Source organism: Convolutriloba macropyga, chromosome 1 (assembly GCF_964194025.1).
Source record: "Convolutriloba macropyga chromosome 1, txConMacr16.3, whole genome shotgun sequence".
NCBI classification, from domain to species: Eukaryota; Metazoa; Xenacoelomorpha; order Acoela; family Convolutidae; genus Convolutriloba; species Convolutriloba macropyga.
The window spans coordinates 14078892-14150980 of NC_134468.1; the positions used below are offsets into that span (position 1 = coordinate 14078892).

Below are 72089 nucleotides of genomic sequence, written 5' to 3' on the forward strand. Positions count from 1 at the left end.
ATAGTCACAAATCAACTAGCGCGAGTGAATTGAGATGAAAAAACTCCATTTTGCTCTAATAAAACTATTAAGTTTCATACCCTGTCTTCGGTCTGTAACGCATACATTGAAAATAAAGAAAAAATCTCGTTTTTTTTTTGGTTTGATTTAGTTAATGCATTATTCATATCTGTGCAAATATATGACAAATGAGTTAAAACTAGCATGATGTTGAGACATAATTTGGAGCATTCTGAGCTACGAACAGTCCGGTAAGATGAAATTGTTTAAATCATATGAATTGAACTTCCTCAATGCCGCCATCAGACCTCACGTTTATATTCAATAAAACATTTATGTACCCACTCGTATAAACGGGCGTTGCAATTGTTAGCGACGTTTTATTTGAATAATAATTCTTCCAGATCCGAAAAAAATAAAGATATTTGTGTAGTAACAATAATTTATACCCAGTTTCTTAAAATATCTGAGCTTCTTATCGCGAAAAGTTCCAACTTAATTTATTTTACCTAAAGAGAGACTGCGGCAGTTTTTTGCGACACGTTGAGAAAATTTCTACAATATATTTTTTACTTTACTTCAGGAGATGAAAACAATTGCTGATGTAAATCGTTCAAATTATTGCACTATAATTAGAATATCATGCTATGCAGAGATCAATACTGAACCTTTTAACTTAAGCGAAAGTAATGCTATCTGTCATCATTATATAAGAGCACTTAATTTTCAGAAAAGTTGAAACTATTTCTGCACATTCGGCGGATATCTTTTGAGCAGAGTTTTTTTTTCAAAAATTCAACGCAAGTTTACAAAAATGCGCGTTGTAAAAAAAATACAACTGTTTTCAACCGTCACGTAACACTACATGGTCGAATTGGGACAAGAGATTAATGTATATAACAGCTGCCTCCATGTGTTTCAGGAGTTTACATTCCAGTGTTTTTTCCGCCACTTCTGGACAGACAAGAGACTGGCTTTCCAGAACCACACCCTCTTCGACGTGTACAAAACTAACCCAGATGAAGTGTCCGAGCTTATCCTCAATAGCATCATGTTGGAAAAAGTAATTAAAATATTGATTACATTAGTAAAATTTTAAAAAACAGTTCTTGTCTATCCCTGTGGAACGAAACTTGACACATCTTGCCATTCCATGCAAGATCTTGAAAACTCTTACAAAACTTGAAACATCTTGCCAAGACCATTATAGCAAAATTTCTTGGAACACCTTGGTAAATTGTGACAACATCTTATGTCAAGAAGTTCTCTTGGCGTGTCTTGCTAAGATCTTGATCAACTTTGACACATAGAAAGCGGTTTTTCTAGCATGTGATACGAAAAACCTTTTTCGAATAAAAAAAACGGTTGAAAATGCACTATGAACGGAGAAAAATAAAACACCAAAAAAGCGCATTTTGAATCCAAAAATGTGTTTAAAATCTTATTGTGCGAAAATGTTTTAACTATTAGTTAATATCCTAATCGGGGTAAATATCTTGATCTATCCAGCTGGTTTTAATTGTTTTATTAAAACAGGATACAAATTTTAACAAAAACCTACGATAAGGATTGCGATAGAGCTCAATTATCCGCAATCAGAATAAAAATTAGAGAAGATTTCACAAAAATTAATGTTTTTGTAGATTTGCTGCTGATATTGAGCGTTAAATTATACCTCCACATGCCAGTTTTGATAACTTATTCCATTGAGTGGAACTCAATTGAGAGTAAAACTTCGGTTGCGCCTCGTTTTCTAAGAAAAATTTTATTAAGCAGATCAAAACAGGTTTTAGCAACAAACTGCAGTTTTCATTAAAAACTTTTGATTTTGTGCTCCATTGTGAGCTTGAAGCTATAGAATGAAAAAGGAGCAGGAAAGCACAACATAGATCATACTAGATAATGAAGATCAACTAGATTTTCAAGTCACCAAAACTTGACAATTCTTGCTAAGATTTTAAAAATTCTTTCTCGTTAATCTTATCAAGATCTTTTTCTTCAATTTCTTGCAAAGATCTTGCATGTCGGTGCATGTCGTGACGTTTTCTCACCAAAAATTTTGTCTGGATCTTATAAAAAGATGTAAAGTTTTAAACAGCTTCTTCTTGTCAAGATGTTTCAATTTTCGTTTTACTGGGTATCAACCTGACATATATCCACTCAACCAAATTGAATGTCAAAATATTTATATTGCCTGGTAAACTGCTTCTTGCACAATTGTTTCCAGCATTTTCTTTTCGGGTCGGTTTTATTAACTATTTATACTTGGGGCTGACCAAAAGTTATAATCATAGAACTTTCATATTATGGACCATTGACTTCATAATTCAAAAAAGTTTTAAAAGATTGGTAAAATTATAACTTTGCCATAAATGAAAGTTCTATGACTAAAACTTTTTCATAAATGGAAGTTTTATAACTACAACTTTTCCATAATATGGAAGTTCTATGGTTAATACTCTTCCATAACAACAGAAAGGAGGCATTTAAAGAGTCTTGGTTTTTTCGTGAGTCCTCATGAGCTTCTTAAACTACAAGGGAAAACAGTTTTGACTGTTTTTCTTGCAGAATATGCAAAAATGGAGGCTCTTTTTTTCCAAGACATATAGCTAAAATCTAAAATCCCGGATAAGCCAGGAACATTATAGCACATCATAGAAGAAAGAAACAACGCACAATTAAAATACAGCACATGGGAGAAGGTGCCTGTAAGGGCACAAAGGGATGGACATTTAACAAAAAATCGGTTTTTTTTAAAAAAAAAATTTAGCCCCCAAAACTTAAACGAAGACGCCAAACAAAAAAAGCTGGTGCCTTACAATCCTTATGGATAGAAGGCACTGCCAAAACAGTATGGGTAACATTGAACAACTAATTGACACAGAAGGTCCCATTATATTTTTTAAACAAAATTGACTTTTTGAGAAACTCTTGACGAAATCGCAGAACTTGGACTTATACATCAATTATGGGAAATTTTCTTATTCCACAGCCTAACAAACGATTGTCATGTCAATTTGAGCAACCAAAGCCCAGTAATAGAGAATTGAGAGCAATTTTTACATAAAAAACGGTCGAAAATTCTGCGTTTCCGAACTACACACTTTCACACATTTTTATGTATCAAATTTTAAGCATTGACCCAGAAGAAAAATCTTTGGGTGTTTTACCATCCTTATGGATAGGAGGCATCGCCAAAATAGTATGGGTAGTATTGAACAGCTCATTGAGACAAAAGGTCCTATTATATTTTTTGAATAAGATTGACATTTTGAGAAACTCTTGACGAAATTGCAGAACTTGGACTTATACATCAATTATGGGAAATTTTCTTATTCCACAGCCAACGTTAGCCTAACAAACGATTGTCATGTCAATTTGAGCAACCAAAGCCCAGTAGTAAAGAAATGAGAACAATTTTTACATAAAAAACGGTCGAAAAATCTGCGTTTCCGAACTACACAATTTTTTATGTATCAAAATTTAAGCTTTGACCCAGAAGAAAAATCTCTGGGTGTTTTACCATCCTTATGGATAGGAGGCATCGCCAAAATAGTATGGGTAGTAATGAACAGCTCGTTGAGACAAAAGGTCCTATTATATTTTTTAAATAAGATTGACTTTTTGAGAAACATTTGACGAAATCGCAAAACTTGATGTTATATACCACTTCTGGCAAATTTTCTTGATTCGTGGCCAATATTAGCCTAACGCACGCTTGTTATACTTTTTTGATCAGCCTAGACATAGTAGTAAAGAAATGAGACAAATTTTTACATAAAAAACGATCTAAAAATTAGCGTTTCCGACCTACACTTGTTTTACGGAACAATTTTTTAAGCATTGACTGAAAAGAAAAATCTCTGGGTGTTTTACCATCCTTATGGATAGGAGGCACCGCCAAAATAGTATGGGTAGTATTGAACAGCTGATTGAGCCAAAAGGTCCTAATATATTTTTTAAATAAGATTGACTTTTTGAGAAACATTTGACGAAATCGCAAAACTTGATGTTATATACCACTTCTGGCAAATTTTCTCAATTCATGGCCAAAGTTAGCCTAACGCACGCTTGTTATATCAATTTGAAAAGCCTAGACTCAGTAGTAAAGAAATGAGACAATTTTTTACATAAAAAACTTTAGAAAAATCATAGTTTCCGACCTTCACATGTTTTATGTAAGAATTTTTGAAATATTGACCCAAAAGAAAAATCACGGGTAGTTATAACATCTGTATGGATAGGAGGCACTACCGAAACACTATGGGAAACATTGAACAACTAATTGACTCAGAAGCTCCTATTACATTTTTTAAATACGATTGGCTTTTTGAGAAACATTTGACGAAATCGCAAAACTTGATGTTATATAACACTTCTGGCAAATTTTCTTGTTTCATGGCCAACGTTAGCCTAACGCACGCTTGTTATGTCAATTTGAATAGCCTAGACTCAGTAGTAAAGAAATGAGACTACTTTTTACATAAAAAAACGTTAGAAAAATTAGCGTTACCGACCTTCACCTGTTTTATGTAAGAATTTTTGAGGTATTGACCCAAAAGCAAAATCTCGGGTAGTTATAACATCTGTATTAATAGAAGGCACTATCAAAACAGTATGGGAATCATTGAACAACTAATTGACTCAGAAGCTCCTATTACATTTTTTAAATAGGATTGGCTTTTTGAGAAACATTTGACGAAATCGCAAAACTTGACTTTATATATAAATTATTCAAAAATTTCTTGATTCATGGCCAACGTTAGCCTAACGCACGCTTGTTCTATCTATTTGAATAGCCTAGACTCAGTAGTAAAGAAATGAGACTACTTTTTACATAAAGGGACCGAAAAATTAGCGTTTCCGAACTTCACCTGTTTTCTGTAACAATTTTTGAAGTATTGACCCAAAAGAAAAATTTTGGGGTGTTAAACCATTCTCATTGATAGGAAACACTACAAAACAATATGTGTAACATTGCAAAACTCCTTGACACAGAAGGTCTTATAACATTTTTGAAATACGATTAACTTTTCGAGAAACATTTGACGAAACCGCAAAACTTGACGGTATGTATTGCTTAAGAAAAATTTTCTTGATTCATGCTGAACCTTAGCCTAATGCAAGGTCGTCATGTCACTTTGAGCAGCCTAGATCTATCAGAAAAGGAATGAGACTAATTTTCACATAAAAACCATTTGGAAAATTAGCGTTTCCGACCTACACCTGTTTTATGTACCAATTTTCTAAGCCTTGAACTAAAAAAAATCTCGGGTTGTTATACCATCCTTATGGATGGGAGGCACTACCAAAGCACTATGAGTAATAATGAACAACTCCTTGACACAGAAGGTCCTTTTGAATTTTTAAATAAGATTGAATTTTTGAGAAACATTTGACGAAACCACAGGACTTGACGTTATGTATCCCTCATGGGAATTTTTTTTATTAATAACCAACATTAGCAAACGCACGCTTGTCATTTCACTTTGAGCAGCTTAGACTCAGTAGTAAAGAAGTGAGTCTCATTTTTACATTAAAAAACAATCGAAAAATTGCGTTATCAGACCTATACCTGTTTTATCTTTTTACCTGTGTTAACATTTTTTATGCATTGAGCCGACAGAAAAATCTCGTGTTGTTATACCATCCTTATGGATAGTATTCACAGCCAAAAGAGTATGGGTCACATTGCACAACAACTTGACGTAGAAGCTCCTATTATATTTTTTAAATACGGTTGACTTTTAGAGGAAAAATTTGACGAAAACGCAAAAAATGACGTTATATATCTATTATGGAAAAATTCCCCACTTCATGGGCAACATTAGCTTAAAGCAAGTTTGTTATACAAGTTTGGCCAGCATAGACTTAGAAGTCAAGAAATGAGACTAAATTTTACTTTAAAAACTAAACAAATTCGCGTTTCCGATCTTCACCTGTTTTAGAAAACAATTTTAAAAGCATTGAACCTATAAAATTTCGGGTTTTTAACATCCTTTTGGATAAAACGCACTACCAAAAAACGTTGGGTTACATTGAACAATAAATTGATCAGAAGGCCCATAATATTTTTTAAATATAATTGACTTTTGAGAAACAATTGACCAAATTGCAAAACCTGACGTTATATATCACTTATGGGGAATAAAACTATACTAAAGCCATTGTTAGCCTGAAATACTCTTTACTAATCACTTTAAGCAGCCTAGATCTATCAGTAAAAAAAGAATAACTTTTACATAAAAGACTGGCGAAATTTTTGGGTTTCTGATTAATAGGTTTCTTATCTACCACTTCTCATTTACCGTTTCTCATTTACCATTTTCTCATTTACCACATCTCGAAGTTTTGATCAAACACAAAAACGTTCCAAAAATTTTGGATAAAAGATAATAAAAAACCAGAATGTGTTACATTCAACAATTACCTCAACCAGAGGGCCACATCAGATTTTATATACAATACAAATTTGAGAAAAAATTTAGGAGATTGCAAAACATGACGTTATATATCACTTTTTTTTCTATCAGAGCCAAATTTAGCCTAACGTACGTTCGTGTTATCGCTTTAACCCACCTAGACTCAATGATATATAAATGAGAAGCACTTCTAGATACAAAACGAAGGGCTTCTAGACAAAATTTGCGTTTCTGTACTACCCTGTTCTCATTTACCTTTTTAGAGTAATGAGCCCAAATGAAAATTTTCCGGTGTTTTTTTAAAAAATGTGGATATTAGAAACTACGAAAACAGTGTGGGTAACATTAAACAACGCCTTCAACCAGAGGGTCACATTATATTTTTCAAATCGGACAAGAATTTTGAGGAACATTTGTTGAAATTGCAAAGTTAGACGTTGTATCAATTTCTTTCTGTTATAGCCCACATTAACCTAAAGCACGCTTCCGTTATCACTTTGACCCACCTAAACTCAATAATACAAAAATGAGAAACGCTTTTACATACAAAACCGACGAAAAGTTTGCGTTTCTGACATACACTTTCTCATTTACCACTTTCAATTATTGACCTCATTGAGCAAAAATTTTCAGTGATTTGCAAATCATATGCATAGAAGGTACATCTAAAACAGCAGGGTCAACATTGAACAACTTTGTCCGGCATCAACCAATACTGAATACAAAAGAGCTTATGACATTTTTTGCGTTTACTAACAAAAAAGCGCACAACTAGCTATAATATTGCCTCAATTATCCTAGACTGAAAACTTAGGTGAAAATTATTCCTGAGAATATTCAATTTCTAAAATTTCATCTCAGAAAATCTTATTTATTTGCCACAGTCACGAAAAGGTTGTCAATCACTCATGACTTCTACCAAATCTTCGCAATCACAACACACTGACTTTTCACCATTGATGAAAAACTTGGGGACATGACTTCGACATGCAGAACACATTGCAAAAACGTTGAATGACAACACTTCGTCAACATCCTGACGGCAAATAGGGCATGTCGGTGTCTGATTGAACAAAAACTGAGTGAAATTTTCGAGCCACTCCTTTATACATCTCTTGCAGGCAGCATGCTCAATGAGGTTATCTTTGTGTAGAGGAAAAACATCAGCTCCAAATTCTTCCAAACAGAAGGGGCAGTCGGTGTTACTTGGTGGCATTCTGTCTTTCAATGGATCATATGATACTTCCAGTAGTCTGAAAAAATTTGAACGCTGTTTTCACTAGCGTTTAGGATTTTTTGCAATTTTTTTCGAGACAGTAGTAGAGTAGTGGTTCTAATATAACTGATCTTCCAGTTGATAATGAACAGGCCGTGAAGTATTCATAAAAGCCCTTTGACTTCTCAAATCTCAAGAAAAACTATTTGCACAGCTCTGTAACAGGACTTGAGAGAAAAATTTATCAAACTTTACAAGGAGAACAATTCCTTTTAAAAAATTTCTAAATTTTACAATTTCTGAATTTTGTCAATATCTCAAAAATTCAATTGAATGGTTCAAATGTCCATTGTAAGACCTCATGCCACGCTAAATAGACTGCGATTTGAGCACGAAGAGCAAATCAAGAACCTCAACATTGACGAAAGCACATACAACAGCTGCTTTTTGAAAAATTGCACTTTATCCAAAAGAAGAATAAGCACTTAGGTATTTTAATTGTAGATATCTCAAAGTACATCAATCGAAGATAACACCTATAGCTTGAATCTATTTAATCAACTGAACATAGAGAACACCATTTTGCAGTATTTTCGCTTATACATTCGTCGCATATTACTTCACAACAACGGTTGCAGAACGAAAAACCCATATCTCTCGAATGCGGCCAGCGGCAATTTCCACAAGCCACTGTGAGACAGGGTTTTGGGGCATCAGAATTTGCTGCCAGAAAATGCGGTATAAACCATTTTTTTTTAATTAATCCGAGCCACCAATCATTCCCAGCAGCTTTGTTCTTTCTCCAAGATTCAGGCATTAGTATTCCGGACTTTACAGCAACACTGTGCGCATCTTCTCTGACTTCTCGAGGAGTTTTCGCATACAGAACAGCAGCAATTATCACCTTGTTTAGTAGGCCGGCAGACAGCACGCACGGTCTCCCCTGTTCTACGTCTGACAAAACATGACGTCTTAAAGTGGATCTTGGAACCCCATACATTTTAGATGCCCGTTGTATTGCAACGTTCTTGCGTCTAACGTCGCGGACCGCCAACTTTAAATCCTCGCCTGAATATTTTGCGTGGGTCTTACGAACGTAATCTCGCGGCATTTAAAACTGAAAAATGACCCTTTGACAAATTATTTACTAGTCCTATATTCTATGAACCAGAGAAACATCATTATGAAGACTAAGAAAATATAATCTCAAAAAGAAGTTTTTGGCTCTAACAGAAACACCATTTCAATTAATCACGAGCACACTAGTCGTGTTCGAAGATAGTCAAAAGAGGTACAAAGAAAAGTTTTTCATCTTATTGAATCGGAAGAATTTTTTCAGACACAGAGTCTTGCGGAATATTTAAGATATTCCTTGATTTCTTGACTTCATAAAAGCTGAAAATTTCAGAGCTGCTTTGAGGTTTAAAACTCTTTATCACATCGAAGACATACACAGAAACAAAATCCTGCTTATCGAGTGAATAGAACACGCGAACTTGACCGAAGCATTTTTTTCTGCTGGAGATAAAAGAAACAAAGGAGTTCTTAGAGGAGACACAGTACGCGGAGTCAATTGTGAAGAATTCCAACTTTTGGCATGAGTAAAACTCTGCAGCAATATTTTGAAGATCTGTCGGAACTTCATGTACTGGGACTCTGCGTCGCTTGAACGTTTTTTGTTCTCGAAATTGTCGACAGAGGTCATATAACCTGTCTCTTTGAGGGCTCATTTGACATGAGTTTTTATTTCTGATGTATCGTTCCACTAATACTTTGAGGTGACTGACCGTTCCAGTAAACTTGCATCGCAGAAGATAATTGGTGGATTCGAACATGATAGCCGACGTACACCATAGTGGACCATAGCATTTGACTTGCCAAGCTAAATGGTTAAAGGAGTGAATGTTGGCAGAAAAAATTTTGTCTGTGTAGGCCTCACACGTAAGAAAATTGAATGGTTTTATCAACTCATCAGCCAAATCGCAATTTTTCGAGGACAATAACAGCAAACGAATGGCATAACTCAATAGATGAACCATTTTAAACAAATTTTCTTCAATGCTTGCATAAAAACCAACTGGTCCAACGTATAAAAGCCAAATTTTTAACTCATTAGCTTTGAAAAACTCCAAATCGTCCAGACTGCGAAGCGCTCGTTTGAAATCTGAAGTCAACTGAATTGACGAAACGCAATCGCGGGTTTTAACCAGTCCCGACCTGCATGTGTTGTTCCTTACAACGAACAAGAGAGCACGCGTAACACCAAGCAAAACTTGGTGCATATAATCAATTGGGGCGGTTAGGGGTATATCTTCCAACAGATCTGATACTGCACAAGGTGCTTTCATTCCTCTAAACGATTCTAGCCCATTTTCTTCCATCAAATACAAATTAGATTTATATTGTGAAGGTGTACGCATTTTAATTCGTTGATTTGGATAATAACGCCCCTTTTCTCCGTCTCCGATTTGTTTAGTCTCTATCAAACATAAAGTACAGCCAAAGTACGCATTGAATTGGTTCATGTTTAGTATTGCCGCTTTTGCGGGCAAGTCGACAACTAGAAGCTTGATCTCAAAATTAACCTGCCAAAAACAATTATTCCAATCAAATGTTGAGGTCTGGCAAAATCTTTCTTTGATTTGACCAAAAAAATCGCCCAATTAGGTTTTCCTCGTCCTAGCCATAACTTTGCCAAAACGATATTCACAAATTTGCAGCGCAAAAATGATGGTAGATTGAGAACACTGAACCAGAGCGGCCATAGCGAACGCTTTTGGGAGTTTATTATTCTCACGCCGTCTGCATTCATAGCTAAAGCGATTGTAATGACATTGCTTTCACCAAAAGTGGGAGCAATCTTTATGTCTTTGTGAGGATTTCGGGTATTGGAAAATTCTATAATTGCACTCATATTGTTTTTGAGGACCGCTAACAAATCTGATACATAATCCATCGTTAAGACCTCGCCTTCCCCACATGAAGCAGCCGTTTTTAAAATAGGTGCTACCTTATTAGTTGTCTCTTGTTTGATCGATTTAAATGAGGGCAGTTTGTATTCTGGAAACGCTTTTTGCATAAACTTAAGCCAGTCAGCAAAAGCTGCATCTGACTCACCATGTTGAGCAGCTATTTCATTGACACAGATAACAAAATTCTCCTGTGACAAAGTGCAGCTTGCTGCAGCAGAAGCATCCAAGTTTTCGTCCGACGACGAATCATCAAAACGATCAGGAATTGTGCTGGGAGAGAAACACGGAGGTACGTGATTCAGCTCCCTTACCGGAAAAGACACCAGATTTGGCTCTTGAACATCTTCCGAAAAACCTGTTTCTTCTGAACTACTGGCATCATCTGAGGTATTATCTCCAGAGCTGCTATTGGCAGCAAAGCTACGCATCTCAATGTTGCGCTTTGGTGAAATCTTTCTTCGCTTTACTCGGAGAAATGATTGCCGCCTTCGGCGAAAACTTGAAGAATTCAAAATAATTCGTTGTCTGAAAACCTCAGTTGGACGCGACGAACAAACTTTAACTTGGTGACTATCTACATGCACACAAAGGCAACCCTGGTTACCTTCTCCGAAGAAGTGAGGCCCATAGCTGACGGTTATCTCATCGTTTTTGTTGATAGGTTCTAGTATTGCAACTGAATGCAACGTCGTGAATTAATTTCTTTCGCAGAATACCGACAGTTAGGACGACAGGAATGATTTGCGAAGCGAGTCGGGCCCAGCATAACACGATCAAACTTGCAAGCGTCCGTTTTCTTAAATATTGAGATATCTTTTGAAGCTTGACGATGCATCAGGTGGTATTTTTTCGACAAACCCAACAACTGATTGCAGAAATTTTAATTGATGAGATCTCCGAGCATTAATTTGATCTTCTCCCACGTAAAAAAGACCATAACCACCGTATAAATCGCGTTTGAATACAAACTTGTTTTCAATGGCAACACGATATGATTCCCGTAACAGAGAATCGAACTCCATAAGACAAGAGTCAGTCGACAGTGCATCGCGATATTCAGAAGAAGATAACATTTCCACGACGGGCTCAACAGGATAGCCATCAATTTCAATAATTTCCTTTGTAACTTTTGCATCGGCTTGGGCCAGACTGAAGCATTTCAACATTTCTAAAAAAATGATATAATTTAAGCAACTGCAAGAAAACCAAAATAACCATTTACTTGTCCCACTGACTACGGTAAAGCACTACACATTTTTAAACATCACGAATACAATCATCATCCGTAAACAGATGTGACAACTTTTGAAACCAATGAACGTTATTAACCAAAACGGACACCTTCCATCACTATGACGAATCATTATTTGGAAAGAAATCAGCATAAGACTGAACTGCATGAAAACAGAGTCGCCATTGCTCATAAAACCCAAATCCAAATTTATTGAACAAAATGTTTAACTTTAAGCTATAAGTTAATAAAAAAGGTTGGGGTTGTATCAACCAAACAATAGCAAAGTTGTCACTGTATTGCATTTCCCTTCAAAACCTTCAGCTTTATATCAAGGCCCATCTGATTCGCAGCATGCCGTGCATCTTTGTACGCAGCTTCCGGGAATTTAGGTTACTTCTGCCGAACTACCAACTCAAATTTAACTCTTTCCTCTTCGGGCACTGGAGTCCGGGTATCCTTACGCCGACGATGCGAACCAATCATCAAATTTTGCAGCATGCTTTGGTCACCTTTCCCATACATAGCGCAACCAAGATGTCGCCCAAATTTAGCCGCACTGTGTCCTGCAGGTATCTGCATCAGATTGATTCCCTCGTGAATTACGGGCAGTTAAACTGTGGTGTGGTGTTGTCAGCAGAAGGCAGCTCCCCTGTCTTCTGATAAGTGACCAGAGCAAAGAACTCCTCGTTGTTCGCTCTCTCCTCTTGTCTTATCTTCTTGAGGCATGACTCATGTTCAGCAACCATTCCTGATAACTTCTTTTCAAAGGCTTCAAAGCTACGCTTTCCCAAACGGCATGCCGTCTGAACAGACGAACTTGATGAAGAGGGCACAAGAGTGCATTCAGCTTCGCAGCTTGAATCTGACTGAACTTCCGATTCTGTCTCACTGTCGGAGGGCCAATTGTTAAATTTTTGGGACCCACTTCTTTTGCATACAATTTCTTCGTCACCATCCGAGGAAGAAAGACTCGTATTAGCAGACATTGCTTACATAAAAAAGGCCAATTACGAATAGATATAGGATTTTGAGAAAATAAATCACAATTTAAGGTCTTGCTGCTCAAACTCTTGAGTGCTAAATTCTCAAAGAAGAACAATTTGAGCGCTAGATACAATTAGTATTCAACTTAAGACATCAAAACGCTCACGGATGAAACGCAGAAGTAATTATTAGAACACAAAGAGATGCATTAAGATAAGAAGCACAAATTTTATGAGCTGAAACACAGAAGGAAAAACAAGAAAACAATATTGAACAATGGCATTAGAGAAAACAGAATAAGTGAACGCAACTTCAAGTGTTTGACAGGGAATAGATTTAACACTAAAGGAGACAGCATATGGAGAACAGCAAGTTCAAACAGCGTCAGGAAAATGCTTTTGTTTCATTTCAGTGCCAAACTGTTTGGCCCCAGCTATCGCGCGACTCAAAGCTTCGTCTGTGTCATTGATATGGTTTCTGTTCACGCACTGTATGAAGATGTCTTCAAGTTCGCTGTCGCATGCACCCCTGGGTGTTTTTTCTATGAATTTTCAGTGCAAGACGTTGATTGATAAGTTTGCATTCCTTCTCATTGCCGAAAACCTCTGCAGCTATGGTCCTTCCGAAAACAGATGGTCCTTCATCCGTCGGTATGAAACGCATCAAATCCTTCCCATTAAACATAAGTGGTTCGGGGTCCGCGCGATTCGCCTTTATGGCTTTCTTCTATTTTTTCAATGATTCCGGCTTATCACCGTCGCCCAGAACCTCCAGCAGCCTTTTTCTCAACATCGTATTTTCTTTCATTATTTTCCGCATGTTATCCTCTTGAGCGTCCAGCACTTCGTTGAATTTGCTGGTTACCAGGTCCATAACGTCCGTAATCGTGTAGGTCTCAATGCCTTTGTTCTCATTGGCTGTTGTTTTGATAACATTGCGCGGTGTTGAGCATCGTGACTTTGCGAGGTCGATATGTGGGCTTTGGTAGTCATCTCCGGCCACCCCGATGTCATTGGCGAACTGGATCTTCCTCTTTGCAGCCTTTTGGACTACCCGTTGTTTAGTTTGGGCAGTTGGATCCTCGTTCTCTTTGTCCCTGTGAAAAAATCGTCATCGAAACCAATGAAATTTTGTCGGTTTATTTTTATTTTTAGCAAACAAATTTAAAGTACACTTGAGCAAAAAAGACTCGGAACAATTTAAAAACCTGCATTTAAATTTTTTCAGAAAAAAATGTTTTTAACAACTCACACAGCAGACTTGGATGCCGGCTTTGGCGCATTTTGGACGTCTTCGAGTTCCACGTTGTTAGAGCTTGTTTCACTAAAGAGAAAACAGACCTGCTGTAATTCAGTTTAAGACCGTTAAACATTTGAAACCCTCCCTAAGATTGACATTACATACTGATAAGTTGGCTTCCACTTGGAAGCAAATTAAAAGTACAAACAGGCAATCAGACAATAACTTCAGCCCTAATGCTACAGCTTATTTTTTTGCTTCATAATAGATAAATTGGAAGCAAATTAAAGGTAGAAACAGGCAATCAGAGAATAAGTTTATCCCTAATGCTAAAGATTAATTTGGTGGAGAATTTGTGGACTAACGCTATTGAGCTAATGTCTGACAGGCTCTTGTTTGAATTGGCGAGTTTCCAAGAGACATCTGCAACAAACTGTTGAACTTCTGCTGCGGGCACCATCTTGACGAAGGAAGCCCTGAACATTCCTGTGTCGGCCGATTTGAAGTTAATTTTATGGCCTTTGATCATCGACAGCTTTTCGGCAATAGAAATCTCTCTCCAAGGATAGTATGAACTATTATGAGCAAGCACGAAGGGATTTGGGTCATATTTGTGATAGAAGATCCACCGCAGACCCTGTGCTTTCTTTAAAGCACTCGGCGATTCTAAAAAGTTTCTGATGGGCCTGCAGCCCTTTGTTGAGCGCGGTCCCTCAACAATTAGATCGGCGTTGGTCTTAGAAAGAGACATTATTCCTCTAAAAACGAAATTTGATGAAGCGAGGTACATCTGATTGAAAATGTGACTATCGAGACTGTCGACAATTTATCTAGCTTCAGATGATACTTTTTCATGTAAGTTTTACCTGTCGGTGGAGACAGATGCCAACTCCAAAAACTGTCACTTTGACGAACGATTAACCCTTCAAGTACATCACTTTTTTTATTTTTTAGTCAACTCTCAGACCAACAACTGTTTATCATAAAACTTTCAACACGTTGAATATCAATCAGATAAGACTAACCCGAGGAATCAAATCGAAATAGCCAACAACCGTTTAGCCAAAGTTGTAAGCCGGTTGAATGACAATCGGATAAGATTTCCTCGAAGAGTCAAATTGAAATCGCTTGCAATTAATTAGAAAACACTGCTATTGATTATAGAGTCAAACTAGTGATTTGAACCTCCAACTATCGGATGGAACAAAAAGAGAATTGAACTTAACCTTCGGAAAATTTTCAATTGGTTTCATTTCTAAAGTTATATTACACGGACGGAGCGATACAAGTTTCTGTTTGTTTATACTTCTCTCCAGCTATCGGATGAGACAGTATTACTAATGATTTGAACCTCCAACTATCGGATGGAACAAATAGGGTGTTAAACTTTACCTTTGGGAGAATTTTAAATCGAATGTCATTTATAAAGTCAGTCGCAATATTACCTACGGACGAAGCAATACAAGTTTTTATTTGTTTATACTTCTCTCCAGCTATCGGATGAGACAGTATTACTTATGATTTGAACCTCCAACTATCGGATGGAACACATAAAGAATTAAAATTAACCTTCGGATAATTTTATATTGGTGTCATTTCTAAAGTCAGTCGCAATATTATCTATGGACGGAGCAATACAATTTTGTTTGTTTATACTTCTCTCCAGCTATCGGATGAGACAGTATTACTTATGATTTGAACCTCCAACTATCGGATGGAACACATAAAGAATTAAACTTAACCTTCGGATAATTTTATTTTGGTGTCATTTCTAAAGTCAGTCGCAATATTATCTATGGAAGGAGCAATACAAGTTTTTGTTAATTTATACTTTTCTCCAGCTATCGGATGAGATAGTATTACTAATGATTTGAACCTCCAACTATCGGATGGACAAATAGAGTGTTAAACTTAACCTCTGGAAGAATTTTAAATCGAATGTCATTTGTAAAGTCAGTCGCAATATTACCTACGAACGAAGCAATACAAGTTTTTGTTTGTTTATACTTCTCTCCAACTATTGGATGAGACAGTATTACTAATGATTTGAACCTCCAACTATCGGATGGAACAAATAAAGAATTAAACTTAACCTTCGGATAATTTTAAATTGGTGTCATTTCTAAAATTAGTCGCAATATTGTCTATGAACGGAGCGATACGGACGGAGCGATACAAGTTTCTGTTTGTTTATACTTCTCTCCAGCTTTCGGATGAGACAGTATTACTAATGATTTGAACATCAAACTATCGGATGGACAAATAGAGTGTTAAACTTATTGGAAGAATTTTAAATCGAATGTCATTTGTAAAGTCAGTCGCCATATTACCTACGGACGCAGCAATAGAAGTTTTGGTTTGTTTATACTTCTCTCCAGCTATCGGATGAGAGAGTATTACTAATGATTTGAACCTCCAACTATCGGATGGACAAATAGAGTGTTAAACTTAACCTTTGGAAGAATTTTAAATCGAATGTCATTTGTAAAGTCAGTCGCAATATTACTTACGAAGGAAGCAATACAAGTCTTTGTTTGTTTGTACATCTCTTCAACTATCGGATGAGACAGTATTACTTATGATTTGAACCTCCAACTATCGGATGGAACACATAAAGAATTAAACTTAACCTTCGGATAATTTTATATTAGTGTCATTTCTAAAGTCAGTCGCAATATTATCTATGGACGGAGCAATACAAGTTTTTGTTTGTTTATACTTCCCTCCAGCTATCGGATGAGACAGTATTACTTATGATTTGAACCTCCAACTATCGGATGGAACAAATAAAGAATTAAACTTAACCTTCGGATAATTTTATATTAGTGTCATTTCTAAAGTCAGTCGCAATATTATCTATGGACGGAGCAATACAAGTTTTTGTTTGTTTATACTTCTCTCCAACTATCGGATGAGACAGTATTACTAATGATTTGAACCTCCAACTATCGGATGGAACAAATAAAGATTTAAACTTAACCTTCGGATAATTTTAATTTGGTGTCATTTCTAAAGTTAGTCGCAATATTGTCTATGAACGGAGCGATACGGACGGAGCGATGCAAGTTTCTGTTTGTTTATATTTCTCTCCAGCTATCGGATGAGACAGTATTACTAATGATTTGAACATCCAACTATCGGAGGGACAAATAGGGTGTTAAACTTTTTGGAAGAATTTTAAATCGAATGTCATTTGTAAAGTCAGTCGCCATATTACCTACGGACGAAGCAAGTTTTTGTTTGTTTATACTTTTCTCCAGCTATCGGATGAGACGTAATTACTAATGATTTGCACCTCCAACTATCGGATAAAACAAATAGAGTGTCAAACTTAACCTTTGGAGAACTTTAAATCGGATTGTTATTTCTAAAATTCTGTCGGAACATTATCTATGAATGGAGCGAAACATGCTTTTGTTTGTACATACGGCTCTCTGGCTATCGGATGAGACAGTATTTCTACTGATTTTATTTCAAAACTATCGGATGGAACAAATAAAGAATTAAATTCAACCTTTGGATAATTTTAATTGAGAGAGCCATTTTAAAAGCCAGTCACAAATTTATCAATGAACGCAGCGAAACAGGATTTTTTTGCACAAATGTCTCATCAAATACCGGAAGAGACCGTTAGTCGACTGATCTAAACTACTTGTTAAAGAAAACATCTTGATTGAAAACAGTAAATAAGAAAAGGGTCACAAAAGAAAAACTTCAAAATGAATTAATTCCAATCATAGGAGTTAAATTAATTAACATTTTGCAAATCAAATTTAACCAGATCAGGTCTAGCAACTGGAGCAGTATCGAAATTATTTACAAGGTCGATTGAAGCTTCTTGGTACCACCATTCTTTCATATGCACACCATCACTAATAAAATCTTCACTATAAGAGAATGACCGGAAATGCAGTTTGAGTTTATTGTCAGCAAGACGGTTGTTTAGAGCTCGGATAACATCAAAACCAGCATCTACTGAGGCAACACGGTTAATGACTTGCCAGATAATTAGGCGTATCGAATGCTGGTTACAGAAATTCCTCAACTGTGTAAGCTGGCCTAAGACATTTTTGATCTCCTCTTTGTACGCAATGGGGTCACCAGGCTTGGACAACAGATTGTTCCCCCCCAGCATTACCATGCAGATGTCATGCTTATCGATCTCCTCCTTTCTTTCAGTCCACACTCGCACATGCGCGCCACCTTGCGCCAGAATAGTGAAGTTTGGGGGAAATACGAAAACGTCCACCATTCGCCTTAGGTGTGAATCTCCAATAACAATCACTTTCGACATCTTAAAGAAAAAGTTTTATCTTAAAAAGTTCTAGCCTACCTAATTTAGAGCCCGAAGGCGCCACCACGACCCGTGTGGCTGGGACCTTGCTAAGCTCTAAAAATTTACAAATAAAACATACATCAACGATACATAAAACATCATTGGGGGTCATCTGCAGACCCAAAATAGACCCCGTGAAACCCTAAAAACCCTATATAAACTATACATGGGGAGCTTTACCATTACAAAAGAAGTTCAACACGCCTAATAAGGCACTCAAAATCAGCAATTTTCATCATTTCACAACTAGAAATGCGAAACGTGCCGGTCACAAAAACGTGAAAATGACCGTATGTTTCGAGGCCAATTTCTCGAAAACGACTGAAAGAAACAAAACGCCGTTTACATGGATTAAAGTACAGCTCATGCTGAGTTCAAATCAACAAACAGATCCAAAATTGGTTAACTATACGACAAGTTATTATTAAAACTAAGTACGGTACCAAAGTCCAAAATTGACCTACGCCGACTGACGTTTCGCTAAAATACACACTTATTTCTCAATAACGCTTGAAAGAAACAACACCAAATTTACAGGGATGAAAGTACGGCTCAGGGTGAGTTCAAATCAACAAACAGATCCCAAAATCGGTTCACTCTACGAGGAGATATTTCAAAATTAAGGTACCGTACCAATGAACGAAATTGATCTAGTACGACTGACTAATACTACTATATCTATAACTAGTGCAACTGAACGATGCAACAAATATATATGGGGATACTCCCCACTAACTGGACAATCTGAAACTCTACAATTAACTGTCGAATGCTGGCATATGAAAGATTAAAATGGTCATCAATGTAGAGTTTCTCTCCTCAGGAGGTCAATCTGGGGTCAAGTTTCCGGTCAATTTCTCAAAAACGGCTGAACAAAAACAAACGCCCTTAGTACCGTTTGTAGCACTGCTTAAGATACGCATCATATTAATAGATGAGCCCAATCGGTGCACTCTTGAAGGAGTTATAGCAAAAATAATGTACCGTACCAAATCACCCCAGAGGAGAGATACAGCACATTCAGAGCTAAAATTGACCTTCTGAACTGCACAAAACGACATGTAAAATATATATGGTAACAATTCGCATTATCAGGCGAATCTAACGCGCCAATAAACAAGCTTTAAATCGCCTCACAGGTGATATGACAGAGCTCTGTACGTACCGGTACCCTGCTTCAGCAGGTAAAAAATTGGGTAACTTCCTGGCCAATTTCTCAAAAACGGCTGATCGAAACGAAACGACACCTATATCAAAACAAAGCTTAGCTCAAGCTGGGTTTAACAAAAAGAGTTTCATCAAAATCGGTTCACTCTACAACGAGTTATTGCAAAGTAAAGGTACCGTACTAAATGACCAAAAAAGCAGAGTACTCCGGCTGCAGAGCCAAAATTGAAGATCTAAACCTGCGAAAACGCTATGCTATATAAAGTATACATATTCGGAATCTACGTTAGACGGGCTATTCAAAACACTAATTTTGTCACCAGAAGTAACAAAATTCAAAGCTTCAAGGTGGTGTCGGATGGTGTCAACTGCTTCTGGGGCTAAAACCGAGGGCAAGTTTACTGGCTAATTTCTCTAAAACGGCGGAACAAAAATAAACCCCCTTAACACAGTTTCAAGCACCGCTTGAGATACGCATCATATTAAGAAATGAGCCCAATCGGTGCACTCTAGAAGAAGTTATAGCAAAAAGTAGGTACCCTGACAAATGTCCAAAGAAGCGCGGCGACCTGATTTCAGAGCCAAATTTGACTATCTCAATTCCGTAAAATGCAATAGAAAATATATATGGGGATACTCCCCACTAACTGAGGATTCTGAAACACTAACATTTGTAGGGTAAATCGCGTGCTTTGTTGTACCGAAATTTGGGTCATCCCGAATAGCCCGAAAATTCGACCTATTTCAACTTTGAACATTAATAACTTTTTGATTAGGCCGATTTGGGAAACCAACCAAACACTGCAAGCAAAAGGAGTTCAGTGCTAACAAAATGCGACTACTCCCGTTAAATTTGGCCAGTACTTTAGCAGATATTAACAAAATACTGTTCTGTACCCCATTTTTTTGGGCTAAAATCGAAGCCCAAGATCTCCGGAACCGATGTAAAACAACGTGAAACAGCGTTCCCGGAGCATTTGTGGGTGTAATTCTGGTCCACTTCCACTTTCTAGGTCACGGCAAACCTTCATGGTGAGGTGGGAAAAAATTTCCCACCTCACCATGAAGGTTATGATGTTTTGTGTGTTTTGACATAAAACAACATCCACAGAAATTTGATGAAAGCGTGAAAAAAGAAAAAATGTTGAATTAATCCCATTGCTTGATACAATTAGCTTCAAAAACCTAAATAGTGTCTAGAAAACACAAAACGCAAGCCCAAAAACTTGTTCAATTGCAAAAAACACCACTTCACTCATTCATTTGGTCAAATGACCTTTTTTGACTACCAAATTTCAAGTTTCGCTAAAATAAACCATCAACACTGGTAAAACGATGGTACAATCTGTATATAGTGATACTTACCATCACTTGAGCAATCTAAAACACTATAATTTTTAATCTTGACACAGAAAATTTCAACATTATGTCACCGCCGAATTGGCCGAAATCGGCCGAAAATCGAGGTTCGGCGCCTACAGAGCAAAAATGACCCATTCCAATCCATAAAACCAGATACAAAATATGTCTGGGCACACTTCTCAAAACAATTAAAAACCAACCAACCCATATATGTAGGGATACTATGTTATTTTGGGGTACGCATATTTGGTGAACACAAAATTGACAAAAAAGCAACACCAACAAGAAATGCCTGAATTCACAAAAATTGAAAAATTACCATAAACCATTGGTTCAAATAGCTTCATGGACGAAACAGAAGGGTAAATACTACAGAATGCAAGTCACAATAACACTGAAGGCAACAGAAATAACATCTATTCAGGATAACGCAAAGTTCATAAACAAAATCAACACAAGAAATTATTAAATTGACGAAAAAAGAAAAATGCAGAATTGCTTTGAATTCTTAGTTCAAATAGCCTCAAGGGTTTTTTATGTTTCTTCAGGGGAGACTGAATAGCAGCATTTGTATGCATCTGTAGCACCCTGAATTAGTAAAACATCAGATATGCTTCAAAATCTCGGATGACATTTTTTGAAAGCTAAAAGTCGAACTAAGCATTTTGTCGGCGCAATAAGTAACGCAAACCAATTAGACAAGCTGGTCCAGCTACCTAGTTCTAAAGCACAACCTTTTAAAACCATTTTGGTGACAAAGTTGAGAGGAAACTATCAAAAAAGAGAAACAGACTCCTAAAATTTTCATTACTCTGAACTTTTGCTCAAACAAATTAATCTGAAATTGCTTCTGTAAAGATCTTCACACGTGTTTTTAACGGTTAATTAGATGCAATGTTTGACGAGGTAGATATAACAGCGTTTAAAATGAATTTGATGGCCATTTTTGACATCGAAAGAAGTGTCAGACTATTTGAAAGGAAAAAAAGTTTACATAAAAATTCCGAATTTCATAATGAGAAAAGTGATGAAAATCCACATTATGGAAAGAAAATAGAAAAAAAAGATTTAGAATATTTAGTGAGCTTTGTGATTAACTCCATAAAGATTTTTTTACTTCCCGGAAACACTCAGAAACAAAGAAAAATCAAATTATCTACAAAAAATATTCGAAACATTTTTTTTGCATTTTTAAGTCGAATAAAGTTTCTTCCTCAGCCTAATGGACAAAATTCCGTTTTTCCTAATTTTTTCTAAAGTAGTGCTCTTAGGTTGTTTTACATGGAGATCATGACGAACATTTTGAATCCATAGTTGAAAAAAAATCATTACAGCATTAAAAACAGATCTTTTTTCAATTGTTTGGGACGCGTTCTCGTACAAATTCATTTGAAATGGATTCCAAAAAAACTTTCAGATGTATTCCTGAATTTTATTTGCCTGTGATTTGAAGCGAGGCAGACAACAATGTTTTTAAATTGAATGGGTGTGCTTTTCTTACATCGACAAACCTGTCAGACCACTTGCAGTCCAACGCAAAAAAAAGACAAATAAGAAGTTCCAAAGTTCCTCGTGGTAAAATTTGATCCAAAAGCCCCTTTTTGAACTGAAACGCAGATTTTGGAGTTGGGTACTATCACTCTTGATGGTTATTTATTTGCGCGAGACGCTCAAAATTGATTAAAACAAAAACTTCAACAAAACTTGCATGAAATATTTTTCTTGCAATTGTGAAGTCGATTGAAATTGATATCAGCTTAAAACCAAGAATATGCTTCAAAAACGTCTCATATCTTGACAAAATCTAAGTTTAATAGCAATCAGTCTTTTCAAGTAGGAATTTGCTACATTAACTGAAAATTTTGGTGTCCGATTTACCCCAAAAATTTTTTTTGGGAGGAAACTTTTTCTATATTCTTTCGAGTTTTCATTTTCCCATAATTCTTTTGTGCTATGAGCTAATTGTACACTCCTGGAGATGAACCTGAGTGGAGGATCACAAGTAAAGCGTTTTTGATGGTGACAAAAATAAATGTTCTTATATGGATAAATTTTGTAGGCCAAAACATTGAGATGGGGTGGTTCAATTCTCGATGAGGTGAAACTTTGCATGATATCAGCTGAAAAACACAAAATGTTTTTCAAAGAAGTTTGGTTCCTCGAATCAACTCATTGGCAATATCAATTGGTCATTTCAAAAAAGGAATTAGCTTCATCAACCAAAATTTCGGGTGTCCGATTTACCACAAAAATTCTTTTCGGGATGTAACTTATTCTTTATTCTATCGAGTTTTCATTTTCCCATAATTCTTTTGTGCTATGAGCTAATTGTACGCTCCTGGAGATGAACCTGAGTGGAGGATCACAAGTAAAGCGTTTTTGATGGTGACAAAAATAAATGTTCTTATATGGAAAAATTTTGTAGGCCAAAACATTGAGATGGGGTGGTTCAATTCCTGATGAGGTGAAACTTTGCTTGATATCAGCTGAAAAACACAAAATGTGCTTCAAAGAAGTTTGGTTCCTCGAAACAACTCATTGGCAATATGAATTGGCATTTCAAAAAGGAATTAGCTTCATTAACCAAAATTTCGGGTGTCCGATTTACCCCAAAAATTCTTTTCGGGAGGTAACTTATTCTTTATTCTATCGAGTTTTCATTTTCCCATAATTCTTTTCTGCTGTGATCTAATTGTACACTCCTGGAGATGAAACTTAGTGGAGGATCACAAGTAAAGCGTTTTTGATGGTGACAAAAATAAATGTTCTTATCTGGATAAATTTTGTAGGCCAAAACATTGAGATGGGGTGGTTCAATTCTCGATGAGGTGAAACTTTGCTTGATATCAGCTGAAAAACACAAATGTGCTTCAAAGAAGTTTGGTTCCTCGAAACAACTCATTGGCAATATCAATTGGTCATTTCAAAAGGGAATTAGCTACATTAATCAAAATTTGGGGTGTCCGATTTACCCCAAAAATACTTTTTGGGAGGTAACTTATTCTTTATTCTATCGAGTTTTCGTATTCCCAGAATTCTTTTGTGCTATGAGCTAATTGTACACTCCTGGAGATGAAACTTAGTGGAGCAGCACAAGTAAAGCGTTTTTGATGGTGACAAAAATAAATGTTCTTATATGGATAATTTTTGTAGGCCAAAACATTGAGATGGGGTGGTTCAATTCTCGATGAGGTGAAACTTTGCTTGATATCAGCTGAAAAACACAAAATGTGCTTCAAAGAATTTTGGTTCCTCGAAACAACTCATTGGCAATATCAATTGGTCTTTTCAAAAAAAAATTAGCTACATCAACCAAAAATTTGGGTGTCCGATTTACCCCAAATTTTTTTTTTGGAAGAACACTGAAACCATGTTCTATCGAATTTTCATTGTCCCACACTTTTTTGTGCCATACGCTAACTTAACACCAGTGCACATGAAATTCAAACGCGATCCATAGATAAAACATTTTATATTGTGCCAGATATTGATAATATGAGAAGTAGTAACATCGAAAGACAAAACAGTGATTTATTGATTTCAGTTCGTTATAATGTGAGTTTTTGCTTGTTATCAGTTCAAAAACACAAGATACGCTGGAAAAGTGGTCTGTTTTGCACCAAAATTTTGAATGGCAAGAAAACATTTCATCATAAGGAAGAAATTAGTTCTTATACGGAAAAAATTGAAGCAAAACTGTTCTATGAAGTTCTATGACTACAACTTTTCCATAATTCTCTGTTCGCTTAAGACTCAGTTTTTCAAATTTTTTTTCAAGTTAGTTTTTTGAAACATACTTTTTCCCTCCTTTTCATGATATAAAAAACTTTGCATAAAAATTTAATTCCATAGAACTCCCCTTTTGAAAGTTCTATGACTACAACTTTTCATAGACGCCATAATATGAAGTTGTAATTTTATAACTTTTTGAATTATGGAGTCAACCCGGGTATACCTCCACATGCCAGTTTTGATAACTTATTCCATTGAGTGGAACTCAATTGAGAGTAAAACTTCGGTTGCGCCTCGTTTTCTAAGAAAAATTTTATTAAGCAGATCAAAACAGGTTTTAGCAACAAACTGCAGTTTTCATTAAAAACTTTTGATTTTGTGCTCCATTGTGAGCTTGAAGCTATAGAATGAAAAAGGAGCAGGAAAGCACAACATAGATCATACTAGATAATGAAGATCAACTAGATTTTCAAGTCACCAAAACTTGACAATTCTTGCTAAGATTTTAAAAATTCTTTCTCGTTAATCTTATCAAGATCTTTTTCTTCAATTTCTTGCAAAGATCTTGCATGTCGGTGCATGTCGTGACGTTTTCTCACCAAAAATTTTGTCTGGATCTTATAAAAAGATGTAAAGTTTTAAACAGCTTCTTCTTGTCAAGATGTTTCAATTTTCGTTTTACTGGGTATCAACCTGACATATATCCACTCAACCAAATTGAATGTCAAAATATTTATATTGCGTGGTAAACTGCTTCTTGCACAATTGTTTCCAGCATTTTCTTTTCGGGTCGGTTTTATTAACTATTTATACTCTGCACGCTTTTTCTCCAAGCTTAATTGCTTCGTAATCGAGACAACCTATTCATTTACTACAGAAAAAAAACTGGATACAAATTTCAAAATTTCATATTTCCATGAGCAACTCTCATTTAAATAAAAGTGAAATTTGTTTAACATGGTCAAAATGTATAAGTATAAGATTATGTGAACAATTTATACGTGCTACCCAATTAGCAGCCGATTACAGAAAATGGTGCCTATCTGTCTGATTTTGAAGTTTCTGTAAAATTATATGAGTTCTTTTTCCACATTTTGTCTTGAAAAAATTCGAACGGTTAAAAAATTGATGTGAAATGAACGTCAAAAACATGCAGCTCATGCAGTTAATTGATGTTGAGTTTCGAGTTTTCAATTAATGAACATTGAAATAATAATGGTTGTATGTCACAAAACATTTCAGTATAACTTTCAACAAGGATTCTCGGGAGCGCAATTTGAATCTAATGTACCAACGCAATTCATAGGCATTCTTGACTTAAACATTGTAGTATTGCTAACTGGATAATTGCCGCCGCAATTACCGATACTAAAGAGAATATAATTATTTAACCGTCGACTTTGTGAATACTTTAGACTTAGTCTAAACTGAAGGAATATTAGAGAGAGCAATGCTGCGTGAAATGCGTTGAGTGAATGAATACTTTATTCATAGCCAAATACTGCTGTGTATTATTTAATACACTATTGTACAAGCTATGTCGGCTCATTCACTGCCGCTATTGATACGCGTATTAAGTGAAGGATACTGAAGCTATCCAGGCCGCTCTTCACAGCAGCAAGTCTGAAACGATAATATGACTAAAGACGAATAATAGTCGGGTCCACGAATGACCTAGGAATTGATTCGGAGCTAATTAGGTCTTGTGGTTTTTAGTCGTGTTGACTCAAGTATAAACACGCACGAGCCTAGAGCTTGCTGCTGAAGGAAATCGGTACCAAACTCAACCAGCGCAAACTTAAGCTGCTTCAATCTCCACTAATAATTTCTCTCTCTCTCTCTCTCTCCCTCTGTCTGCTCTAAGAGAAAAACATCTACTCCTCCGCTAAGCGGGAATAACAGCAGCGGTTGTAAGTCTGCCGATTTTATAGCAAAATAGAGTTAAAGTATTATTCACATCCAGCAGTAAGATGGATCTAATTTCTTGATTAAGATTAGAAACCCCACCGTATTTTCAAGTAGGGTTTACCCCCAAATTGTGATCTATCCTTTCTATCTGTTTATAATTAACCTTTATATCTAATCAATTTTGTTTCTAGCAGATAACACTTAGATTTGGAAATTAGCAAAGAACATTTTGAGCATATAGTGAGACTCATTCTAGCACTTAATTAAGGTCGCTATAATAATATTGGTTTAGCTCTAGTGTGGTAATTAAGATCAAGCGAATAAAATCCCTACCACATCAGAGTTAAAAACTGGTGCAACTATGAATAAAGAACGTCGGTTGCTCACACATTTAGGGACCTGGTGGACTTTTTGTGGCTAGTTTTCCAAACCAAAAACCCAGAGGTCACACAGGTTCTATGGTAGGGCCACATACCGCGCTATCCCAGTACCTGTGTGAGATGTTCTAAGATTCTGAACTTCTCAATTACGAGCGACTAAAAGATACGGGTTCTCCCTACAAAAGAACAGTCCACTTTAACACTATATAATTGCGTTCAACTTAACCAAATCTTTAATACTGTTAGCATAACGACTGTACTATCCCCCCTAGTCCTATATATACGAAATCATACAGCCATATTCATTAACCTAGTTCTCATATATTGTCCGTAACTTAAATTTAGCGTGTCTTAAACATCTTAACTTTTGAATTATCGTCTAAATTGTCAAACTTATCATTCTCCAAACCCATAGTATTGCAAAAACAAATTGACCCACATGCAAATAAGCCTAGTTTAACGTTGTTCTGCTTCATTAAACATGTATAGTGTACCTATTAGTGTCTCTAAAAGTTATTAAATCACTCTGATAGCTACAGATAAAGTTGTATTGTTAACAAAACGTCCCATCAATTACTATAACGCCTCGATCTGGCCCCTGAATTTTTAACATTTCGTTGTTTTGAGTTAAACAAAGTTGATTTTATGAGATTTGTAGCCCGATTTTGCCTATTTTTTGACTAAATTAGCAGGATTTAGTGAGAATACATCCAAAAATCAGCCAATTATACACAATTTTTCACTAGAATTGTCCAGAAAAAAGTGAAAACTTTCAAACTTTATCAGATTTTTGAAAAATTTAGCCCCGTTTGGTATAGAAATTGTGTATTTTTTGCATAAATTCACCCCAGTTTTGAAAAAAATAATTGAATTTTGGTGTCAAATTTAACTAATATCGACCAAAATAAGTTCAAATTGTCCCCTAAAGTTGCCAAAGCTCATAAAGCCCTAAAATTCACAGATTTAGACCGCAATTTTTCAATTTCTACCTAAAAATTGCCCAAAGTTAGGACCAAAGGTCCCAAATTTCCCAAAATATTTCAACTTTTATCCAAAATTCATGCAAATTTATCGGTTTTAATCCAAAATTTGCCTAAAATTAACCAATAATTGACTATATTTAATATATTTTAACCACAATTTTTGCTTTTTAACACAAAATCGAAATAATTTCAACCCGAAACTATTAGATTTGACCCAAATTTTTGACATATTAGCCCCAAACTGTCAAAAAACTGTCAAATTTAGCCAAAATTTTCCCGATTTTGCCCTATGTCATTAAGAAAACACCCGCTTTTTGTAAAAGATTGTCAAAATTTGCCAAAACTTTTCAAAATTTTGCCTAAATTGATCTGGTAATTGATCAAAATTGACCCAAACTTGCAAATTTTTACCCAAAATTGACCCAAAAGTGGCTCAGGTAATCCAAAAATTGCCCGGAACTTGTGAATAATTATCCAAATGAACCACAAAAGCTAAAAAATATCTCATTTTGGATACAAATTAGCGGTACAAATCTCAAAATTGGTCTCAAAGTTGCAAATATTTTCCTGAAATTCGCCAATAATCATCAAATCATCAAATATGAGTAAAAATTCGAACACACTGACAGAAAATAGCCATTAAAAGCCTATCAGCGCATGTTATAAGCTAATATACTAATTGAAACATAGTGTTTTAACCAAAATGCAACTTTCGTAAGCAAACGTTCCCTTTTTTTTGTTATTTTGTGATTTTTAAGTTTCTCGTTCGTTTTTCTGAGCCATATATTTGATTGTACTTATTAGGTTACGTATAATTTTGCATAAATTCTTCATTTCACCAAATTAATGGCTCAAAAATTTAGCAAAAGTATATGGAATATCCAATAGGAGACAAACAAATAAGTATTAAGGATAACTCAGCAGACTGTCGAGTGCTCAAATACGTCTCCGACGTTGAACAATCATCCGTGACAATAGTCTACCGTATTAAAAGAACAAAAACTGCCGGACAGGTAACCATATTTAAAACAGAAACTACATCATTAGATTTTTTCTTCAATAGACTTAGTAAACGTGGCTCGATCATTGATTTACAATGTATGTACACTCCACCACAAGCTTCCAATGAATGAGTGAAAGCTATCAAAACCTGAAATTAATACCCTTACCAGATAATAAGCTCTATAAATTTGAAAAATTTTCCATCTCTTCACCCACCTTACTTAAAATTATTAGAGAAATAATCCAAAAAAAACGTTTATTGTGTCCTAATAAGAAAATCTGATAACAAAAACCAAATCATTTCCTATAAAGTCAGAGTATTTAGACCAATTTTAACAACAGCATTCTCTGAAAGCAATCAAAAACCAAAGTTCTGTCGAGCAGGACAATTTTTCTGGATAGAATATCGACTAACCGAAAATGGTTGCTATCAAAGAAAAAATAAATGTCTATAATTAATTAATCTAAAATATTTTTGTATAAAACAAAGTGGAAAACAAAACAAAAATTCTTTTTTCTTTTTATTGTCTTATAACTTAGCTTATGGATATTAGTACAAGGCACCTAAATGTAATCATTTTGTACGACGATAAAGTTGCGAAAGTTAAAAAGTACACATTAAATAACGATAAACAATCTCTGATGATTTATTACAAGGTTGTTAACGATCCGCGCCTACACTGTTTTATAACATATGCAAGTTGTTATCCTGATTTTTACAAAACAGTGAAAGCGTTCCACACGCCTAATAGTTATATTGAACTCTAGATCACTAAATTTTTACTTAATTTTGTAACTGATACTGTCTAAAATTAACCCTTTTTTTAAAAAAAAAAGTTGAACTTAATGAGTATTGACGCTACCTTCTTAAATATTACTATCACACTTGGTCATAATACAGGCAAAATTACTAGTTATAAAGTTGATAAGAAAAAGCAATATATGTACATCTTCATTAATTTTGATAACGTTCCAGGACTAGCTTGCTATATAACCCATGCAAAAAACAACCCTAATTTTAACAAAATTTTAAAAGTTCGTCGCACTCCAAATAGTGTTTTTGAAATAGGACCATTTGTTTAAACAAATTTTCTAAATTTTTCTTAAATTTCAAATTAGACTCTGATGTTTTCTTAGCTTCAATTTCTTTTGACTATACTTTTGTATTGTTTGCTTTCGTTTATCTTCTCATATAAAAACTTAATAATCATTAAGCAAAAACCTGAAAAAAAATGACGAACATTGTAGCATACCCAGACATTTCTCTTGAAAAATTTACTGGCTTAGACCCGAATGAGGGCGTAGCAAATTTTTCAAGTTTAATAGAGCGAAAAATCGAATATTCGATGGGAGTTAGACCAGGAACGGGAGACGCTCAAAATGGTTATGACGCACGTAGAGAAGCCTTATTTGGCTCAGTCCTAAAAGGACCAGCAGCCCAATTGTTCGATTCCTTGCCCGTAGCCGAACCATGGGATGATGTTAGAGCAGGTTTCTTAAATAGATTTACAGACGAGAAAGTCAAGTAGAGAAAACGAATTGAGGTAGAAAACATTCGCAGACAACCAGAAAAATTAATCAACAGCTATGTACACAGACTAACAAAAGCAGTGGAAAAAGGATGGCCAGACCCATTCACAGATGATCAAAGGCAAACTAAGAGTATGGAATTCTTTGTAAGAGGATTAACTCCTCCAGCACTTAAACAAAAAGCGCATCAATTTCTGATAGAAACAGCTCACGCAACATGGGAACAACTTAGAAATCTTGTTAGCACTAAAGATTTAAGTTTTGCAGTTTGTTGTGATTTCACAGGCACAGCTTCGAGCAGTATAGATGAAAAATGGAGATAGATGTTATAAATGACCAGCTCCAAGAATTAGCAAGTCTAATGAAAAATAACAGAATTAGCGCAGCCTACAACAAAATGAGCCTAGAAACAAACAAAATCACACACGATTTTGTAAATTTTGCAGAAAGTCAGGTCACACAATAGCATATTGCTATGCAAACAAAGACTTTAAAGAACAAAACAGACAGCAACCACAGCAAAGAGATTTGTTCAGAGATAACTATCAAAACTGTAGAGGACGTCGTCCAAGAGAAGATAGCTATGATAGGAATCAGAACAGATACAGGCAGGACTATAGACCAGGAAACAGTTACTACAACCAAGACAACCGCAGACAATACTCTCCTTATCCTAGACCCGAGAACGATAACTTCAGAAATCGCTCACAAAGCTTTGAGAATCGAGATCGACGCTATGATAGCCGATCCAACGATCGTAGACCCCAGGACTATAGGAACTATTCAAGGGAACGACAATATGATCGAAACGATTCCCGAACAAGGTATCGTGAGTCGAACAGTCCAAGACAGGATTATAGAAGAAGTAACAGTTCTAATCAGAATTCTAGAGATAACAGTAGAGAACGTAACTCAAACAGAGTTCAATTCAGGGAGAATAAAGTTAAGGATTCTTTGTGGACAATCAACAAGATGAAATCAATTTGAACTAGACGAGTCTCCGTACAAAAAAAGACAAACATTGTTATTAACTTGCACATTCACGCCGTCGGAGACAATAATAAACATAACTGTTTCGAATCGCAGTTTCTAGTCGACACAGGAGCAACATGTTCCTTAAAAAATTTTGATTTTCTACGGGAACTTAAGTCACTGATTGACGTTAAACAAATTGAGTCTAAACAGAAAACAATTGCAGTCAACGGCGAACGATTTAAATCGTTAGGCTACATTCATGCCCCCATCTCATTTGACATTGAAGGCAAATAATACCCAGATCTTAAAACATGGGTTTCAGAGAAAAATGGTTCACAACTCCAAAAATGAACTTGAAAATTTATCCAAACGTCTCAATCACGCTCTCAAAATATCAAACAAAAAGTTATCCTTTCGTAAGTAAGTTTGAAAAAGTAGTGCTAAACAGACCTTTCGAGCTAGTACTAAAATCTAGTAGAGTTCTAACAATTACACCATCAAACCAATTTTTCAAACAAGGAACATCTTTCATAATTGACAACCGCGTTCAGGACAAAGGTATCTACACATACAATGTCTATTGCGTAAGAAGACAAAAAGAATTGCCAATAATGTTTAATAACCCTGGTGATCTTAAAGTAACTATTGATAAAGGTTCAATAGGATACACTTTGGAAGAAATTTGTCAGAAAACACAAAAAAACACACTGATTGACAATGTCGAGTTCTTGAATGTCCTGACAGAAACTGAAACAGATTTCAATCACATCTTTCATGTGACTGCAAAAGTTTTTAGACTTTCGAAAATCCGAAATTAGACAAAAATTGAAAAAAGCTCAGAAAAAAAGACAGGAAAACAATTTGCAGACCACCATGAGTTAGAAACAGATTTTAGTCAAGATCTAAAAGACCTAAAAGCAAAAGCAACAGTAGAAGGTGAAATTCGACCACAACAAATGCCACTAGAAAAACTGGAAATGTTTAGTAAATCAGACCGTGAGTTTCTCAAAAAATTTGACTTCAGTCAATCTGACATTAATTGTGAACAATTACGAGATATAATGAAACTTCTTGCCAGAGACAAGGACGTATACTCTGAACACAAGTATGACGTTGGAAAAATAACGCAAAAATTTCACGTAAAACTTCTACAAAATAACCTTGACTTAGCAAAGACCATCACGAATACCATTGCATCATCAGGAAAAACTTGAAATTTTGCTAGAACAGCTCTATAAAGCTGGAATAATTCAAGAAATGGGAGACAACACCGAAATTGGATTGTCCTTTACTAATCCAGTTATCATCTTTCCTAAAGGAAACATAGTGAAAGTAGTAATAGACGCTAGATATCTAAAACAATAATAGACCTAAGTAAATACTCATAGCCTCTAGAGCCAATAGGTTCTTTTTTGACTAGATTAAACGGAAATTACTTCACTACAAGTGATTTATGCTCTGCATATAATCAAATCACTCTAACGGAGGAAACACAAAAACTGACAAGTTTCGTAATAGGTTCAAAACAATACACGTTTCAACGTGGTTTTTATGGGTATTGCGGACTACCAAACTTTTTCAGTAGGATAATGACAATCCACATTGCACCCTTAATAAAATCTAGACAAGCCGTAACTTATATTGATGACACAATCATGCAAGCTCAGACAGCTGAAGAGATGTAATCAATAATAAAAAAGTACCTTCTCTGGCTACGCAAAGCAGGACTTAAAACTCAGCCTGAGAAAACAAAGCTCTTTTTGCGCAAAGTACAATTCTTGGGACATGTAGTAGGAAAAGACGGAATTCAACCAGTAAAGAAAGGGGTTGAAGATCTGAAAGCCTTAAAAACACCTGAGAATAAGCGAGATGTAATGCGAGTCCTAGGTTGTTTTAGGATTTTACAGCATGTACATAAAAAATCTACATGTAGACAGTAAGCCAGTTTACGATCTCATTAAAACTGAAACCACATTTCAATGGACAGATGAACACGAAAACTCGTTCAGAGAAATCAAGGATCGTATAAGTGAAGATACAGTCTTAGCAATTCCAGACACAAGATACCCCTACCATGTTCATGTAGATGCATCTTCAATTGGTGTTGGTTCAATCCTAGTTCAAGAATTTCCTACCGGAAAACGAACTGTTTCATTTAATTCTCGAGTTTACACAAAAGATGAGCAAAAAATGAGTACAACAGAGAGAACTTTGTGGTGTAATTTCTGCTCTACAAACGTATGAGCATTACATAATAGGTTCCCCACATCCAGTATATCTCCAGACAGACCACAAGCCCCTACTGTATCTTTGGGGACGTAGAGGAAATTTATCTCATCGATTTTTCCGCTATCAGCTTGTCATTTCACAATTCCAAGACCTGAAAAAATTCTGGACTGAAGGCGAAAACCTAGCCTTTTCAGACATTCTAAGTGGAAACGTCTCGATAAAAGACTTAGACAAATATCAACTGAAACACAAAAAACTTCCGAAAGACAATAAATTTTACGGCGAGTCAGGCAACGAAGAAAAATACATCGTGTTGCATGACAATGAAAAGGGACAGAAAAACGATTGCTACCCCATTCTGAAACAAGCTTTTCAAGGCGTTAAAAAATTGAATTTTGAGAGCGAACAATTTTTTCAGACAGCCTATAAAACCAGTAATCGAATTTGTTCAATTTCCGACATCTCAGAATCCTTCTTGAAGGGAAATGCAATAAAACATTATCGTGACAAGTGCCCATTAAAACAACCAATTTTAAGCGAACAAGACGACAGTGAAAACTACTACTCTGATTTGTCTTTAGAAATTGATGATAATTTAGAAAAAGAAAAAGAGCAATTTGAAAAAGTTTCTACAGCAGAGGACGACTCTTTGCTAAATTTTGTTGAATTATCAGGTTTAGAAATAGATGATGTGAGTCTTGAGCAAGAGGTTGAACCAAGCAAAGCAATTTTGATACAATGGCAAGTGTTCAACTAGCAAAACCAATTTGTGAGAATAACGAAATTTTAGACGGAAAAGAACTCATCGAGAAATTATCTAGTTTTGCTAAAGATATTGACTTGAACATAACAGCAATCAGTCAGGTACAATTCAAAGACCCAAGTATCCAAACTGTCAGACAACTTTTTGAATCAGGTAACAAAGATGAGAAAAACGTAAAGTTTCGACAATCAAAAGCCAAGAAAGCATACTTGAATAATTTCGAAAATCTTTGCCTAATTGGAAACATTTTATGTATTAAACAACCAACTGAAGACCCAAATATTCATAACATCAAAATATGCGCACCATTATCCCTCTTCTTGAAAATTCTTGATCTAGCTCTCCAAGATTCACTTTCCGGACACTCTGAGAAAGATAAAACATTGTCAAGCATAAAACGCTTTTTCTATTGGCCAGGTTTATACAAATGGTTTTCTCATTTGATAGCCAATTGTTTAGACTGTCAAAAAAAATAAACAAAAATGCTAAGAGTTGAACGAAGCAGTACTTGAAAAATGGACAGAAACTGTACCTTCCCCTTCCTCACGGTACATATAGACCACAAAGGTCCAATAAATCCACCCTCGAACGGAAATAAACATTGCTTAGTAGTAATTGATTCCTTTTCTCATTACATTCAAGTTTATCCAGTTTCATCAACAACAGCAAGTGAAACAATATCAGGACTTGAGAAATTTTTTCTTACTTTCGGTATCCCACAAAAACTTGAGTATGATAAAGGATCAGCCTTTATTAACGCAGAGTTAACAAGTTGGACTCATGAACTTGGAATTACCTATGCTCCTAGAACAGCATATTCTCCCTGGACCAACGGAAAAGTTGAGATCCAAAACAAACACCTTGGAACACATTTCCGAATCTTTTTTGAACAAGCCAATCGTAATTGGATTGACTTAGCACCAAAGTTTGCGTTTGCTCATAACACAACAGCAAACACTAGTACAGGATTAACAACCCTACGAAATTGTTTTTGGCCAAAAGCACCAAATTCTGTTTTCTCTGAAATTAGGATTATTAAGGTCTTCCAACTTAACTTGGAATTCAGAATTTCGCAAAGATTTACCATTCCACAAACATTCAGAACAAAGTAGCAAGAACGATCAGATAGATAAACTGCTAAAGCCGAAATTAGGTAGTTCATTACTTGCTCGTGAAAATCAATCGAACAAATTTACAAAACTTCATAGAACAGAAGCCTTGAGGTTAAAACCAAAGCACATCAAAACAGAAACAAACATAAACTAGGTAAGTCTTTAGATGTAGGACAGCTAGTTTTAATGGAAAATCATTCATTCGAGGACGGAAAATCCAAAAAAAATACATGAAATAAGATCAGGGCCATATGAAGTAACAAAAAAAAATTGATAAATGTAAATTACGAAATAGAACTTGTTGCAAACAAAACCGTCAAAAAAGTTGCTCATAGAAACCATCTAATTGATTACTTCCCAATCGAAAAAGTTCCAACCATTCTACAAAAATTTAATGAATAATCAAATTCAAAAACTTATTAAGCCAGTTGATAAGTTTTCTTTTCAGCAACCCTTCACTGAAACTGAATTTTTCCCAGTAGACAATTTTACAAGTAAAACGGATAATATACAAAATGAAAATCAACATGAGAAAATTCCTGAAGATAACAATACCACAATAACAGAACCAGACTCAGGATTTCAGAAAGGTTTTTCAAATACCTATGTAGACAACACACAAACACCTGATAACCGTAGACGTAGTAGAACTAGAAGTTCTACCCCATATCCCGAAACACGTATTCGTTTTGCAGATCCACCTGACATTAGAGTCAGCCCTGTTAGAACCCAACCCCGTGTACAATCACCCGAAGCAAAACCAACTCCTTCGGATAATCAACGTTCATCTCGAATTGATCGTCGAATTTCGGGACGATTGGAAAAACTTACTGCTCGCTATCAAGCGGGATTTACTTAAACCTTACTTTATAATTTTACTTTAAAGGTTCAAATCATCGGAAAATTATTTTCGAGACCTTTTCTCTTACTTCTTCAAGACTTACTCTTAGCTTTCTGATACTACAAAAACCAAAAACTCTGTCAATCATTAATAAAACAATGTTATCATGAAAAACAATAACTTCCTTTGTAAATCTTTAACTATTTTGATTGTCTTTATTGTTGTATCTTTTTGTAGACCCTCAGTTAGGAATGAGTTGGATGAAATTTCCCCTACATTAAAAGTTGTTCAGTATGACTGTTCAAAAATGAAAGAAAGCAAAATGTATGCTTTAAATCAAGTAGCTCAATGCAAAATTAAACCAAAAAATATTAAAGTTGCACCCGCAACGGTGACACTGTATCAAAGATCATACAGAACAAAAGTAAAGGCAGACAAAATGTGTCGAGTAAAATTGCAAGCTTTAAGAATGCACTGTGGCTTTTTATCGCACTCTTCTTTAGCATACGACCAAATTTCTTCTACAACTGACGTAATAGTACCACCAGAGAAATGCAGGATTGCTAACAAAACAGGACAAATTGCAATAACAGAGTACGATAGAACTTATAAATTAGACATTTCAAATGAAGTTTCAAAAGACCAATACACACACGGTGGTCTTAATGAGGACGACCACCTAGAAGATAACACAGATTGCTCTTCGTCAGAAGAAGCAAAACTTTTTTCCTTTGAAACACAAATGCAAAGAGTTCAACTTGAAGTTGATCAGGAAACAAAATAAGTTTTTACCCCGTTAGGATTAAAACTCCCATGCAAACTTAAGGAAGGAGGAGGTTGTGAAACAACATCACTAGACCCCTTCGCTTACTCAAGGGATGTACCACAAAATTGCATTGTTACAAAAATTTCACTCAAAACGCAAAAATAATAAAGTTCACAAACGGACCAGATCCACCACAATACTTCATCATAAGTAAGCACGACATGCAAAATGACGTTTATCGTTTGCAAAATAACATAAAAATAGACCACACGCGAGACATAAAACTGAGGATAAATAATGAAAGAAATTATATTTGTGGAAAGCCTAATCCTTTGTTTATTACAAACTTTGATTATTTATTTGTTTCTTTTACAGGCGGATTTGATAAGAATAAGGGAAAAACCGTAATTTCAAAAAATATTTTTAATTATTACAAAATGCAAGTCGGCACCGACAACAAAATAAGGGTGAACGGTTTTTACGAGACACCTAAAAACGAGCTAGTTGGTAGCCAACATTTTGGAATTCATAGACAAATTTTTGAAAACGTTGGAAAAGACACTATCGATAATGATGCTCATATGCTTATGAAAATTAATTTCATGATGTATAAGGTCTATCGTGATTTGGAACAGTCTTCAACGTTCTTAGAAATTGAAGTTGTTATAGGTTTTCTATATCCGTGTCCAAAGAAAATTTCACCGCATGAAGCACTTGATCGCTATTACGACCGTATTCCGATCTTTTATGACGCAAAAACTATGTTTGTTAATTCTATAACGCGCCAAACATTTCCATTTGCAAATGAAATAGACTGTACAGATACTTTCAAAAATTTGTTTCAACTTGATTGAGTTAGTAATAGTTCTTGGTATCAGTTGATGCCGGCGCCAATTCCTTTTAAACCGACCGCTGTTTTTGCTCCACAACAAATTGGTTATATTCAAAAAATCCCAGATTATGATTCGCGCCGTGCAGGTATTTACACTGTAAACCAATTGAAAGATTTCTGGAGAACAATTTTGCTCAAATCTGCATCTAATTCAGTTTTGAAAAAGATTTCTCGAAGAGTTCTTCAAAACGCACACATAGACAATAGTCAACGCGATATCTATCGCACCGCAGGCCTCAATAATCGATTATATTTAGATTCAATGTTGTCACCATCTTTTTTCCTTGATCTTTTTAAGAGTACTTTTGGAGAAATTGGCTTTTACTTAGAAAGAGCCAGAGTTTTGTTTGCATGTTTCATGTTGATTAAATTTTTGATCGATGTTGTAATTTTTATTTTAAGAGTTTTCGAGATACAAAAACTGTCGAAAAACACTATTGGTTTTTGGAAAACATTACTAAGAGACTCGTACAATTTTTTTCTACTTTCCATTGTAACATCAATTTATCAAACACCCAAGGATGATGAAAACTCTGATATCAATACAAACAATGAACCAAATTGAAGTCGATACCTCAAGCATACACCAGATAATAGCCTCTATCACAACAACAGTCAAAAAGAATTGTCACCACTCAATGCCCCTGAATTAGCATCACCTCCTATGCCAGAAATACCACATCTTTATCCTAAAGTTCCTACCGAGCAAGAAGTAAATGCAATTGCTCCCCCATAATTCAGTCATCCAACTTGTCCTTTTATACTTAATTAATCACACTTAATCAACTCTTCTTAGCCTATTCTAACTGTTTCAGCACTATGATCTGAGATGCAAAACCTTAATAAACTTTTTGTATCTGAGTACCATAAAGGTTTATTTATTAAGTTTCACGAATTTTATGGACATATTTATTACTCTTTTGTACCTGCATATGAAAACTTAGTGCATTTGAAAGTTAGTTCACCCAAATTTTCTGACTTAGTAGACATACTGATTTATTCAGACCACAAAAAATTTTATACTCTCGAGGAATTTTTACTTGATTGTGAATATGGTCTACTCGATTTAGGAAGCAACATCCACTTTATTTTATAAAATGATGCACCTCGATCTTCAAAAATCCCTGCGGAAACTGATTATCTTATTTGTTATTTTATACCTTTTAACTAATTTTGCCTCAATTCTTAAATATTTCAGAAAACCAAACGTATTCACAGAACATTGAAAAAACTTCGAGATCCATCAGCACGAGAATAATGTTTTGTAATGTACTTTTACTACGAAGGCAGTTTAGTAAGGCTTTATCAAACTAATCAGTCTTTAAATATCCATTTTCCCTATCAGGTAACCCCCACCTTTGAAGTTTTGTTTGATTTTGTTGACTCTTGGGACAAGGGATCGATAACAGTACCACCTTTTCCCCCCTATTGGAACTTTTTTTGATGCTTTCAGAGCAACATTTAGACCAGATTCCGATTGATATTTCCAACTGGTAAGGATAAACATACAGAACAGATCACTTACCCTTAAATTGAATAACACAAATTATATTATCCTTGGATTATCCACCACCCATAACTCCTTCATAATTTACGTTCGACAACCCCATAGCATTTTAAACCACTATACAAATTTGAAAATTAACCACCCCCAAATACTTGGAATTGCCCTGTTCCTATCTTTTTATTCTAACGCCGAACTAATAATTAAGTACCCTGTTTTTTTTATTTCGATCATGTTTTTCTTATTAAATAAAGAATTATTTGAAACTTGTAGTTTCGAAAAAGCATTCGAAACAGAACCTTCCCTCCAAGCTTTCATTTTCGTACACTTGAAGACAGTCGAGTCCCAAGGACAATCAACCCTCTCAGTATACCCCTCTTCTGGTTTTTTTTAACTATATCTTTTATTTACTCGGAAATAACGCCAAATGTGCAAAAATTTCTGCACAGATAATAATAAATTAATATAAAATGATATTCCATTTAAACCAACATCTGGTCAGAATAACTGACATTAAACGTTCCTTCGTAGAAACAGATAATTACACCTCCCCTTCCCTAGACATTTATTATATAAATATTGACACCCGAGAAAAACTAATTAAAACACTTACTCCTCTATCACCCCACTGGAAATTTTTTTAAAAAATTGAAAAATCCCTCCATTTAAAATTAAGTGAAATAAATCTCCCAGCCAAATCGACAACGAAACAATGTATCCTGACCGCGACATTTAAAATGGGAAATTGTTTATCCTTCAGAATAGTTTTTCCCCTCCAGAACTCATCACGCCCCCCTATTGTCGAATACCGTGATGAATGTCCCACTTGTTTAAGAATTACTTCCTGTTGGAAAAAATTGCACCCTTCCGACGGAGACCAACCACCCCATTTAGTTTGCAACGATTGCAGAATTAACCTATTTTGACACTCTTCCCAACCAAATTGCCCCCTTTGCCTCCACCACATTTATACACTATCCCTTAGTTTTTATTACAGATATTTTTGCTGCAACCAAATAAAGAAGTGTGTCACCTCCTCCACTCACCGGCACTTAAAATGTCACGAGGACCTTGGACATTTTGTGTGTAATCCCTGTGCCCAAGAGAAACATAATTGCCCCATTTGTTTTAAAAAAAATCAACCCCCACGACATTTGGTCGGAGATTTCTTAACCAATGCACCCCATTCACGTCCCAATCCTTATCCTTCTCTCGTTCATCATCACCCTCTCAGTTGGCCTCCTCATAGAAGTCCTCCTCAATCTCCTCATCTGTAGACCCTTCATCACCAGCAGGTATATACTGCAACACAAAAAAACACAGCTGCGCGGGTCGTCGCACGGAGGGGAGCCACGAGGTCTGAAACCCGATTTTAGTCAGTTAAATCTGACACAATCTGATTCAAAGCTTCTAAGACTTATTCTAGCACTTAATTAAGGTCGCTATAATAATATTGGTTTAGCTCTAGTGTGGTAATTAAGATCAAGCGAATAAAATCCCTACCACATCAGAGTTAAAAATATATATAGCATATAAAGCAGCGAAAGTGAAAACTCAATGATAAAAAGTAGATCATGCTGTGTAATTAAAATTCTAATGTTATCTCAGTTTATTAGAAACACATATTAGCGAGGTTAAAAACAGTCTGGTTATTTGTTCTCTAAACAGAAGGAACAAAAATTGAAAAGAGCGATAAATTGCACATCTAATTAAAAAAGAATCAACAACAATGCAATTTCCCGAGCAGTTAAAATAACGATCTGTTCAAGTAAACACCTATTTTATCAAACAGCACACATGAAATTCTGAATTCAATTTTACTCACTTTTGAAACCCAATATCAAGTCCTAATCTCTATCTAGAAACAAAACTGTGAATGAACAGGTTGGTTAACCTCTAGGCATTTCATTGTATTTTTATTTAGATTTTGTATTCGCATTTATGATTTAGCGCTCTCGAAAAACTTATCAATCGTTTAATAAGAGCTCATGCAGAATCCGACGTATCCGAGAAAAAATTGAAGCAAATCAATGGAACTGAGCAAAAAAGGCGCACTTTGAGCTCTCACGTGTGATTGATTGGTCGTAACCAAAAGTGACGAAGGCCACTGGTTGAAAAAAGATAACGAAACGATTCCTAAATAAAAACAATATAAGGAAAACAAACCGGTGATCCGATCCTCAGAATTTTTACTGCAGAGTCAGTTAATGTTTGTGAGCCGAACATACGAACCGAAAGTAAACGTGAAAAGAAACACAAGAAAGATAACGATTTTTTCGAAACGTAATGACTTCACAAAGTGAACATGCAAACATTGTCTCTCAACTCCAATTAGTGGGCAAAACATATAGAAGCCGTCATTAATGAGAGTAAAATACAAATGGAAAACCATAAATTATAAATAAAAAAGCGACCAAACATCTTTCAAGTATTGTTTTAGAAGACACCAGAATTTAGCGCCACAGAAAGCATAACTACTGACTTCAAACAATAGAATTCATCAATTCGATAGAAAACACAACAACTGACTGTAATAAGATTACAGTTATCTTCTCATCAATTGAATTTTTGTGATCAAACGAGAAAAAATACCATCAGAGTTTACAAAGTCATCAAAATTTCAAGTGACTCCAATGTCATGATCGTAAAAACAATCAATTTTTCACGGGAAGTTTTGTACTTAAGAACTTGTAAACAGTCAAAGGGGCCTTTTTCCAATGAAAAAAAGTGACAAAAGAAAAAAAAAATAACTCTATTACTAAAAATACCTGCTCACCTCAGATGTTACAAAACTATTTTTTGTTCCGACCCCCTTAAGTAGTTAGAGGAAGTATATGCTCAAATGGTTTTTGTTCAACCAGCCGATCGACATAATCAACGTAGAGAGTTGTGAGTAGTACCATTAGAAAGTCCGTCCGAGCTGAAATTTAGAAAAAACACTTTTTCATATTTCGCTTTTCAGCGGAGTTACGAAGATTTATAATTTTTTCAACGTTTTCAAAGGGAGTTATCGGGGTTTAAATTTAATGAACAATAGTAGATAACCAGTTGATTCTACACATTTCTTCCGTACTCTTGATCAAACTTTTGTCTTCTTTGCTAAAAAATGTTAAAACTGAACAATTGAGTGTTTTTTTAACCGCGCAGCAAAATCAGAGCTGATCTTGATTTATCAGTGGATCCTTATGTTAAAACAACTTTTACTTTTTTTGCGGTGCGGCCTCTTTTAAAAATATTTCCGCATTTAGAGTTTTCTCTGTAAATTATTGAGAAGAATTTCACATCTATGCTCAATTTTTGACAAAAACTGAGCCTCGACGACTATATTTTATGGTTTCAGAATTATTCTCATGGTTATTTTTGGCTCTGAGCAATTGTTTTGATAAAGTTATATGGACTTCTTATCTTTTGCTTTCATTTGTTATACTTTTTGTAGTCAAATGATTCAATTTTCCCAATCAAAGACTCAAATTATTTTATAAGTGGTAAAAGAGAACCTAGACAATGCATTCAGGTGTTATCTAAAGTCTCTTTATTGCTTTGAATCTATTTGTTTAAAGAAAATTTTGAATTTTTGAATGTATGCTAATGTTTAACTAATTTATATCAGTTTTTGGTGTTGTCCCAGTAAAAACAGGTGAAAATCCAATTCTTTTGACTAATACTGTAACAGTTTTATGTTTGAACGATAATATCTATGTTTTTTCAATGATGATATTTCCGGTTTTTTTTTAAACTTAATTGCACTATTTATAGGTTCATTTCGTTTCCTTGTTCTCTTGCACTTTTCAGTGAAACTTTTGACTTTGTTTGTGTTTGTTTTTGGTGATGTACGTCATATAGCTGAAAATGATAGGTCTTAATTGCTTCCCCAGGAGGTATAGCTGAACGCATTTAAATATTACAGTTTATAGCCACTTGTTTTAATGACTTTCAAATTAATTTATAAAAACAAAATTTTCAATTGTCTCCTTTTCGCTTGAATTTTTTCACCAAGTTACTCCATCTAACTGATAAGAAGTTTCAACTGATTCTGCAGATGCAGACACTTTTTCGGTTGGTTATTGTTTTGCCTGATGGCATGGACCATATAGTTTCAAAAATGTCTTTCGGGATATCGTTTCTGTTCAATTTTTGTGCTTCATTTTGTTCTCCATTCTAAGAATTCTCTTCATAAAGAAACCACCTTGATGTTCAGATAAGAAACAAGTGATGATTTTATCTACAGATAACATCTTATAATGAGAGTGCATTGATTACTGTGGTGTCATGAAAATAGTTTTAAAGTTTGTCTTATGCTTTATTTGTTGCTGTTTTGTAGTCTGGTTACGTCGTCTCAAAAGTAACAGCCCAATTGACTTCCTGGGTTGTTGGAATTTAATCCATCTCTTTTTTGTTGAAATCTTATGTTTGTTTAGACTTTTCAGATAATTTTTTTTCGAAAACAAACTTAGTTTATTGAGCTTCTCAATTTTTAAAATCCTTTATTGGTCAATTAGTAGCTTACTATCTGTAGAGACAGGTCACAGCTCGTTTCCAATGAACTGTTTTTTAATCTTTATAACGGTTTTAGTCACAACCACTTGTTTCTCGGCTTTCTCACTACTGTTACTACGAGTTTTCATGAAATGTTTGAAATTTTTGTATATTTGTACTTTTTAAAAGATTTTCGTTTTCGTTTTTACTTAGAACATTAAAGGGAGGTCCCGTTGGCGTTGAAACATCGCGCATTTGAACTTTATTATTGCACTTTGTGAAAAGTTTATGGTCTCAGTCAGATTTTTTTAAAGTTTTGCGGTTAATTGTGTCTACATTTGTAGTCGTGTGACGTACACTGGATAATGACAGTTCCCAGCTGCTTCCTAAGGAGATTTAATTGAACTTTTTACAAACTTCAGTTAATGTCTAATGATTTTAATCACTTTGAAATTAATTGTTTCCCAAAAATTTAAACTTATTTGTGAACCTCGCACCTTTTTGCTCTTTTTTGATGACCTGCTTCCCAGTCGCCTTGAGGACAGTTCTCATAGCTCTACAAATGATTTATAGGTTAATTTGTTTTGTTTGGTTTTTTTCTAATGCAAATTTGATTTTGTTTCAATTTTTTAAATATAGACATCAAGTTTTGGTTGTAATTAATGTTTGTCATTTTATTTTTTTATTGTCTTTTCTAATAGTCCTATTAACAACATGTTTAATCGACCCTCTAAAATTATTCTCTTCAATCAGTCAAATCATGGCAAAAAGTGTACCGCTTTTTAATGGATTCAAACAATAGCAGGTTTGTACAGATATAAAGCATGTATAAGATTTAAGCGCATGTAAAATAAAGAGAAAAATTGAAAACGGAAATTAAATTGCGTGAAACAAGAATATCTCCCAACTCGAAAAATTTGGGCAAACAACGTCACTCTTCATTTTAAAAGCAGTTTAATTAAGGAGTTCTTTTGCGACTTTTCATAGGCGTTTCAGAGTCGTAAGAAGATGTGAAGCTCTTGATCAGAAAGTTGGCTGTGCAATATAGTTCAAATTCTTTCAATGGTAAAAACCTCAATGAACCAATTGCAGCGACTTGTGGCTTCGTTTCCCGAGGTTAATAGGAAACCAAAACCATTGATAATGTTAAAATACAAATTATCCAAAACTGGTCAAAACTTGCGCTAAAAATGAACAAAAAGTATGTAAGATGTTCACATTAAACCAAGTTTTGTTTGTAGTAAATGTTTGGAATTTGATTTTTTATTGTCTTTTATTATATTCCTATTAACAACATATTTAATCAACGCTCTGAAATTATTCTATTCAATCAGACAAAATCACAGAAAAAGTGTGCCGTCTTTTATTGGATTCAAACAATGGCTGTTTTGTACAGTTAGAAAGAATGTATCAGATTTAGGTGCATGTAAAATCAAGAGAAAAATTGAAAACGAAATTTAGTTTGCCTGAAACAGGAAAATCTGCAAACTCCAAAACCTGGGCAAACATTCTCACTTTCCATGTTAAAAACAATTTGATTGGAGAGTATCTTTCAAAACTAATCGTTCTATTGCGACTTCTCATAGGCGTTTCGGAGTTGTGAGAAAATGTGAAGAGCTTGAGACCCTCATAAATTTTACTGCACAGTTAGTTAATATTGGTGAGCCGAACATACGAACCGAAAGTTAACGTGAAAAGAAACACAAGAAAGATAAAGCTTTCTTCGAAACTTAATGAGTTCAGAAACTGAAAAAGCAAACATTGTCTCTCAACTCCAATTAGTGGGCAAAACATATAGAAGCCGTCATCAATGAGACTAAAATACAAATGGAAAACGTAAATTATAAATAAAAAAGCGACCAAACATCATTCAAGTATTTTTTTAGAAGAGAACAGAATTTAGCGCCACAGAAAGCATAACTACTGACTTCAAACAATAGAATTCATCAATTTGATAGAAAACACACTGACTCTAATAAGATTACAGTTATCTTCTTATCAATTGAATTTTGTGATCAGACGAGAAAAAATACCATCAGAGTTTACAAAGTCATCAAAATTTCAAGTGAATCCAATGTCATGATCGTAAAAACAATCAGATTTCGACGGGAAACTTTGTATTTATGAATTTGTAAACAGTCAAAAAGGCCTTATTTTTAATGAAAAAAGTGACAGTAGCAAACAGTACCTCTATTACTACAAATACCGGATCACCTGAGATATCACAAAACTATTTTTTGTTCCGACGCTCTTAAAGAGTTAGAGGAAGTATTTGCTCAAATGGTTTTTTATCAACCAGCCGATCGACCTAATCAACATAAAGAGTTGTGAGTAGTACCATTAGAAAATCCATCCGAGCTGAAATTTAGAAAAAAAAACTTTTTCATATTTCGCTTTTCAGCACAGTTAAGAAGATTTATTATTTTTTCAACGTTTTCAAAGGGAGTTATCGGGGTTTTAATTTAATGAATAATAGTAGATAACAAGTTGATTCTACACATTTCTTCCGTACTCTTGATCAAACTTTTGTTTTCTTTGCTAAAAAGGTTAAAATTGAACAATTGAGTGTTTTTTTAACCGAGCAGCAAAATCAGAGGTGATCTTGATTTAAAAGTGGATCCTTTATATAAAACAACTTTTACTTTTTTTGCGGTGCGGCCTCTTTCAAAAATATTTCGGCATTTAGAGTTTTCTGTGTAAATTATTGCGAAGAATTTCATATCTATGCTCAATTTTTGACAGAAACTGAGCCGCGACGACCATATTTTGTGGTTTCAGAATTATTTTTTATGGACTTCTAATATTTTGCTTTCTTTTGTTATACTTTTTCTAGTCCACTGACTTAATTTCACCAATCAAAGACTCAAATTGTTTAGTAAGTGGTAAAAGCGAACATAGAAAATGCATTCAGGCGTTATCTAAAGTCTCTTTATTGCGTTGAATCTATTTGTTTAAAGAAAATTTTTGAATGTATGCTAATGTTTATCTAACTTCTCTCAGCTTTGGTGTTGTCTCTGTAAAAACAAGTGGAAACCAAATTCTCGTGAGTGATAAACTAATGCTGTATCGTTTTTATATTTGACCTATAATCTATTTGTTTTTGTAATGACTTTTCTAGATTTTTTGTTATTTTTTAACCCAATTGCTCTATTTATAGATCCATTTCGTTTCAATGTTCTCTTGCAATTTTCAGCCAGTTTTTTTGCCTCTGTTTGTGTTTGTTTTTGGTGATGTACGTCAGAAAAGCTGATATTGATAAGTCATAATTGCTTCCCCTGGAGGTATAGCTGAACCTATTTAAATATTACAGTTTATAGCTATTTGTTTTAATGACATTCAAACTAATTTATAAAAACAAAATTTTCAATTGTCTCCTTTTCGCTTGAATTTAGTCACCAAGTTACCCAATCTCACCGATAAGAAGTTTCAACTGCTTCTGTTGATGCAAATGTTTTTTTGCTTGGTTGTATGTTTTGCATGATGCCTTGGACCAGATGGCTTAGTTTCAAAAAAATTGTTTTTCGGGATTTCGTTTCTGTTCAATTTTTGCGCTTCGTTTTGTTCTCATTTCTATGTTTTCTCTTCATAAGGAAGACACCTTGATGTTCAGATGAGAAGCAAGTTATGATTTCATCTACTTGCAGATAACATCTTATAATGAGAGTGTCTTGATTACTTTGGTGTCATAAAAATGGTTTTAAAGTTTTGGCTTATGCCACTATTTATCGCTATTTTGTAGACTTGTTACGTAGTCTTGAAAATAGCAGGCCCAATTGACTTCCTATGCTGTTGTAACTTAATTCATCTCCTTTTGTTGAAATCTTATGTTTGTGTAGATTTTTGAAAATATTTACTTTCAAAAACAAATTTGGATATTTGAGCTTCTCAATATTTTTTGAATTGTTTATCTGTCGATTTGTAGGTTAGTTTCTGTAAAGACAGTTCACAGCCCGTTTCTAGTGAGCTGCTGTTTAATCTTTATAATGATTTTAGTTACAACCACTTGTTTCTCGGCTTTCTCACTATGATGTTTCATGAAATGTTTGATATTTTTGTATATTTGTACATTTTAATTGATTTTTGTTTTCTGTTTAAGTTAGAACATCAAAAGTAGGTCCCATTGGCGTTAAAAGATCGCGCAATTGAACTTTGTTAATGCTGCTATTGAAAATTTTATGGTCTCAGTCAGATTTTTTTAAAGTTTTGCCGTTAATTGTGCCTAATTTTGTAGTCGTGTGACGTACACTGGATAATGACAGTTCTCAGCTGCTTCCTAAGGAGATTTAAAGGAACTTTTTACAGACTTCAGTTAATGTCTAATGATATTAATCACTTCGAAATTAAGTGTTTTCAAAAATTTAAACGTATTTGTGAACCTCGCACCTTTTTGCTCTTTTTTGATGACCTCTTTCCCAGTCGCCTTGAGGACTGTTCTGATAGCTCTACAAATGATTTATAGGTTAATTTGTTTTGTTTGGCTTCTATCTAATGCAAGTTTGATTTTGTTACAATTTTTTAAATATAGACATCAAGTTTTGGTTGTAATTAATGTTTGTCATTTTACTTTTTATTGTCTTTTCTAATAGTCCTATTAACAACATGTTTAATCGACCCTCTAAAATTATTCTATTCAATCAGTCAAATCATGGCAAAAAGTGTACCGCTTTTTAATGGATTCAAACAATAGCAGGTTTGTACAGATATAAAGCATGTATCAGATTTAAGCGCATGTAAAATAAAGAGAAAAATTGAAAACGGAAGTTAAATTGCGTGAAACAAGAATATCTCCCAACTCGAAAAATTTGGGCAAACAACATCACTTTTCATTTTAAAAGCAGTTTGATTGAGGAGTTCTTTTGCGACTTTTCATAGGCGTTTCAGAGTTGTAAGAAAATGTGAAGCTCTTGATCAGAAAGTTGGCTGTGCAATATAGTTCAAATTCTTTCAATAGTAAAAACCACAATGAACCAATTGCAGCGAATTGTGGCTTCGTGTCCCGAGGTTAGTAGGAAACCGAAACCATCGATAATGTTAAAATACAAATTATCCAAAACTGGTCAAAATTTGCGCTAAAAATGAACAAAAAGAACGTAAGATGTTCACATTAAACCTGGCTAAATACTCGAAAAAGAAGAATTTGAAAAAAGTCTTTCTTTAAATACTCTACGCTTGATGGTTTTCCTAATAGTGCCACTCAGGTCTTTCTACGTCCAATATATCGTTTGGGCGCAATTGACGAAAAAGAAAACCAGTTGAGCATATAGTTCCTCCCCCCGCTAAATGGGTCTGAACAAAAAAGATCTAGATGAATAAATTTAGGATTAGAAGTTCCATCATCGGAAGGGTGCAAAGGGGACGTGAATTAACAGCAAATTGAAAACTTTGAAATTGAGTTTTATATTGAGGGTTTTTTTTGTTCAGGTGTGGAAGCCTGACACTTTCTTCCGGGGGAATGGGCTGAACTCCCACATCCATGACATCACTCGACCCAATCAGCTGTTCAGACTTAGAAACAACGGATACATTATATTCAGCACAAGGTAAAACATTCATATCTATCATAATTACATCCATATTACATAAAAATACGCCTCTATAGCACTGTCACCCTAAAAAGATGGCTGCAATGATAACCCGGGTCGCCACTTCTTAGTAGTCATACAAGGATCATATATGATGTCATGCAAATCATAACGTATTTCCTAGTGCGATCCTTGTATGACTACTAAGAAATCATACATGATTCTTGTTTGATTACTAAGAATCATATATGACCTAATATGACTACAAAGAAATTTGAATGATGAGCAACCCGGGGAAAATAGCAACATGTGGCACTTTTTGCTTCGAGTTTTGTATAAAAAAGAGTTGCCATTGTCTGTCTCTTTCTAAGAGAATCCACAGGGATGTGCCCCTTAGTGATTGGACAATATCATAGCACAACAACGGACTGAGAGGTAGAAAAATATCTGTTCTAGATTGACAGTGAGTGCCAAGTGTCCCATGGACTTCTCCAGATACCCCATGGACTCCCAAAACTGTCTGGTTGAGTTCGGAAGCTGTAAGTAGTTATCATTAAGAAATGAAAGTTTCCAAAACTCTTCAGTGTTTTCATCGTCAATAGCAAGTTGAAGCAAAGCAGGCAACATTGAAATATTAGCATCTAATATAGTGAATAGTTTTCATCATTTTTCAAAACTTTTAACCTCTAATGTTATGTTTAACCTCTAATGTTATATGTTGTGTGTTTTACAGTTGGGTATCACGAAGACGAGATATTGTACACGTGGACTACAGAAGACCCTAGTTTACACCTCAACCTTCACATTATTAAAGAATAAATTTTGATGAAATCAGAACGTAACCAATTATAACCAATAATTTAAAAAAGCCAAAACACGAAAACAAACGGCTAAACTACTTGAACACAAATTCGGTGACCACAATTTCTCAACTTATCTAATAAATTTTACACACGTCAAATAATTTTTGCCAAAGGTTATGTAGAGTTAGGACGAAACATTGGGTAGTATTGTCCTGGTTAAAAGATAATCAAATTAAGTTTAGCATGATGAAGTTGAGGTGTGATCTAGAAAACCCTCCGATCAATATCATGAGTGAGAGTAAACTGTCACAGTTCAACTTCCTCGGATTCAAACCAACAAGTAGAAGCGCTTCTTTCTCTTCAGGTAAAGTCAATCAATCATTCTACAATGTGAAATATGTTATCACAACTCAGTGATAAGCTAACGTGAAACTTGCAAAGAATTTTGCAACCTGATTCATAACTTGCAACATTCTTGCAAGAATCTTGGCAAAAACTCAAACCAAGTTCTAGTTTATTAGGAAGTACATTTGGAACAAATTACTGCTTATTAAACAGGTTTCATAAGTCGAATACAATGAAAAAATTGCAGTCTCGATTTAAAATGTTGCACTGTTTTAATCTTGCATAGATTCCATACCCGTATAGATTCACTTGGAAGATTGCTTGCAAGTTTTTCAAATAATCCATGAATCGTGAACTAACAAATTGGTGAGTAATCAGAAGATGTGTTGAACTTTTTGGATATGATGCCAGGTTGATGTCATTGTCCAAAAATGTCATTTACCATTTGGGTTTTGATCATGTGTTTCCAGGAAACTACTCAATTCTGGCAGTTAACTTCCAGTTCAAGCGCAACATTGGCTACTTTGTGATGCAGACATACATGCCATGTATGATGATTGTGGTGTTGTCTTGGGTCGCCTTTTGGATCAACAGAGAGGCCGCACCTGCCAGAATATCTCTTGGTATATCTCATCTGTCTTATCTCAAATTATTAAATCTTCCTCTTTCTCCATTTCGCACCTAAGTTTTAAAAATTGATTGGCCAAAATATTTGCAGTCTTGTCAGACGCCAGCGCATTTGCCAGAACCTTTTGGCTAAATCTCAAGCGCCAAAGTTCCCGAACATTTTCTCCAAATCTAACTGTTGTGTAGGTTCCGACCAAAACATTGGAGTTAAAATTCAGACTTGAAAAGTTAAGAGAAAAAATCGCCTCTCAACGAATTTTTGACTAACGTTAAAAGTAACAACTGAAATGAGCTCGAAAAAAGAGTGAAAAAAAATCAATTTATCTAGTATACAAAACTTTTAAAAAATGGTAAAATCCAGTCACTTCAAAGCCAACGCACATTTGTCGTCGCTTTTTCGTTCAGTTGTTGCTGAAATTGATTTTGTCCAAAGTTGACCAAATGGGAACAAATTTACCAGAAAGTGAATGAAATTTTGCCTTTAAATTCACACAAACAATTTCTGCAACATTTTTTTGATCTTGATTTTGCGCTGAAAGTTCAAAATTGACGCTATACTGTTTGACAGTATGGTCATGATGAAAAAAAAATTGAGAAACAATTTTTGTGATGGTTTCAATGAAACATCAAGAAACTTAGAAAGTTTATTAAAGTTTCAAAGAACGAAAGAAGAACTTACCTGACGAACTTTATTGCTGTGTCGATAAGTAATGGCCACAAAACTAAACTCAAGTCTAATTTTGTTTTGGCGCTATCATTATCATATTGACCTATCAATCATATGTCAGAAGTAAATTCTCCCACCAACAGAAACCTGATTCTAACATCCACTGACCTCCAACTAATGAACTCGATTGTACCCAAGCCATATATGATTCTCATGAAATGTTGATGAAAATAGAAAGTCACCTCCGGGATTCGGAGTTAAGATCTTTTCACATGCCAATCATGTTAAATATTTTTAGCTAATCTAAATTTTCTCTGTATATTTTCGCATAGATAACCACTATAAATACAAGCTAATTTTTGTATATTTTCAGTTCAAAAATTAATTTAAAATTCAACTTATTGAATTCTTTGACCCGTGTTATCGACCACGACAATGGTGTCCAGACCAGCTACAGACAGACAAATTTTGGATCTACAGAATGCAGAATCAGCTACTGCGTGGATTATGTCTTTTGTGGCGAAATGTCGCGCAGAGAAGAAAGAGGACAAGGTCAGCACCGATGGTACTGTACAGGACCTACAGGTAACCAATCTCTTTCTTAGTATGTGCGGGCAAGATGCAATTATTAAACTTAGGAGCTTAATGAGTCCTAGGAATTTGATAGACACACCGTATAAAGACATCAGATTGGCGATTCAAAATTATATTTCTCCTAAAGAGAGAGTAGTAACGGCAGAAAGGGCAAAATTTTTGTCCGTAATCCAAGGTGTAGGGGAGTCAGACGACGACTTCCTAGCACGTCTTAGAGAGGAAGCACGCTATTGTGACTTCGAAAAATTGAAAACAGCTGCCAACCCCGATGAGGAGTTGGTAAAAATAAAGTTTATCTCAGGTTTGAGGGACCCTGAAGAAAAACTTAGACTACTAGACGGTATTAAAGCAAAACCAGCAATGTCGGTTACTGAAATGACCGAGAGCTTACAGTTCAGAAGTCAAGCAATGACTTTTGCAAGTTCTTCATCAGGTAATAAGCCCTTTACGGTGAAAGAAGAAGTTGGGTTCAACTTCAAAAAGACTTTTCGAAAACCAAATGAAAAAAATACGACTAATAAAAGCAATAACATGTGCACTAGGTGTGGAGGTAAGCCACACTCTAGTAGACCTTGTCCAGCGCTAAGTAAGAAATGCAACACCTGTGAAAAGGTGGGACACTTCTCAAAAATGTGTAGAAGCAAACCCCAACCAAATTCAGGTAAGTACAATAAACAGAATAATTTTGGCGAAGAAGAAAATGTTTCTTCAGAGCAAGCATCTCCAGCATCGGAGATGGGAATGTTTTATACTAAAGAACAAATCTTTAGCATGTCTGTGACATGGGAATAAATCTCAATAAATAACTGCAAAGTAAAAATGCAGGTAGACACAGGTGCAGATAGCACAGTGATATCATCAAAAATATGGACTGAGCTTGGTAAACCTCAGTTGGATGGTAAGATAAGACATCTCGAAGCTTATGATGGTCATCAATTAACGCTTCTGGGATCATTTACTTGTGACGTTGAGTGGAACGGAAGCAGGCTCACTCAAAAACAACTTGCAGTTGTGCAGTCTGATAAAGAATTTGGACTACTTGGTAGAGACCTTCTACCCAAGCACGGCGTGAACAACATAACAGCCGAGCACCTACCTGCTGTGAAGGGTTACAAAGCTCATGTGAAGTTGATACCAGGAACACATTCTTTGTGGTCACAAGATTGAAGCAATTCCTTCTTGGAAGACGATTTACCCTACAGACTGACCACAAACCACTCAAATATCTCTTTGCACCAGACGAGGAGATCCCGAAGACAGCATCAGCGAGAATCACAAGATGGGCAATAGCTCTAATGGGCTTCGACTATGAGTTGAAGTACACACCAGGGGAGCAGATACCCCATGCAGATGCTTTGAGCAGAATGGATTTTGACGAAGACGAATCCGACAACGATCGAGTGTGCTTCGCAATCAATAACATCTACTTCGCTCAGAGTGATTTGGTGACCCAAGCAGAAATCAAAACTGAACTTGGAACAAACAGACTCTTCCAGGACATAATGAAACGAATCAAAAGCGGCAATTGGAAACAATGTTCAGAAGCGGAAAAAGGATTCGAACAACAGAAAGATGCACTTACTTTACATAATGGAATCATCTTCAGAGGTGTTGTTCCTTTCATTCCACCCAAATTGAGGTAGTGGAAGTAAGAACCAGTAGTGGGTTGAGGTAGTGGAAGTAAGAACCAGATGATCCAGACACAAAACGGCCATGACTTGACAGTCTAGACAGTAATTGAAATAAAAACCGAATTTGCGCAGAATTACACCAATTTGTGCAAAAATGTACGAAATAGTGCCAACAACGTTTTTGCCAGTGCTCTGGTCAATTCTCCTATAATTGTTTGCTTCCAATTCCGCTACAGCCGGTGGGCTTCGATCGAAAAAAAAGAGGAGAGAAATACACCCAGAATGTACTGGAAAATATCAAAATATTGATAAGTAAATGAATTTTTCCGACACTACGAAAAAAATGAAAATTTTTCCGACACTACCTGAGCTATTTCATAGTTATCTTTTTCATTTTTGAGCTCGCCTGGCATCTTCACTCGTCCAGGTAAAATAAATAACTTAAATGACTTAATTAGGTCCAGATTTATTATTCGAAGTACGGGGTCTTTGAATTGAAATAAATTGAAATCACACGGTCATTGTTCCAAAATAGCAGATTTATGAATCGAAATACTGGGTCAATAACTTCTTCCGAGACCGGATATTTAACGACCGGAAATGACACCCCCACCCCCAGACCACGTTGTGTAGAGACTTATTTTCACTACCGCTACCGGGATATCTGACAGAATAGTCTTTTATGTCTTTTCAGAATAATATTTTTGTCAGACTACAGTAACATAATATGTCAGCACGCAATCCTCATATTTCTGTAGTAAATCGGAGAGGCAGTCGTTTCCTCTTATGCTATTGTAAGAAGAGTTATTACTGTGTTCCAGGTATCACTACAGTTCTCACCATGACCACATTTGCAATCAGTAGTAGACAACAGATCCCAAAAGTGTCCTACCCCTCTGCCATGGACTGGTTCGTCACAACTGATTCAAATGAACAAAAAAGATACTTTGTCTTAAGTCAACCCCCCCTCTCTCTCTCTTTTAAAGTCAATTCATGCTAGAATTCTGGTCATGTGATCTCAGCTCTATAGCACATCTGTATGCGAAGCTGTCTGTCATTGCTCAGCAGTAGCAATTTGTACATAATTGAATTAAAGTTTGAACTATTTTTTGCCACAAACTGTATCAAATAGCCTAACTTATTTTCTCCAAGGTAATTTTTCACTTTAATATTCACTTCAGAAGTCAAACTTTCTAACATGAAATTTGGGGGTGTCATTGTTTCGAAATACCAGATTTATGATTCGACTTACCGGGTCATTAACTTCTTCCGGGACCGTGTATTTAACGACCCGGAATGACACCCCCCAGACTACGTTTTGTCGAGTCATATTTCTATCACCTCGCCCCGGGTGACCATGTTAATTGTTTATTTTGTCTACCAATTAGTACTTACCCCTATGATTACTAATCTTAAGAAAATTTGAGCAGATTAGGACAGATTAGAATTCGTCCTCTTATTCTGCTATTAGTAATGCGAGGGTCCTAATGCAAATATTTATGAATTAAGCTTTCTTTCATTTCCGTCTAACTGAGAAGTGACTTCCATCTACCGTCGATAGATAAATTAATTGTGATAAACTCGAAAAAGATATTCGAGAGCAAAATCTGCGTTTTGCGGGGTAATGGTACACACCTTGACGTTACCTTTAAGGTAACTAATTATGGTAATTTTAAGGCAAGTAGAGTAAAGTTAAGGTCTTTGATAAGGTAGTGAGACTTCAACTTTTACGGTGAACTGAGATAAATTTAGTTTGAGCTAAGGTGGGATAAGGAAAGGCAGATTTACCTTCCCAGTTGAGGTAAGTTAAGTTAATTTTTGAGGTAGAAATGCCTTAACTTTATTTAATCTGTATAAGGAAACCTTTTTTTACTTGTTCAAATTTTGGACAGGTTTGTGCTGATGTGTTACCTGTTTGTATTCCTGGCACTGGTTGAGTACGCAGCCGTCAATTACTTCACAAAGAGAGGCGAAGCTGGCAAAGTACCCAAAAAGCCCCCTCCCCCTCCACCACCCCCCGTTGCATCTCAGAGAGGAGCAGACTCCAACACTGTGGAATCACAGGTTATCATATACTACAAACAATTTCCAGTCTTGATATTTAAAAAAATAAAATAGCACTTATTGTGCTCATTTAGGATATAATATATATTTTCAGTAAAAACCATATAGACATACCTGAAACTCACAATATGCTTCATTTCTCAGCATTAATTTCTTGACTACTTGACTATTATAACATCATACGCCAAGCAGAACTACTTGAAAAAGATCCGATTTATAGAATACGAAATAATTATTAATAAAAAATGTTATTCGCACAGTTTTTATTAGGATTGACTATACTCCGATGTATATACACCTCCCCTTCCACCCCCCCCCCCCCCCCTCCTCCTTGTTTCGAAGACCAAACCAGTCTTGAGTTGATCTCATCATGAAATGATCCTTTAGTATCGCGCTGAAAGCAATGAAAGTCTCGCGCAAAAAAAACTTGATCTGATGAGAGGCGCTTAAAATTTGAGTGCATAAAAGAGTGATCAGAGATGGTTTTGACCGGACAATTATAGACAGTAGTCTGAAAATGGTGCGGGACAGGACAATGTTATGAAACTTATCTGATCATGTATTTTCAGTCTGGAACGGCCTGATCAGAGATGTCTTTGGGTGCATTTCGAGCCCCCCAAATATTCCGTTGGCTTCAAACCCTTATTAGAGTTACTTTGGTCTGGCTTATTAACGGGGGCAAGTAAATCTCACACAATATTGGTTGAAAGCTTAGAGATACTTTCTAGGTTCACGTAGCCGACTCCAAACAAACAGAATCGATCTCGTACTCTGACGATGCCCCATTTGCTTCCATGAATTCCCTGGCAGTGAAGCTGTTCGTCTGCGTGACTGGATCCAGACAATACCGCAAGTGGAAGATTGACAACATCACCACTCAATATAATAGTGTGAGCCACATTGACGAGATCTGTCGGGTTGCTTTTCCATTGGGGTTTGGGATATTCAACGCCATCTACTGGTCTATCTACATGGGGGCTGAGGACGGCATTCTCGATACAGTTGAGCCCGTTTTGGGCAGTTATGTTTGATTTTAATTTACTAATCTTACCCGGGTTGAGATTACTACTAATTCTTGTGCATAAAATATTGACTGGTGAGAAATGTGGAGAATTGCATAATGAGAATTACTAATTCTCAAAGCCATGGCCATATTTTGCTTATTTCCTACAAATATTAATCTCGACAAAAATCCATAATTTCAGCTTGCTTTCAGATTATTCTATTCAGATTATTCAGATTATTTTTTATAAAAAATTATTACACAAACTTCTCAACCGGGTAATCAAAATTCAATGCCAACTTGTGTTTTCTGCAGTTTCATTTCGGTTCAACATAATAGTTCAAAAATTATGCATGCCAGCTCTAATAAACTGATCAGTTGATATGAACACATTTTTAATAATTAATAATCGTGTTTTCCATTTTTTTAAGCAAAATAGCACCAGCTGCATACGAATAAATTGAGCAAACCTTTCCTTAAAAACGCCATAGCTTTTAATGAGAACTGTATTATATTCGCTACCTGTTTTTGGCAGAAATTCGACCGATTCTCAAATTATTCGAAACAAGTTTTGTTGACAAGGTTGGCTAAAAACTATACAACATTGATGTGACATGCCACAAAGCTATTCAATAACTTTTACAAGAAAACAAAAACTCTCGAAATTTTTAAAAATCTTAGATAATCTCTGAAGCATTGAGGATTAATTTAATATCACATATGTCATTATGGTATGCTCTCAGATGAAGTCAAAATTGTGTCCTAAAAAGGGGCAAACATAAACTTCTCCCAATTTTGTTCATGTATATTTAAGAAGTGAAAACAAACCAAAGTGAAAATAAATGAAGGAATTAATAATAGGAAAACTTGCCAATTAATTGAATTGAAAAAAAGAGGATGGAATAAATTTTCTAAGATTTGGATTTCAATTACATGTATGCTGTCCGTTTTTTTTTATCACAACAAAGGAATATATCACCATGATTTTGAATCAAAATTCTTATTTGACCACCTTGCTTCAATTTTGGGGCTAAGATGTCAGACATTCAAATGAAAACATCATGAGTTTTCCCCGCTTCTGCTTTTCTGAATGATCAATTTGCTATTTTCTTACGTCCCTTTATCTTTCTTACAAATTGTACTAATCTGTCAATAATTGAATCGCAAGCAGCCTATAGAGTTTTCTTCGATTACGACAGCATGCACTCATTTTCTATTACGGCTTATCACTTTTAGATTCATAAACTTCTTGGCCTAAAAATGAAAACTCAAGATACTCTCAGCGCAACAGACTTTTGCATCAACTGATAACCAAAAACCTAAAATGCTCCGGTGCTTATAAGAATATCTACCATAAAAAAGCGTCCATTTTTGTTGGTACGAAATCAAAACATTGAAAGGCACAGGAAAATATCCGACCAGCTAACTTTCATTGTAAACATCTATTTTTTTAAAATCAAAATCACGAGTAGATTAAATAAAAAATATTAATTGTGCAAGAATGTTGTCTTTTAAATACTTAAAAATAGTGGTTCGTCTTAGTTCACTTTGTTAATTGATTTCTTTAATATTGTTTTTGTTAGCTGAGTAGCTAAAAAGTTTTTTTAGATCGTTATTTTGAAAAGTGTTTTCGAAACGCTCCTCAAAATATAGTTTATGAAAAACAAACTAGTTGAGCACCATAAGAAATCAAGTTTCATTTTGAAAACTTGAATGAATTTTGTCCCAAGAAAAAAATGGTCACATATGATAAGTTCGTACACAAAAACACAAAACTGAAGTGGAACCGAAGCCGTTAAAGCAAATCATTTCTAAATTCTTCAGTCTACAAAAATGTATGAAGATTTTTCGTTATTTTTCACGAAGTCTTAAATTGTCTTAGAGTTGCATGTCTCTATAGACTTCAAAATTCTTATCAAGCTTGGCATATGTTAGAAACGTTGATTAATTGCTAGCCGAAATAACTGATCTTCGAAGACCAGACAGCCTCTAAACAAGCCCTCTAAACAAGTTTTGAATTCTTAAATAACCCTTGAAGCATTAAGTATTAAATTATTATCGCAAATGTCATTATGGTCTGCTCTCATATGAAGACAAATTGTGTCCTAAAAAGGTGCTAGCATAAACTTCTCCATTTCTGATACAAAAACGTGGGGACATTTTATGTATACTTAAGTAGTGAAAAAAAAACAAAGTGAAAAAAATGAAGGAATGATTATAAGGAAAATGTGCCAATTAATTGAATTGAAGTAAAAAAGAAGATGGAATATATTTTTACGATTTGGTTTTCGATTACATGTTTGCTGTTTTTTTATCACAATAAAAGAATTATTCACTATCATATCGATTCAAAATTCTTATTCAACGTTGTTTCTTCAGTTTTGAGGCTAAAATATGTGACATTCAACGAAAAACATATGAATTTATTCCGCATCTGCATGATCATTTTGCTATTGTCTTATGTCCCTTTATTTGTTCTACAAGTTGAACTTATCTGTCAATAATTGAATCACAGGTAGCCTAGGGAACCTTCTTCTATTACGACAGCATACACTTGTTTCCTTATACGACTTACCGCTTTTAGATTAATAACTTTCCTTGGGTTTAAAAATGAAAACTCAGTATACTCTCAACGCAACAAACTTTTGCATAAACTCATAACCATAAACCTAAAATCCTCCACTGCTTTTTACAATAATTACCGTAAAAATGCGTCCATTTGTCATGATACAAAATTATTACATTGAAATGCACAGAGAAGTATCCGACCAGCCAGCAATCATCATAAATATCTATAGTTTTATCAAATTTGCGAGTAGATTAAATAAAAAAAAATATTAATTGTTCAAGACGGTTGTTATTGTTTTAAATACTTAAAAATAGTAGTTCTTCTTAGTTTACTGATTCTTTCAGATCGTTTTTGGTAGCTGAGTAGGCAAAAAGACGTTTTTTTGATTTTTTTTCTAAAAACTAATTTTAAAACGCTCCTTAAAATATAGTTTATGAATAATCAAACTAATTGAGCACCATAAGAAATCAAGTATCATTTTTGAAAGCTTCCACCAAAATTGTCGCAAGAAAAAAATGGTCGCATATAATAAAATCATACACAAAAACACAGAACTGAAGAGAAACCGAAGCCGTTAAAGCAAATCATTTTTAAATTTTTCAATCCACAAAAATGTATGCAGATTTTCCATTATTTTTCACAAAATCTTAAATTGTCTTGGAGTTGCATGCCTCTTTGAACTTCAAATCTCTTATCAAGCTCGGCATATGTTAAAAGCGCTGGTAAACTGCGAGTCGAAGTAACTGATCTTCGAAGACCAGAAAACCTGTTGTAATGGTCGAATCAGATATTAGATGGGGCAATCTTTAAAATAAAAACTTAAAAAAGCTTTGCATATTCCAGTATGAGCTAACTTTTGCGTTAAAAATATTTTAAGTTTTTCTCGGGAAACCATGAAAATATAATAGCAAACTTTGACAGATCATATTCCAAATCCGTAGCCAAGTAACCTGAAGATTGAGAAAGATATTTTTTTCATCCCAGCCTCAGCGAAGTGTACAATGGTTTTATATATTGTATCTTCGGAAGGCCTCAAAGAGTAAAGACTAAAAATGTTGGAAGAAAATTTGGCGCTGGCATAACCTTATTGCATTTTTCAGAAAAAAATGGGTTAAAAAAATTATTGCCACGACAGAGAGAGGCGTTCTATCATCTCATGATAGTAGACTAAAAATTGACATGCAGTTTCATGAAGTATTCACTAGAATAATAAAATTGCAGCGTCAAAGTTTTGGCTGGGATTATTGTTCTGATTTTTTAAATTGAATATGGCCTTCACTATAAAAGTCTCCATCGCTCTTGTCTTTTGACTCTATAAATAAATGAGTTCCAAAAATCCTATAGATAATTGTTATTCCACTGCTTTCTAAGAAAGAGGGTGGTCTTTTTCTCCATTAACTCAGGATATTTTGGAAAAACAATGAACAAAATGATCTCAGTTCCCCCCAATATTTGGTGATTTTCGTCTGATTTTTGACAGTTTTGACCAATTTTGATTAATTTGATACTCATTGATCATTTCTCAAATTATTTGAAAACTTGACCGACGATCAGATATTAAAACAAAGTTACTCAGCAAACAATTTAAATTTTATTATAATTTTGTTTACTTTCATGCAAGTTTATGTGATAACTTTTGCTTGCTGAACCTCATTTAGATAGCAATAAAAAATAGCGACAGAAGAAAAAAAGATAATTTCTCGAAAACGTTTTAAGAAAAAAGATCTGAAGTGGCAACCGAACTGTTTCGATGAGTGCGTTGAAAAACTGAAAAATCATAATTACTGTGATGGCTTTTAAAATACTTCTTTTGTTGATTGTTGTTTGCGCCTTTAAATACTCTCTTTGCCTCTAAATAATTTTTTTGGTTCGTTTAGTGAGCTTTGTTCCTTTTTGTGCCACTTGTAGAATTCCATTAAAAATCAGACTCTAAACTGATTGAGGAAAATTTTCAAATTAAATTGGGAACTTTTTTTGACAATGATCATCAATTATTTTCATCCAATTCCAGGTAAAAACTTTAAAGTAATCAAAAAAGAAATCATAATAAGATTTATTGTTAATGGTTTGAATGATTGTACGAGTTGTTGTGGTTTTTAAAATTGAATGCGTTGAAAACAATAAAAACAAAGTTTTTGACCACTAAAGAAGTCACTGCCAAAATTTGAATGTGTTTCGCGGAGAAAAATAATCATTACCGATTTTCAAAGCAATTCCTGCATTAGTCCCTGTTAAATACCAATCCGGACATGCTCTGGGTTTTGAGGAGAACTATCAGTTTAATACTGGTAAAAATTCTCTTTAAATTATAAATCTATAACAGTTTTTGATTATACAAAGAGAACAAAAAGGTTTCCTTATAAATATATAAGTTAATCGAAAAGCAAGGAAATGAAAAACAAATGTAAAACTTGTTAACTTTTCATGAGCTCTTTTTGTTCATCCGGGAACCCATTTTATACTTCCTTTTTCGTGGATCACCAGACTCTCGATCTAATCAAAACAGAAAAAAATAGGACATGTAAATCGACATTGTCGTCTTCTGAATTTCTGCTAGGCTCAACAGTGAGGGGACCCTGTCGCCCAGAAGATCGATCAAATAAAATAAACCAAAGGTTTTGAATTGGTGAAGCAAGCGTTAATTTGTTACTCTGCTATTTCCCCTCTTCCACTCTTGTAAGCTGTTGGAAATTAGATTGCCTTGAAATAAGTTAATTCACAATGGGGATCGTAATATCAATTCTAGTTATATGGATAACGAATGTAGGAAAACTTGCACATCAATGAAAAAGACAATTTCAAGACAACCTATAATTGTGATTAAAATAATAATAATAGTATCCGTGGTTCACTTCCCAAATGAACTAAATCAAAAACGCTCACAGTATCCCAACTGTTCTACCAATTACAAACCTCCAGAGTTCAATCTTTCTCTGAATCTCTTCCCTGCTTTTCACACTATTTACAGTTTAGTCTCACTAAACAAAATACTTTCTTTCGCTTGTGCAAATCCAAACTTCTGAAGTTCTCCCAAAATCTCCAAAATCTGCCTCTCTCAAAATTTCTCTGTGTTAGTTTAATTTATACTCGACAAATACGCTCTTATCTTAAGCAAACAAACCATAATCTCTTAAATACACATTGCAACTTAAATTTGAAATCTGTCACTTTCTGTAGGAGGGCTTTGTTTGCTAAAAAAACAGTATCAGACTATGCTCTGTCATTCAACTGTTACCAACCATTTTTCAACTTTCTCCTTAATTTAAGTAAACGACTTTTGGACTTTTATGTAAACAAATCCACTCCACTTTATCTCATATATGCACTTGACATGTCAATCAGTGTTTGCTTGGTAAACATTGAAAGTTGCTCTGAAAAATTCTTATTCCTCTATTTCCGCTATCAATATAACTAGCTACAATCAATCCCTGTCTAACATCGTTATTGAATAAATAACTAAACTCAACCCCCAAAAACTAAGAGCATTTGTTATTTCCAATCTTGAAACCATGTCATGCATTTCCCTCTTAAAAACTTCCGAAAAGTCTGATAATCCTAAAAGCCCACAATTTGAACTCCATGGGTCAATCAGGGGTCATTTGTCCAAAAAGAAGGGTCAAGTTAAAAAAAATAACTTTGTCACGGTAAGTTCTCTCATAGTTGCACCTACTCACAAAATTTCATGGCCTAACTCCCACTAGAACACGAGCAATGACCGCGCACACTTTTCATCGACCTCCCGGATGACCCCAAATTTCCGAACTTAAAAACTTGCGAAGTCGTGGTCAAAACGTCTTCGGGTAAAGTTTTATAGTAACTCTAGGGTGCCACCAACTTGCCTGCCAAGTTTATTGATCAACGGATTTGCCGGTGCGAGTCGTCTGCAATTTAAAAATTTTTAACGAGTCGTGGGTGCCGAAACCCGAAAAATCCGAGTTCGTCAAAATTGACGGGGGTGGGTATTTTTTGTCACTAACTCTCTCAGGTTATCATATTAAAACTATTTCAAAGTCATTCGGCCGCTCAAAAACGCCAATTTCGGGTTTTCGGCTCTCGGGTCGTCTCTAAGCACCGACTTCCGGTGGGAATCTGGAATTAAAAATATCACCAATCGAAAGCCCTTGAAAAGTTACACTAACCCTCCAAAAATTATAGGCCTACTACCAATACTCCACGAGCAATTCAAATTTTACGTTCCGCAGCACGGGCGTGCGCAAATTCCGTGCAGTTTGGTGGATGGTCTAATCTGACCTCAAAATCGGTTTCGTGGTACCCAAATTAGTCTATCCCCCAATTTTCAGGTCAATCCGACGTCAATTTTTCGAAAAATTACTGTTTCAATTTAGGTACTAACTACATCCCTGTGATAATTACCAATATACTCAAAAATCGCCATTTTACATCCTAAACCCTTCCCAAGATCATGCAAAAACATTAATTCATACGTGCAGGACATTACAACTGATTAATCGCCTTATTTCTGACTCAAACATTCCTTTTTCACAGTAAATTACCTAAAAACCTTCAAATCACACTCTTTCCGGTGTTAATAGCTAGAGGGTGGGTGGTCTGATTGGCCTGAAATTTATAACCGCAACAGAGGACCATTAAGGGTTCCTCCCATCAATGACCTGTTATCAACCAATAGTAGTAGTAGTAAAAGACTTAAATTCCAACAAGAGGAATACATAGTAAAAGAAAGACATGACAGTACAAATTAACAAAGCACAGTAGCAAATTAAGATCTGCAGTCCACACAGCGACATTTAAGAAAATATGTACATGGCCGAAAGTAATTAAAAGAAAGTGTTTTGGCTATGAGAAAATTATCTAAATTCTTACAAAAAATATTGAAAGATGACCTAAAGTCAATGACGTTGATAGAAATTAAGTAATTGGCGGAGTGGATAGTTCGACTAAGAAAACAGTTGTCAGTTTTGAATTTTTTATTCAACGGTTGTTCAAAAAAGGTTTTGACTGATCCTCGGGAGCTGAGTGTCGTACTATTGACATGCAGCTTTAAGTCACTCTCCATTGTTCCAAGCCAAGTTTTCCATAGTAGAATAAGGTCAGCTCGCGCAATTTGATAGCAAATTGGATACAAATTTAGTTTTGAAAGTGTCTCGTTGTAATCCTCAGACCTAATAACCCAGCGCAACACTTTGCGCTGAAACTTTTCTAACACTTTCAAAATACCAGTTGTAATACACCAAGCTTGGGAGCAGTAAAGTAGCACAGATAGAATCATCGTTTGTTACAACGTTTTCTTGCGGAGAATAGAAACTTGAAACGGTATGCTTCTTTTCAAAAAATTAAAAATTTTATTACATTTCGCAAGTTTCGTCTTAACATGTGTTGTCCAACAGAGATCTTCAGTAACTAGCATTCCCAAATCCATAATCTCTCTAGTGAAAAGAATTTCCGCTTCTCCTAGAAATAAGGGAGACTGGCTGCATTTAAAGTTCATCGCTTTACACATTTCTGGATGAAATTCAAGTTGATTTTTGCGTGACCATTCATAAATACCATTGATGTCACATTGCAGACCTTCGAAACAATCAACGCATAGCAGCTTTAGGTCGTCGGCATATAAATAAACATGGGAGTTTTGCACATGGTCAACAAGATCGTTCATGTACAAGATAAACAGAAGTGGTCCAAGGACACTTCCTTGTGGGACACCAGATGTTGCAACGGAGGGCCTAGAAAAACAAGATCCTATACGGACAATTTGGTGTCGATCTTCGAGATAATCCGAAGAAAGATGAAGAAAAGCGTCGTCAAACCCAAATGCTGCCAGTTTTCTCAGTAAATTATGATGCGGAACGGAATCAAAAGCCTTTTTGATATCAAAATAGACGCTAGCACAAGGAAAATTTTTGTCACGATTGTTGTAAAGAACATCAAAATATGAAATAAGCTGAGTAGTTGTGCTGCGTCTCTTCATAAAACCGTGCTGAGCGTTTTTGACTAGCGGCCTAACTAGTGGATACAAAAAATTGAACAAAATCTTTTTCAAAAACAATAGAAAGTTTTGGAAGCAAGCTGATCGGACGATAGTTTTTAACGTCACTTGTTGAACCATTTTTGTGTAGTGGTGTGATATATGAGGTTTTCCATTCCTTAGGCCAATGCGAGGACTTTTGAATAACTTGAAATAATGCCATAACTGCTGGGGCTAAAACTTGACAGCCATCACGAAGCAAGAAAGATGGTAATTGATCTGAGCCCATGGAAGAACTGTCATCACATTTGCTCAATATTTCTTCAATTTCCAGAACTCCAAACGTAACATCTTGTAATTTAATACTCGAATCTAAAGCTATTGGAACGTTTTCGTGAATTTTACAACTATAGACAGAGCTGAAAAAATCATTGAATGCATTTGCCTTTTTATCGTCAGTTGAAAAACTGACACCGTCGTTTTTCATCACAGGCGGAAAAGCGCTAGTCTCTTTGAGAGTCCTGAGTAGCTTGAAACAGTCATTCCTGCTCGTCAAATTACACTTCTCAATAAGAAGACTCGTGTCAAGTTCAATTGACTCTGAAAGCTCTTTCTGACTTTCCCTCATTTTCAATGAGTCCGATAGTGTCCAATCTTTTTCCAGCCTTCTCTTGATCGTCTCGCTTTTATTTAACAAATGCATGGTTTGCGAAGAGTAGAAAAACGGAGCTAATACACGCTTTCGGCGTTTCTTAGCTATCGAAACCGAGAACGCTTTTTTCAGCTCATAGTACCATAATGAAAAGAAATCAGAGGCTTTAATTTGGAAAGTTAGAAGTTCGTACAGCGAAAAAAGCTCTTGATTAAACGCTTGAATACCGAAAGATGATTTCGAGTAAGTAGAGATGCGTATACTTCTGTAATTATTGATGAGTGGAACTTGGAAAATTATTGGAAAGTGATCTGAGAAAGGCTCTTTTGGGAGATGGAATGGAATTGACTCTAGAGAAGTGAAAATGAGATCTAGGCAGTTCCCACGAATGTGCGTAGCCTCATTAATTATTTGATTTAGACCTAAGTCCGTGAAAAAATCCAATAAAACATTATCTGAAGAACTAGACGAGGAGAGACATGCCCAAGCTACCTTGGGCATGTTAAAATCACCTACAACATAGAGCTCGAAATTCGAATTCAAACCACGTTTAAGGCAGAATGTTTTAAAATTGTTGATATAAAATGAAATCGATTCCATCAAAATATGATTGCTAAAGAAGAATTTCGAAGACGGTGGCGGTCTGTACACTACAATAAAGAACACAGCTTTTTCTATTTGGACAACTGCACAAGCAGCTGAAAAGGGGTAACTGTCTTCTGATAAATCAAATACTAGATTGGACATAGCAGACGATGCTGCTATTAAAACTCCGCCATGTCCACCTTTTTTCTGTCTAAGCGTGAAATAACAGTGTGTGATCCACCAGGAAATATTTCAGAATCTGTGATCTGGTTATCGAGCCAAGTTTCTGTAAGGAATATTAAGCTAATTTTTTCCACCTGCACTAATTTCAGCAATTTTAATCGTTTTTCAAGACAATTGATAGATTGGCAATTTACAAATAGACAATTAGCATTCGTTGTTAATCAATTTACCGATTCATTCAAGTTCACCAGGTTTCCCTGGTAGAAAAGTTGTAAATTTCTGATTCGAAAATCCTTTTTACTTTTGCCTTCACCGATCATCTGAAATCTCTTTGACAGAATCGTCTTTTCCAATTCTCGATCGGATTGCGTCAAAAACTTTTTGATATACACTGGAATGCGAAAATCTTTTAGATAATGGCTGCGTGCAAAACAATTTTGCATGAAATGTGGACTGTTTGTTGTAGTCAGAATTGGTCTATAAAGGCGTCTTTCATTGTTAGCAGGGTTTTTGAACTTTCCAAGGCGTCTTGCTTGCACAATATTTCCGTCTGATTTCAGACCCATAAAAGTGATAACCTCGTCAAGAAGCTTCGTGTCAGACTCTATAAGTTTGTTATAAGAATTTGCATTTTCGGGCAGATCGTTAATCAGAAACTTCATTGGCTCATTAGCCGTTTTGTGCCCCTTAATTTTCTTATTCGTTAGAACAGCATCACGAAAAGATGGCAAAGTCTCGTTGAAAACTTTTTCGAAATTGTCCTTGGTATGATTAGGCAATGCTAGCTCAATAATTTTTGGTATTTCAGTACCGATTTTAGCAGAAAAGGCAACAGCAACTTTGTCAGCAATTTTATTCTCATCTAAAGTCTTTGTCAACTTAGCTTCGGATGGGAAGAGCTGATCACTATCACAGGTATCACAAATCCATTTGCAGTTTTTCCTTGCTCCAAGCCAGTCCATATCGTCAACTGATAGAGATACACATGGACCATGGAACCAAAGCCTACACTTCTCGCATGATATTGCCGATTTATCATTGTCTTTGATGTTCCGTTTACACACACTGCACTTGCAAGGGTTTGACTGTCGTGTCATTGTTTAGAGCATAACCAATATGAAACTATAAGGAGTTCCCCCCCCCCCCCCCTGGGATGGGAAGGAGTTTCCACAATAACTCCTTCCCATCCCAGGGGGGGGGGGGGGTCGGACATCTTTTTACCGGTAGGGTATTTGGAAAACTGATAAATTGCCTTTTTATTTACTTTAAGTCAACGAAACTCTAATAAATTTCTTCCACAACTTTCTAAACCATTCCCATGATTATCCAATACATTACTGCACCAGTACATGCTAGTACGCCTGGTTTCTACCGTTATTTCATCCATAAACAATCGAAATTTATACAGCAAATTATCAAAAACCGTCGAATAACACCATTTCTTGTGCCAAAAACTCGGATCAAAAATGTATATACGGTTGCGTATCCCTGTTATATATCAACAATCATAAGGGGAATATCCCTACAAAATTTCAGATTCCAATGACGATTATAACTTAAAGAGTTGAGTGTACCAAGTTTAGAATTGCCAATTGTTTTGTAAATTTGAAATCACATTTTAATTTGGTTCAAATGGAAATTTCAATTCTGTTCAAAGTATCTAGTTCACTTCAAATGTTCGCTCTCTAGTTTTCATCTAAATTTAAATCAATCATTTCGACTTTGGCCTGATGAACAGACACAACTTTGCTAAGTAAATGAAATATATCGACAGCTCAATAAGCTTTTGGTCATCAATTTGTTTGTTTAAGATATCTCTCAACTCCTCTATCTGCCGCCTTCGAAACAATAACCCTTTAAGAAAGAACGCTTATTTATAGCACCTAATTAACTTGTCTAAGTTGACCTAAATTATCTAACTTACAATATCTGGTTATAACAATTTCTATTGAGTTTATTGTTATGCGTTCTACACTCCTCTTTCCTAGATTATTATTCTCCCGAATAGTTGCAAAACCTTATCCTGTCAGACCATTAATATACTCCTACGTACTTTAGTAATAGTCGACCTAGTGAAGTGAACCACTTATGTTTAACTCCAGGTTAATGTAATCTAACTGCACCAAATTTTGAATAGCGGTTGATTAAATCAGATTTGAAAACACTCCTTCATGTTCACATTTTAAAATATTCTACCTCATTCATCAACATTGACTCTTGATCAAACTCTATTGCCTCTGACAAACATCCTCCCTGGGAACCCTAAAATCACTTAAAATTTAAAAAAAACAAATCCTAAAAATAGATTTACCAAATTTTCCTATATCTTTTTTTAGAAAAAAAATTTCCCTTGGGCTATAGTGCTTGATCAAATTGTCCTAATAAACCAAATTAAAACAATGTAGGCAACAATTGGGTAAAAAGGCTTGAATAACTTAGCTATATACGTCCCTCTCATCATACACTCGTGCACCTGTTCATGAAAGCCTTCTTCCTCTGATGCTTGAATGGATGTCCACCTCTTCTTCCACTGTAGCTACCATTTCTCCTGTATTGCTGCCATCTGTGCTGTCCTGATGCTTCCAAACAGCTCCACCTCTCTTTCCGACTCAATGATCGGTTCTCCAGCAACAGCATTGCAATCTCCGGAAATCGCGATGCAATCCTTCTCTCCACATTCTGCTCAACTTCAATCAAAAACCCGCTAGATTCCTCCCTCCTAGGCTGTTGATCATCATAAACACAACTGTGCATTACTGTAGCAATTGACTTCTGATCAGATTTCCCTGTTCTGTCAATTTCAGTATTTTCCATTTGATGCTCATCCGTTGGTTCGAACGAAACACTACCACATAGCTGACTTTCATTCAATTGCGATTGCACGCATTTCTCCAACTCTTTTCCCAACTTTGCAAATTTACTTTGGTCACCTGCTGCCTTATCGTTTTGACCCTTCTGTGTTTCAGTTACCAATTTCCGATCAATTCCTCCTGAACTTGTCCAATTCTCCAAAAAGTCCACAGTGCAGTCAGTTGTATACATTTGTGTTTCATCAGCCCCGCTTCTTGAATTGCAGAACTTCTGGTATGACCCTCCTGTCTTTAACTCCATCAAGGCCCAGGCTCCTAACATATCGTTTCTGCTAGCTTTGATCCCACCGCCAAAATTGATCGCTAATGCAGTTACATTTTCGCATGCTACTGAGTTCAAACTCGCGGCAATACTTGTCTCGCTTCTTGAATCGTTGTCATCAAATTCCTCTACATCCGAAAAATCTGTATCCGAAGCATCTTCAAACAAATAGTCATCATCCGACTGTTCATCGCTTATCTCCTCAGACTCTGGTGACAGTACACAATCGTTTTCCATAGCATGATGCTCAACTGGTCCACAAGACTCAACACTACGCTCGATGAATCTCTCTTCTGCCGGAATTTTTCTGTTTCTACTGTTTTCATAATCGCTTAGCGCTGCTCTATTTATTTCCTGATATATTTGACCACAAACTTCTTCCGTCAACGCGACCTCAGTTCCAGTTTGCACTTCAATGTCGTAACCTGGAATTTTCATTCTACTACCACTCGCAGCAATTCTCGTATTTTCCACTTCTCCAAACACATCTTTACTGACAGCTCGTTTTCCTGATACACCACAGCTGGACCCAATGCCAAACCCTTCAAAGCTTTTGCCAGATTGCCCAAGTTCTTCCTTTAAAGAAGTGTCAACGTTTCTACTTGTATCAATCACCTGCCTTTGAGAGCAGCGCTGTCGAGTTCTCTGATCTACAGTATCACTGGTTTCAATGAATTCTGCCTTACTTCCCGCTTTCTCTCAAACTAACATATTATAGCTTCGCTCATAAAAAAAGTGGATTGTCGGACAAATGTATATCGAACTGATACAACGTCTCTGTCAGTGTCCATGCTTGCTTCTCTGGAGTCGACCACCAATAACCTCTTGGTAAATCACTTACTGCATTCAAGGCCCACCCGTACATTTTTGTAGGCAACCACTTCATCATATCTTTCTCTGTCCATCCCAGCTTCATGCCAGTGCTCAAATAATGTTCACGCCAATCTTCCCAAACTTCGTAGCCTTATGGAGGAAAACGCTTCACCAACTGATAACCAAACATAATCAAACTATTGGTAACCCAACTCGCAAATGTAAGTCAACCTTCGTTGCGCTCTCAGCAGTTTCTCCAAGGAAAAATATCGCACGCTCTCCAACAAATCAGAAAATAATCCACAGTAAAGAGTAACAAAGAAAGGAAGCCCACCCAGGAGCGCCACTGTCGTCTTCTGAATTTCTGCTAGGCTCAACAGTGAGGGGACTCTGTTGCCCAGAAGATCGATCAAATAAAATAAACCAAAGGTTTTGAATTGGTGAAGCAAGCGTTTATTTGTTACTCTGCTATTTCCCCTTTTCCACTCTTGTAAGCTGTTGGAAATTAGATTGCCTTGAAATAAGTTAATTCACAATGGGGCTCGTAATATCAATTCTAGTTATATGGATAACGAATGTAGGAAAACTTGCACATCAATGAAAAAGACAATTTCAAGATCGATCAAATAAAATAAACCAAAGGTTTTGAATTGGTGAAGCAAGCGTTAATTTGTTACTCTGCAATTTCCCCTCTTCCACTCTTGTAAGCTGTTGGAAATTAGATTGCCTCGAAATAAGTTAATTCACAATGGGGCTCGTAATATCAATTCTAGTTATATGGATAACGAATGTAGGAAAACTTGCACATCAATGAAAAAGTCAATTTCAAGACAATTTATAATAGTAATTAAAATAATAATAATAATAGTATCCGTGGTTCACTTCCCAAATGAACTAAATCAAAAACGCTCACAGTATCCCAACTGTTCT

At 35.4% G+C, this 72089-nt stretch overlaps 1 protein-coding gene across 1 annotated transcript; it reads left to right on the top strand.

Annotated features, from left to right (window-relative positions):
- Positions 1 to 834: 834 nt before the first annotated feature.
- LOC142345780 (gamma-aminobutyric acid receptor subunit alpha-5-like) lies at positions 835 to 57341 on the top strand. The gene is made up of 9 exons (XM_075398123.1): positions 835 to 1063; positions 49447 to 49565; positions 50004 to 50086; positions 50281 to 50331; positions 50619 to 50714; positions 51166 to 51318; positions 55036 to 55123; positions 56107 to 56278; positions 57007 to 57341. Exons 1-9 carry the CDS (start codon positions 866 to 868, stop codon positions 57307 to 57309), a joined length of 1263 nt encoding a protein of 420 aa, XP_075254238.1. The 5' UTR covers positions 835 to 865; the 3' UTR covers positions 57310 to 57341.
- The last annotated feature ends 14748 nt before the right edge of the window (positions 57342 to 72089 follow it).

What these genes read in the sequence shown, in the direction of transcription:
- LOC142345780 (XM_075398123.1), top strand. Translation starts at nt 866, where the DNA reads ATGGTCGAATTGGGACAAGAGATTAATGTATATAACAGCTGCCTCCAT. An exon ending in TACATTATATTCAGCACAAG is followed by an intron (nt 49,566 to 50,003) that starts GTAAAACATTCA and finishes TATCTGTTCTAG; the next exon opens with ATTGACAGTGAGTGCCAAGT. An exon ending in GTGGACTACAGAAGACCCTA is followed by an intron (nt 50,332 to 50,618) that starts GTTTACACCTCA and finishes GGTGTGATCTAG; the next exon opens with AAAACCCTCCGATCAATATC.